This window comes from Pezoporus occidentalis, unplaced genomic scaffold (assembly GCF_034315485.1).
Source record: "Pezoporus occidentalis ecotype Australia unplaced genomic scaffold, CSIRO_AGI_Poc_V1 ctg39, whole genome shotgun sequence".
NCBI classification, from domain to species: domain Eukaryota; kingdom Metazoa; phylum Chordata; class Aves; order Psittaciformes; family Psittacidae; genus Pezoporus; species Pezoporus occidentalis.
The window spans coordinates 7,077,573-7,149,661 of NW_026915713.1; the positions used below are offsets into that span (position 1 = coordinate 7,077,573).

The 72,089-nt window shown below is 39.4% G+C and overlaps 1 protein-coding gene and 1 long non-coding RNA gene across 3 annotated transcripts; one reads left to right on the forward strand and one right to left on the reverse strand.

Annotated features, from left to right (window-relative positions):
• Window positions 1–1,677: 1,677 nt before the first annotated feature.
• On the reverse strand, window positions 1,678–9,595 carry LOC134170758 (uncharacterized). The gene is made up of 2 exons (XR_009967358.1): window positions 9,417–9,595; window positions 1,678–3,423 (listed from the first exon to the last, which is right to left on the reverse strand). It is a non-coding gene; the product is annotated as an uncharacterized LOC134170758 (long non-coding RNA).
• Window positions 9,596–16,819: 7,224 nt separating this feature from the next.
• On the forward strand, window positions 16,820–40,899 carry HDAC2 (histone deacetylase 2). 2 transcript variants are annotated; one of them, XM_062632472.1, is made up of 15 exons: window positions 16,820–17,042; window positions 25,134–25,246; window positions 25,696–25,813; window positions 26,729–26,803; window positions 27,103–27,241; window positions 29,163–29,304; window positions 32,766–32,858; window positions 32,969–33,077; window positions 33,898–34,046; window positions 34,463–34,643; window positions 36,141–36,249; window positions 38,386–38,516; window positions 39,379–39,534; window positions 40,240–40,297; window positions 40,509–40,899. In XM_062632472.1, exons 1-15 carry the CDS (start codon window positions 16,991–16,993, stop codon window positions 40,537–40,539), a joined length of 1,656 nt encoding a protein of 551 aa, XP_062488456.1. In that variant the 5' UTR covers window positions 16,820–16,990; the 3' UTR covers window positions 40,540–40,899. The 2 variants fall into 2 exon arrangements, with proteins under 2 accessions (XP_062488456.1, XP_062488457.1); XM_062632473.1 differs by lacking the exon at window positions 33,898–34,046 and having other exon boundaries at window positions 16,822–17,042; window positions 34,503–34,643.
• Window positions 40,900–72,089: the final 31,190 nt, after the last annotated feature.

Here is a 72,089-nt window from a genome sequence, read left to right on the forward strand (position 1 = left end):
AGGGTACTAACTCAGCCTCCCTCCCACAAGGACTGATGTGGGACTGCCTGTACATAGCTGTTGTCCCAGTGAATAGCTGCGGGGTGGGAGAACATTGCACATGATTCACAGCTGCGCGGCATCAGCTCATGAAGCTGAAAGGCATTACACTGTGGTGATATAGGTTGCAGAAAAAGTGGTAAGCTCAGGACTACATCCAAACCCTCGGGATTAAGGGTCATACTTGAATCCTTTTCTTTTTATGCAATATGTATGTAAAGTACTTAGTCTGAGCTGATGAATTACTTTTATATTTTTTAAAGCACTAGTAGATAAATTTACTAGTAAATATATCCTTATCAGGGGATGTTGAAATGTTTCAGTACACTTTTTCCCCTCCCTACAGCTCTCATTGAGAAGTAGCCTGGACACCCAAACCTCCAATACCTGGGATCACGCTGCTGGCTGACGGGAGGGCAGATGTGCCAGCAATCTGTGCCATGCACCCACTGCTTAGGCAAAATGCAGTCACAGCAATCACTCAGGCTTCTGGTGTCCCTTCTTCCACTAAAAGCTTGAGTTATCTCTATTTCTTACTGAAATAACTATAGTGAGGCTCAACTTACATGAAAAAAAAAAATGTGTACGGGAATAAAGAACCCAGTCTTGACATTAAGTCAGTGAAATTGCTGCAGACTTAGTTCAATGTAAGTGGGAGCAGAAATGGGGTTGTAATAATCTGAAAACATCTTGAGGGTATCATTTTCCCCAGAACTCCTTTATCAGTGTCACTTGGTGTGTTATTTTATTCACCACACACTATAGTGCTGTTTCCTGACTGGACTGTGACACTTTCCAACATCTTTTCAGCATTACTGTCAAAATTGTCTAAACTAAAAGCCAAAACTTTAAAATAATCGATTTTGCCAGTTTCTTTTAGTCCTATCTTTGCCTCTGGAATCTCTCCAAAATCTATAAGAGACTGAAATTGGTCCAAATTGCCTTCTCTGAATTCAAAAAGACAGGAAGAAGAAAAGAAGAAAAGAAAAGAAAGAAAAGAAAAGAGAAAGAAAAAAAGAAAAAAAAAGAAAAGAAAAGAAAAGAGAAAAGAAAAGAAAAGAAAAGAAAAGAAAAGAAAAGAAAAGAAAAGAAAAGAAAAGAAAAGAAAAGAAAAGAAAAGAAAAGAAAAGAAAAGAAAAGAAAAGAAAAGAAAAGAAAAGAAAAGAAAAGAAAAGAAAAGAAAAGAAAAGAAAAGAAAAGAAAAGAAAAGAAAAGAAAAGAAAAGAAAAAAGAAAAAAGGAAAAGAAGCTTTGGGAAGAAAGCTTAGCAAGTCAATTAAAAAAAAGAAAGGTCTAAAGAAGCGGTTTCATGGTCTAGGGAAAAAATCATTAGCAAAGTCTTAGGAAGACATTGACTTTAAAGTCAGAATTGACACTAAAGACAATGAAGAGAATAAAAACAATGAAATAAGTTTCTTCCTCCTAATGAAAAAGAAAGGAGAGCTTTAGCACCTTCTGTTTTGAATGGCTTAAATATATATATATATAAATACACTACTTGTGCCCTGCTGGCATGAAAGTTTTTGCTTAATTGTGTTGCCAAGTCAATTGAAAAATGTCCCCTCCAATGCATGGGGAAGCAACATAATAAACTCTTGGTGTGACCCTTCTGCTGCAAAACCTGCAAAAAGATACACTTTTAATGTATGAAGGAACTTTATTTAGACTTGTCCAAATAAGCACTAATACTAAATACTCTATATTAACACCCAAGCCCAAAATACAATCAACTTTTTTCCCCATGTTTCTGCTAGTAAGTTAATCAAGCCCAGGGCAGGCCTGTGGCATTGAAGTCAACTGGAACAGTACAACCCATGTTCATAACATAAAATTACCTTACCCTTCAAAACCAAATTACTTTATCCAAACTGCCTATTGGAAGTGGCCCATAACCATACTAACTTCTGACGCATACCCAAGGCCTATGTTTAGAAGACTGATGACCAGTCTGGGTCAAAACCAGCAACCACTGGCAGTTGTACAGAAGACACTGGAGGTGCAGCATTTAGTACACACCCTGGAACTGATTGGTTTGCTACTATAGATGCAGCCTGCAGACACTGATCTTTCAGCAAGCACAAAAGGCTTGCCATATAGTCTTGGTGAGTTTATGACACAGCTCAGAAGCTCAGAAAAGGTTCTGAAAAGCAGAACCTTGAGTAAGACTTCCTTCACCGACAAGGGAATAAGGTAGCTGGGACTGGGATTTAGTATCATGTTGTATGGTGAATAGGGGCTGTCTGCGGGAAACCAGCTTGATGGGAAGCCACCTACAGCCAGCTAGTAAGAAACACCAAGGAGAGAGCTTTTCCTGAAACATGACCTTATGCTCACAAGGATATCCAAGAAAAAGCCTCTGTTTGCCTGGAACCCACAGCCATAGCCTTCTCTTAAAAGCTGGTGCTGAGTGCAGTTTTTCCTGAATCTTTTCTCTAAGTCATATCTGGAGATGCCTTCCTTCACCTGTATGATAGAATAATAGGTAGAACACTTATGGGGGAGAAAATTTCTTATGGCAATGGAAATGGAAGCAGATTTTGTCCCTGAGTGTTAATTCTCTACAATGCTCCTTGAGAGTTAAGCTTCACAATTTCTTTCATCCTAGAAGTGGTGAAATTAAAAACAGATTATGCAGCAGTCAGTTGTGCTTGGTGGTGATCTGTGCCACAGGGTATTAATATCCTCACTGGTTAGCTATAATTCACTGCATGTGGACAGAGGTCTAATGCCACCAAAAATCACAGGAGAGAGTGCCTGGCTCAAATCCTGAGACATAAAACTTCTCCTGTCCAAGACAAATATAGATGTGTGACAAGACTTGAAATTAGTAAAGGTGAAGGAGCACTTGGGATAGTGGAGACACTGAATAGCAAAGACAGTAAAGTCATATTTCAGATGTTCCTGATGGTCTTCTCATCTGTGGTGACCTGCCTAGTGGTTAGCACACTAACAGCTGCATGTCACTCATGACCCCTCTTTGCCTCTCCTTTCCCCTTCCCTACCCTCCTCCTCTGTCCCCTGATCTCTTCCATTACTCTGTTTTCCTCATGCTACCTGACCATGCTTCTCTCCCCATTCCGAGGCACACGATATTTTTGTGTCAGTTCTCCACAAAGATTCTCCTATGAGCTAATTCAATTCACAAATCCAACATGAAATTACCTGCTGCCTTGGCAGGCTTACTTTTCTGCTAAGCAATTTGAATCAGCCTGTGGAGGAGTCCAGTGGCAGCTTCGGATAATCAGCATGTCCTGAGGCTGCGAGGAGGTGACGGCTGCAGCATTTGGTGGGGGTGATCTGTCTTTGAAACTGCACCTGTAGGAAGCAAAGGCTTCCTTCCTTTCCTCAGACACTCTCCCACTTCCTCCCAGTCGCTAGAAGCCACCTAAATTGCAGACACAGGGAAGAGTCTGGAGGAGAGAAAAGTAATATTGTTCAAGTCTTGTTGCAGCTCTGCAAAAAAGGACTCAGGATTTCCTGAACCTGAAAGAGCAAGTATAAAGAGAAGCCTATTCTTGTCTCTGTAGTCCAACCTCCCTTTTCAGATTCAATGTCTTGTTTTCTTGGTGTGCATACCTTGCTTTAAAGGAATTAAACCTTAAAGTATTGCTCAGTGTGTAACTCTGAAGTAAGTGTCCCCTTCCCCCGGCTCTCCTTTATCATGTGTCTATGCTCCTGTCTCCTAACAGCTTCTTGGGGACTTTAATAATAGATCCTCTGATATTCAGCACTTAAACAACTGTCTGTAAATACTGCGCTGGTTTTGTTATGTTGGCTGCAACACAGAATTTATTCCACTGTGATCTACTGTAGTTATAAATGCTATGGAAGATTAAAAAAAAAACAAAACAAAAAACCAAACAACAAAACCAAACAGAACTTGCACTGCCATTGAAAATTATTGCCTTGATAAATCAACATCAGCAGTAGAACCTAAATAGTATTTTAATTATTGTTCACAGCTCTTAGGCCCTAATTCTGTATGTTCTAGGCATGTGAAGATGAGAACAATGCTACTAAGAGATACACAGACATATTTCAAAGCCAGGAAAACTAATCCAACATGCTAAATAAATATATATTTAAAAATGGTTGGATTACGTCTACAGAATAACAAAGCACATATAACATTTGTTATGAATGACCTATAACTATTCCATAATTGCAGGCAGTATTATGAAGAAATGCTGCTTTCTATTTAGTCATCTACTGCTTGTTTTCTTTGCTATTCTCTTTGTGAAACCGTCTGTATAAACTATGTAATGCATTTTGTCCTTGTGTTTCCCATGTAAGAGAAAAGCTATTTCCTTAGATTCCAAGGTCTCTCAGCCACAGTCTTGTTAGCATACACATTTTTAGCCATTTATCCAAAATGTATTAAAATAAGTTTCTCTTGCATCACATGCATAAATATTAATAGTTAACATATGCACAGTTTAGATTTGGCAAGTAAGCTGTAAGATATATTGGCATCTTTTAAATGTCATTTCTTTATTCTCCAGATCCTCAAGGCTTAGAAAGTGAAGGGAAATATCTATGTTTGTTGCTCTTTCCCTCAGAATGAAATGTCTAGCTAACATGGTGGGAGAGATGCACTCAGACACGGGAAGAGGATTTAACAGATGTAGTGGCATCTGCTTGCACTTTCAGAACCCTAAGTAAAAATGTTCTGAGGAACAATTTCCCGCATCTTTATCAGTAAGCACATACTTAGCTCCCCATTGGTAATGCTTTAAATGTCAACAATCTACTATCACTGGTTATCAGTGATAGAAGAGGAATGACCACAATACACCACCAAATTTCTCCAGCAGCCAGTCCAAAATGAACGAGTGATATCCTGCCTTTGCAAGCCAAGGTTGAGCCAAGGACATATGAAGCTCAGACAGCAGGAGGACTGAGCTCAGGAACCCAAACATTAATCTCGAGGTCGTTCACATGCCTGGTCCTCTGACCAGACACTTCCATGTCTGAGAAGATATTTTTTTAATGAGAGAGGTTTTTATGTTATAAATAACAAATGCTATCAATTATTAACATAGCTACTTCTCACATAAGGACAATTCTCTCCAGCAAATCTGTGGACTCAAGTATTTAGCAACTCTTGTTAAGGGGGAATGAAAAAATACCAAGTTGGCTTGGGGGTTAAAAAAACTATTTTAAAATTTATTTTTTTTTTCTTACTTTGGGAGTTGTTTCTACTTCCTTTTTTTGTCCTTCTTTCTCTCTCTCTCTCCGAAGACCTACTAATCTAATAAATTTGTAACCTTGGGATTTGCATGAAACACAAACAAAAGCCCTTTGTTTCTATTCTACATGTCTGTCAACAGCAAAAGCACTGCCAGAAGTATACTTCAAAGACTCTCTTGCAATAGCTTCTTTCAGAGCTTTTCGTTCCTAATCCAAGGACATTATCTAAATTAAGAAACTATGTTAGACAGAAGAGTTGTAGTGGTTAATGTAATGATGTGCCTTATGATGGCTTCAAGACTAAATAAAGTCCTACTTTAGGAAAGCTATTTGGGAACATTGTAGAGCTGTTCTTCATTATCTTCTATTATCTTTACCGAGTCCTCAGAGTGCTTCCAGAAACCCCCAGATATGTTCTGAAAGAGTAGTCTCCTTCTCCAGAAAGGGCTCAAATTCACCATTACACATTTCACAAGGCACTGTAATACAGTCACTATCACTGAAGCTTTACGCCAAGGTCTGCTGCAAGCATGAGACATTGCTCTTAACACACAGCTCACTTGCTATTGAGCTGCACATGTGGGAAGTCATTAGCCTGGAATTCAGACTAAAGCTATAACAAAAGCTTCTTCCTAGAGATTTCTGTGAGGCCCTAGCTTTGCCAAGGTAAACCTGAGTTGTATTTTGACAAGTATTTGACAAATATTCCTGAGTTTATTGATGCATAGATAGTCAGGTATACACAAACATGGAAGTAGTGCTCATGGAAGCAGAAAAAGGCTCTAAATGAGACTAAGGACAAAAATAACTCCTCAGGGTCAGGAAGCTTTCCTACTTCAGATGAAGTGTTTCAGGAGATCCACAGCAGAGGGCAATTTCTGCAGTCTCTGTGTGAGCATGGGAGCAGGGAAAAATAAATTAAAAAAAAAAAAAAAACAAAAAGCCACTGATAAACTCTGGGCTGGGTTGCAGAGATATTAAGAGTATTCACAAAGCAGCAGATGAGGCACTAAACTTGTGCAGCAGGGACCTTCCCTAGCCATGGCCTTGACCAAAGAAACCCTAAAGATGATTACAGGGAGCAAGCAGTGGGATCCCTTTTCCCAGGAAGACCAGTTCTCCAGGCACTTCTCCGTAAGAGTCAATAGGCAACACTGCCTCCTGCCAGCAGCTGTCTTCCACCATCTCACCAGCCATGCTCCTTCACTTAGCCTTGAGTCACAACCATCTGGAAATTAACTCTTGTTGGTCATCACACAATACATACTTCCAGAAATGTCAAAGATGGTGAACCAAGTCTTAACAGCAAGGATTCAATTATATTCTTGTTATGTCAGAGCAGTTGACCTGAGATTACGACTGGCACCTGACAGGATGACATGGACCTTGAAATGAGCTAAAGTGGTTTGGGTGTGAGCATTCTGCACTCTCCTTTGAAGTTTTTGAAATATTCTGTTCCTTTCTCATCTCTCCCACCATGATGTGCTACCCCATATATCATACAGGTGTGCTCGGTAGAAGATATTGATGCGCTGAGATTGGAGTAGGTTTGCATGAGTGGGTGGCACTGAATAGAGGGGTCACAGAGCATGCATGGTAAAAGAAAAAAAGGGCTGAGGAAAGTCTTTCTAAACACAGTGACACAGCTCATCTCTCAGGATACCCTGAATGCTAACTTATCTACTCATAAATGAACTGGTTTGTATAATCCCTTGGGCTACAGCATGGACATGAACAAGGGTTTATGGCCTGTAGCCCTCTCGTTTGGACATATCCCAGGAGTAATCTAGCAAAGGAGTCCAAGTGTGTCAGCATTTTATCTGCTTATGATCCTATGGTATTAAGTAAAAGGAAACAAAATTAATAGAGACAATATAGCAGCCTTCCAGTACCTGAAGGGGGACTACAAGGATGCTGGGGAGGGACTCTTCATTAGGGAGTGTAGTGGTAGAACAAAAGGTTAACAGGTTCAAACTTAAACCACAGGAAGTTCAGGTTAGATACAAGGAAGAAGTTCTTTACTGTGAGGGTGGTGAGGCACTGGAACAGATTGTAAATGCTCCATCCCTGGCAGTGTTCAAGGCCAAGTTGGACAGAGTCTTGGGTGACATGGTTTAATGTGTGGTGTCCCTGCCCACAGTGGGGAGGGGTGGAACTTGATGATCTTAAGGTCCCTTCCAACACTAACTGTTCTATGATTCTATGATACTACTACAACCACCACTTTTTACTCATCAGAGCAGTAAGGTAGAGGGTTGAAAAAATAAATTCATTAGTTCACGTGGCACCATGGGAAAATTCTAACAAAAAATACAATTTTCCAAAGCTCCCTAACTATAAAGAAGGTTAGTGGAGTGGGTAATTTTCATGAAACCTATCGGTCTTTCATCCTATCTTCTGACTCTGAGAAACTATAATAGTGGTTTCCTTCTCTCTGCTTATTCAGCTGCAGACTTGGGGAGAACATCTATCAGATCTTCTCCTTTTTGGAAGATGATTCAGCTAGTTGTCTGTACTGCTTCAAGAGTCAGCAGGGACAGAAGTATAGCGAGTTCCTCCTGTACTCCAGAATGCACACTGAACACTGAAACAGACTTCACTGTGGCTAAAACCAGCACAATAATTAAAAACCCAACACTTCCCACCACTAAAGTTTCAGTTATATATACATATATATATATATATATATATATATCCACTTGCTGTGAAATATAGCCCCTGAAAGTCATTTCAAAGCTTTAGAGTAACAGCTTAAAATGAGACTGGACTTGTCTTCAAATGCAATGAAAGTCAATATTCTTCTTCTAAAAAAGCACCAAGAAATGTGACTCAATTTGGTTTTGTTCTCTTGAAAAATCATCAGGTTTTGTCATAAGTCTTTATGAGTCTTTGGAAAGGCCTTGAACATTAGAGACAATGTAGAGAATCTCTGCCAGTTGTCCATAATGCAGTAACAGTAGCTGGCTGGATTCTCCTAACTGGTAAATTCACTATCACCTCTTTTTAAGTGCTGCATCTGAAAAATACTTCTTTCCTTAGCTTTTTGCTAAATAAATCTGTAGCTACTTCTTTTCCACCCCTGAAATAGAAGGTAGGCAGATGCAGCTTCATATGTTTATTCTATAGTTAAAAAATATGGTTCACAACATTGTGAAGGCTGCATATCAGTATCTCAGGATGTTTAATCATTGCCACCTAAAAATCTGAATCAAGGGACACTTCATGGAGAGTATTAAATTCTGCTTTAATTCAGGATTCTGCAAAGAACAAAGTAGCGGAGAATTAGGCCATTAGGTTATGTATGAGACAGTAACCTCAATTTTTCATATTGTCTATGACAGAGTGTTAAATACCTGAGTTGAAAAAAGATACAAGATTTAGTTCTGTTATTTGCTTTTCATGTCAGAACTAGAGCCTTTGGTTTCTGCTATATTTTGCTTTTAAAATCTAGGTCTCTTGGGAGACTGAAGATATATTTAGAACTGTTAAAACTTTTGACATAAATACAGTAGCAGAAATAAGTACTCGGTATTCTCAAAATAGGTTTGGCTATTTAAGTAAACTGCAGTGAAAATAGGTAGTTTGGGAATCATTGGAATATAACTTGTTCAGATGCTCATCTGGTATAAATAGCATAGGTGCTAAACCAGCTGCTTGTGTAGACATTTAGGCTTAAGTAAATCACACCTGAAGAAAAGAAGAAAAAAAAGAATGCTTGATAGAAGCTAGCTAGAGCTTAGAATTAAAGAATTCATTCTCAAGCTCTGAACCAGCTTTCTCCCTTTGCATCTCTCAACAGATCAATACATCTTTTTGACTTGCCTCATCTCTTCAGGCAGGAACATCATGGAAGACCTAAACTGCAGAAGTGACTTCCTGCCAGGAGACTTTGGAATTTGTGACATTGGGAAAAGTGAAAGATCCCACTTGGGTTTGGAGTTATGAAAGAATCAGGCTAGATTTAGAGTCAGGGTATATGTAAAATGCAACTAGTCATAGCCTCTCAGCTATAATCCTACTAAAGCAGACTGCTTACTCGTCATTCCTTCTGGTCATTTTAGAGGACAATCCCTCTATTATGCTGTTTTACACCATTACATTTCATATTTCTTTTTTTCTTAGCTTTCAGCCTAATGGACACCACGTATTATTGTAATATCATATGAGCACTCAGCAGATCAGACTGACCATATTGCTCTTCCCTTTGGAGAACACTGGTCCCCACAGTCTTCTTACCAGTGAAGCACCCAGAGGCACTTCCCACACTGCTGCCTGCCTGTATTTGCTAGAATGGATTTCTGACTGATATGCCAAGGGACCCACTGGCCCTCACAGAAACCAAGGAAGGGCCTGAGGAACTGAGGATGGTGTGTGAAGGAGACACTTTTCTTGGTCCAGCTGGCCTATTGCTGGGGTGCACAGCCAAATTTGGAAACAGGAAAGTGCTGACAGAAAGACAGATGTGGCCATGCCAGCCCTTAGACAGCCTTCTGAGATACCTGTTATTTAACCCTCATATTGAATATGTGATGGGCTAAAACTGATTAAAAAGCAAATAAAATGGCATGGGCAATTTAATGGGGAACAAAAATATAACAGGGACTTTCTTATTTTGTTTCTTCTGCAAGAACCTAAAAGCTCTGTTTCAGTTTGCTCCTCAATCACTTCAGTGCCAAGAAGCAGGCTTCAGCCTACCCTTTAAATGCTCTGATCTCCTAACCACCACCTGCATGAATGTGATAGTCCTGAAGAAATCTGCTTATCAAGTAGGGTGACGTGAGGAAACAGGAATTTTGGCAGAAAGGTGAGTATGCAGCCAGCACAGCAACATCAGTGGTTCCAGGAAAAATGATGACAGAAAGGTGCAGAGAAGAACTTGTTTCCATTACTGAAGTCAGTGTTGCTGGTAAAAGGACAGAATACGTACAGTATATGCAATGCATTATTTTCATCTTGGTACAATATGACAGATTAATACAGACAGCTACCAATAAATCACAGGTCCTAAAATGTGAAATTAATATGGCTTCTAGAATATAATATTAAGCTGGGTCAGTGGGGTACAATGCTATTTCAGTATTTGGAAGGGATAATTTTTAATTTTATTTTCTTTTTTAATGGGCTCCTGAAAAATATCAGAGTTGCTTAAAAACATCTAAACAATCACTTTTTACTAGATTTGTGAGAAGTAACAAGAAAAGATTTCTTCAGGACCCATTTTGTAAAAATGCTTTTGCTCAGCTTTGCTTCTGTTCTTTGACATGGGTCTGCTGTGCTGCAAGGACGGGTTGTGGTACATTGCACCTGTGATATATCCACACTAAGAACAGATGAGAAGGAACATTCATGACTTTGCAATAATGAGATTGCTGATCCAGTCTGCTGGTAATTCCTGCACAGTGGAAACAACGCTAAAGAGAATTACCAAGGATCTCATCTGCATGCTGAAAACTGCATGTCTCCTCAGACACATCCATCCTCGGGTTGCCCTTCTTATTTTTTAACCTTGCAATGGTATAGCTAATGAAGTGGTGAGTGATTTTGTACTCCGAGCAGTGAGCTGTCTACAGACCCCAGAATTCCATTTAGTTTTTGTATTCATTGGCAATTTATTCAGTGCCAAGACTCAGTCAGATAGGAAATTCAAACTGATAGGCACCAGTTATATGAGATGCTTGTCCCTGCTTACCTTAAATTGTTTTCTAATTGACACAAATAACTATGCAGACACTGCTTTATAACAGATTAGATGCCAAAGATTAGAACCAGTTTCTGTTGAAGCTAACCCACCACTGTGGAATTGAAATGGTGTTTATATAGTGCCTCACTACAGTATAAATTGGTTTTAAATTCTATTTAAAATATATTGGTGCATTTCCTTATGCAAATACAGCTTTATTTTAATAACATTTCACATGGTACACCTGACAGGCAAAAAAAACTAGCACTGGCAGGGTGTTTGCATAGATGGCCAGTGGCTCTTTTTTTGTTAGTTTGTTTGAGATATCAAGGGTTAATTAAGGAAACAGGAAGGAGAGTGAATCATGCAGGGACCAGAATGTTTTATCAGCTCTGACCTGTTCAGCCCCTAGACACAGAAGAAATAAGCAAATGAGTTATAGGTTATAGCAGTTCAGGACTCACTCTTCAGGAGTTGCTAGAGAACAGTGAGCACATCACTCATCTGCGTCCTGACATGCTCCTCATCTGGGGACTTCCTACCAACAGTTTCCCACTAGCAGGATACCAAGTTTCCCACTGCTTACTGAAAACAAAAACTTAGATAAGTTTTTCATACCAATTTCTGTAAATTGGACTGCTGCTACAAACAGAAACATTTAACCATAGCAATTTGTGAGCATACAGAGCTATTAAAACACCATTTACTGGTTGAGAAGGCCTGTTTGCTGCTTTACACAAGTTTACCTTCCACCCAACTTCAGTATTTAGCTCAGCAGTAGGTTAGAATAAAGCAAAGTAAAGCAGAAACCAGTAAGTCATAAGTACTGTGCTTCATATGGAGGTCTGTGGCTCTGGGAAATATACTGGGATGGAAGGTTACTTTTTTAATCTGTATTTTCTCATTATCATAACTGTCAGATTTTCTTTTTAAAAGATGTCTTTCTTCAGGCTTTACCAGATACAGGTACTATCACCCAGTCATCTCATCAAAAGCTAGCATAATTTGCACTGATCTTTTCTTTGCAAACAATGAACACTGGAAGACTGTATATACTGGGCACTCTAGCAGTCACCAAGAAAGAGTATTTTAACTACAAAAGCTAGCAACAGACATCTAAGTTCTTATAAAGGTGGATGTGTACCATTTTCTTTAGAGTTTTGAAAATGTTGAATATAAATAGAAAAGGCTAATTACATTACTCTCATTATACTATACCGAGCATTGCAGGCTTCTTCCAATCCACCTTCCTACTCCTAACAACTTTTTTAGAAGTAAGTTTTAAAAGAAAATATTTGAACATTGATGATTATGTGCTTTAAAAACTTCACATAGCCATTTTTTTAAAAGACAAGCATTAGAGCTATTGCATTATGTCATGCTGCTTTGCATAAAAACTGCATCTGTGTTTACAGGCTAAGCGCTGAAGGCAGAGTTTTCCTGGCTATCAGACTGCCAGGTGCACAACTGCACAGGGAACCAGTTTCAGACAACTACAGAAGAGATTCAGTGGGTGGGTACAGCAGCCCCAGGCAGAATATACTACTGAGGTATTATGTTTATACACATCGCATAGAGATGAAAGCACTGCACAGAGAAATTACGGGCATGTAAGAGAATATACTGGCCTACCACTGAAACTGAAATCACAGACATGTTTTACTATTGATGTGAGCACTCAGGAGTAGGGCAAGTTCCCATAGCTCACAGACAGTAATCACTATTGTACAGTATTAGAAGAAAACCATTCTGATCCCTAGCACTTTCCAGCAATAATTAAGAAAGAATATTCAGCAGTCTACCCTCTTGAAATTCAAAAGCAATTAGTAGATAGCACTATTACCAGTGCCTATTGCACAAACAAGAAAAGGAAAAAAATCTGAACCTCACAGTTAATTTTCTATTTAGCTCTCTTTATCTATTTGTTCTTTAATGGCTTTGATATTCTTCATAAAGTGATTTCATTAGCAATGTATCTGCATGATGAAACCTGTATTTCCTTCTCAGGAAATCAGCCCCCCAAATCTCTATTTACACTTATGCTTTCTAGAACTCTTGTAAGGTCTACAAACAGCTTGAGAAAACGACTTCTTCCATGTTAATGCTCTTTTGCGCTGTCAAGAAATTGTTAGTATTAATAAATATTGGCACAAGTCAATAGTGTTGTCTGTAACTTTCTCCTTGCATTTCTGTATGTGTGATTACACGTTTACTGCTGTGAATGCTGCATTAGCAGGAAGCACCTGAAAATGCTTACTTTTCACAAATAAAAAAGGGGGTAGGGGAATGAGGAGGAATATGGCTATAGGTTAAAGAAGAATGAGAACTGGGTTATACTTAATGGTATAATGGATAGCTATTCTATGAGGTGGTAATTTAATGAACAGATTTTGTGTGTATCTGTAAGTTAAATTAGTTTGGGGGGGGGAGTGTATGGTCTAGAGGGAGGTAGTTTAAAAGGCTCCTTCTGTTCCTTGATAATGACAAGGCCCATTGTTAGGTGGACAATTTATTTTGCTCTTTCAAATTTTTTGGGGGAGGTTTTCTTTCTTTGGTGTAGTTTTAATTTTTCTATTGTGGGGTGGGTTTGGGTTTTTTTTTTCTCAACTTTATTATTTCAGTTCTGCTCAAGTGAGCTGAGGTGGCTGTATGTACCCAAGTATGCATGGGGTTGCACAGTTTGGGTAAGTAGTGAACTAGCTGATGGAAAGCTTTCTAGCTGTATCTTTATGCTTCTAGATTACACAAGGAAAGAGAATGAAGGTCATCAGGTGACAATTTCTGTGGTATATGAGTAATCCACTCTTCTACAGCAACTGCTAGAAGGGGATAAAAAGGTAGTCCAGAGCCTTCACTGAAGCTTTTACTGGGGGAGTCGTCTGGATTTGAGAATGCCATACTGACCACTTCTTGAGGACAAAAATAAAAATTTTAACTTTTAGCTATAAAGGATTTCTGATTCACTGTTTACATAAGCATTCACTGAGCTTCCACAGTAAAAGCGATTTAGGAGAGATATGTAATAAATAGTAATAGTTCCTATTGCAATGCTGGCTGCAAAAGCTGAAGCTGAAAGCTATTCTTCTGTTTAAAGACCCTTATTGCTACTTTTTTCATGTCACTTACTAAATAAACACAATCTAAGGTACAACATAAATACTGTGTGAAAGAACAAGCTAGTGCTAGTATAATGATGCAGAGAAAGGGTGAAATAAAGCTAAAAGTGATCCACTAAGAGCACAAGCAATTACAGGAAGGTATAAAAATATCCCTATTATGTTGTAAAATCATATCTGTATGAAGCTACCCATTAAAACTGAATAGTCACCTTTCCAACTGATGCCTTGTTATACACTCTTTTCTGTCTCAGAACTGGCCTGGGACTCAAGTAGCTGATGCTCATGTGTGCTTACCGTGGGGAGTGACTGCTCCAGTTTCTTCCATATTATTAGTTTTTGTGTAGCATGGCTCCCAGGCTGTCTCAAAAAGCACGTCTGTTCTTGCATTTCTAAAAGTGAGACTAGGCTAGGAAATCACCCTTGTATACATACCTTTCAAAACTGATAATCTTTACTGACCTGTTAAATCTAATAGTGTCCTTACTGTAACAGCAAATTATTACGAATTCAGTGAATTAATTCTTATCTCTAAGACTACAGAATAATTCTGTATTCTTGTTTACACTTCTTTAATTAAGGTAGGAATTACTATTCTAGGAGCTTCTCTAAATGAGAACTACACTTACATAAATTCAGGTGTTAGAAGAACACGTGTAGTCATTTCTACCCTGAAAGCAAAGCAGCTTCTCTTGATTTAGTCAATGTCACTTCAGTTTCATTTACACTAAAGTAAGTTTTCATATGAGATTAAATACCCATCTGAAACTAATTGTATAACTTACTAGTGTAATTACAAACTTTATTCTTTAGATAAAGTCCTCAAGAAGAACTTTGAAAAGTGATTCCTCATATTGAGACAGCTAACTTCTGCTATTCTATTGCTTGGATGCAAGTGTTTACCAGGCAAGTACAAAATATCCAGTAACTTCACACTGAACTCCAATGGTCAAAGTGTATAATACGTTATTTTGTATTATGTAACCAATGCATGAAGCTTCTGGACTCCAATCCAACTGCTGAAGCAGTGATAGCATAAAGCAAGATGAGGCTAAAAGCAAGTTAGTGGTAAGTGAATAATGTCATGCAGCTATTTTGCTGCAGTTTGCAATAAGAAGCACTTATCAGCTGTATGATAAGCTACAGAAACCAATTCTCTGTTACTTCTGAGAAATTTCCAAATGGAATACAGCAAATGCTTTTTAAACATGCTACACCACTCAGCTACATGACAAAATAGTATCCCTTTGTCACAGCATGCAAGGGGTGGGGGGAATCCAGAGCCTATTTTTATTTCAGCATGTCCTAGGTTTACCCTCAGGGTTTTGTGCATGTATACATGTGGTTAACATAAACTTATTTTACCGTTGTTTAACAGTATAAAGACAACTTTTATCAGCCAGAAGGACCTAGCTTCCAGTTAGATCTCTAGGAGTGAAAATAATCCTGGGAACACAGTTCTACCCTGTGTTTGGACACGTACTGGTTTTGATGAATGATGTTGATAACGAGTAGGCATTTATATAATCTAATATAAAGGTACACGTGGCAACAACCAGGGTTTCTAGGTACTTTTAGGGACTCCAATAAACCAAGGAATCTTGGACAAGACTTCCACAATGAATGCAAATCCTAAACACTGGATTTGCGTGTCAGCTGAAGAAACAGTAACCTTTTGTATAACTGATACACATTCCCAGACTCAAATTCTTGCAAGTGTGAACCCCTATATAAATGTAAATAAAAGAAAGCTGTAGTTACTGGCCAAGAATAAATGCAATCATATTAACTTTCTGTGTTTCCTTCTCCCGTGTTTGTACTGTACAACACTGGTAGACCTCTGAAACTCAATTCACATGTGCAGCCCTTTTTATAAAACCACTACTTTCATCTTGCATAGCATACCTTAATTCTGGAATAAGTAATTGCTATGCATACTGTGAAGTATGCTTTGAACTCCTTCTAGAATAGGGATACTGAACAGCAACAGTGTCAAAAGGGCCCAGGTACTACTGGTCAGGAGTACTCACTCCTAGCACTGCATCGGCCTGAAGCCTGGCTGAGGCCGCCTGTTGCCTCAGGTACCTGGTGGATGGATGAGAGGTGAACTGAGCTCCTTCTGAACAAGGGTAAAATAGTAACTTCTCCAAAACCCTTCCCGACTTTGCTAGTCAACAAAACAAAGGTAAAAAAAGCAGCAGCACACAACTCCAGTACTGAAGCAAACAAACAGATCCACCACAACAGAAACAGTTTAGTTGGGGATAACAGCAGACTTCGTGACATCTCGCTCTGGAGCAAGAGAGCGGCACACAATACGAATCCCCCCCTCCACAATAGTACGTTGAGCTCCCTCCCCGAGCTCCCACCCGCTCGTTCCCAGGTGAGGTGGCTGAGGTGAATCGCTGTGACTCTACCCCTGAGGAGGGAAAGGCCCCGCTGTTCGCTTGGGCGCGCGTTTCCTGCCCCCCACAACACCCGCCATGCTGTACCCAACCCGTACCGCGCCAGACGACGGACCACACAGCGCATGCGCCAAGGAGGAGCGCCGCTGAGGGGCGGAGACACAGCCCACCGGCGGATCGCACCACTGCGCGGCGCGGGGGTGCATGAGGAGAGAATTTCCTCCAAGAATTCGGTTATGAAGACTTCCCGCTGGCTTCTTCCCTGACTGCGTGTCTGACTAAGACATGAGGGGAGGGACAAACAGGCGAAAGCCCGCGCTCCCTCGCACGTGTTTTCTCCGCCTCCTTCTTCTACTTTCCTCCCCCGTCGGCGGCGGCTTGGGCGCGCCCCGCTTGCTTCCCCCCTCCCGCTGCCGATGGTCGGGCTCGCTTGCGCTGCCCGCGGCCCGGCGTCGCGAGTTCCCGCTCTCCCGCGTCCGCCTTCTCCCGCCCCCACTCCGTGCCGGCTCGGCGCTCGCCTCGGCCTCCCGCTCCCTCCCCCCGGCCCGGCTCAGCAGCCCTATGGCGTACAGTCAGGGCGGCGGCAAGAAGAAAGTCTGCTACTACTATGACGGTGAGAGGGGCCGGCACGGGAGCGCGTGTATGCGTGAGGATAAGGGAAGCCTCTCCAACGGCTGTCTGGGGTGGGCTGTCTGCCCCAGTACCCCGCCATTGCGGGCGCCCCTTCCCTCCCCGGAGCAAGCCCTCCCTCCCGGCTCCATGGCGGCTTTGGCCGGGGGTCTCTGCCGGTTCCACCTGCGCCGCCGCGCCCCGCTCCCGCCATCGGCCCTGCGCACTCGGGCCCGCTGCGGGGCTGAGTCCCGGGGGCCTCCGGGCGAGGGGGAAGGGGCGGTGAGGAGTGTTGGGGGCGGGGGTGGCAGCCGGCGAGGTGCGAATTGTGGGGCTGCCTGTTCTGCCGCGGAGCGGTTGCCTAGCCCAGCCGTGAACGCTGTGCCTATTGTTCCCCCCCAAGTACTCCCCCTCCAAAAAAAAAAAAAGGAGAAAAAGTTGGGACACTCCCCTTCATCCGCCAAGCTCAGAGCCGTTGGAGTCGCTGCCGTGTCTAGCTCCTCCCCTCCAAAAAGTCTAGGCCATGTGTAGCTCGGACACCTGGTGATTCCTGCGCGGAGGCCTTCCCTTTCCTCCGGCTTTCGGGCGGAGGGGGCAGCGGGGTCTCTGCCTCCCCACACCCACCCACCACCTCCCTAGGCGAATATGCGTTGGAGTGGACGTTTGGTGGGAGTTCTGGCTTCCGCGGGCCTCTCTTCCAGCCAAACACCAAAGTTGCGTGCGTAGGTGTTTAATAATAGTGAAATTAGAGTTGCTTGGAGGCCGCCTAAGTTTGCACGCTTGTCTGGTGAGGACGCAGCGGCTTGTGATCTGCATTGTCAGTCATGTCGGAAAAGCACATGAAGCTTCTGCTTAGTTTTAGCTGTTCGCAGCAACTTAGTTGTGGTTCTGTCTGGCCATAGCAGCGAGAACTTTTCTTCTAGAGATTGCATTTGGTTTTCCTTTTTTTTTTTTGTACTAGGAGGGTAAACTCGGTCAGATTAGCTGAGAGTATTAGGTTTTTATTTATGTTTTTAAAAAATTGCCGCATATTGTATCAGTCCTTTACGTTGGCTCCTGGGACTGGTATTGGTAATAGCCAGGAAACCGAGGTTAAGGTTGCTTTGGTGCTTTGACCATTTTGGAACTGAAGACGAATGGCTAAACCCACTAAAATGTCAAAGGTGTCTGTTGCTGTAGCAAATCTGCCGTTCTTTAGAAATGGCAGACCTTGTGGGGCCTTTTTTTTTTTTTTTCTTCCCTTTTACTACACTAAAGGAGGCAGACTGATGGTTGCCGCCCCCTTCTCTTTGTTGCTAGCTCTGATTCTTTGTTCAGCCTGAAGGGGAAAGGAGGCCCCTGTTAGGGATAATTTTGGTGAGGCTGGGATCTTACTTTTCCTAGGGAACGGGTATCACTTTTTGCCTTTCTTGTTGAAAGGAAGATGCAACGATAGTTTATAAGCTTTCTCTCTGCAAATGTTTGTATGGTTTGATTTTGGGTTTATGTTGTTTTTTTTTACCAATATGCTTTCTTGTTTTTTCCTTTTTTTTATGTTAAGTCAGGTGGCTGTAGTTTACTAGTTATTGACAGCTTCAGTTTTTCTGTTATCCCTACATTTTGATACTCATTGCTAGCAAGACTCCCTTAACAGCCACAAAGCTATACTACTGAAGAGGGGAGAGAAACTGCAGAAGGAATAAGTTCGAAGGTGGCAGGATAATGGCGACTTAAAGCAGTTGTAGCTCATATCTTGCCAAAGTATGTAAACTAGGATAAATGTATTTAACAATAATAGTGTCTGTTGTAAAAGTGATTTAAAAAAAAATAAATGCTTTCTATGTGACAGAAAGGTACAGCTTTGGAATGCTTTTGATGTCTTATTATTTACTGGCAAAGGCAACAGTTTATCTTACACTCTTTTGGAAATAGAATAATAGAATCAACTAGGTTGGAAAAGGCCTTTAAGATCATCAAGTCCAACTATTAACCCAGGACTACCAAGTCCACCACTAAAGCATGTCACTGAGGGCCTCACCTACAGTGTTTCTGAATACTTTAACATTTCTTCTAATAACTCTTTTTTGAGTTAATACCTGCAGTAAGTATTTTTGATGCTAATTTGTTGCTCATCTGGCAATTGTGAGTATCTTGTAACTGTGTTGTACCAGCAAAGTCTTGAATCAAAGTACAAGGAGCATTGGAAGTCTTAACCGAAAGCCGGAAGAACCCATAGATACCTCAACTCATAGATACTACAACTGAGGTAGTAACGTATCTCCAAGGTTGTCATAACTGAAGTAAATGACTATTTTTTGGTCGTAATTGTCCCTCCATGCACACTTGCACTCCCTTTCTTTAAAAGTATACACTAGAAAGTGTTGAAAAGTACTGGAAGTGTATATGCATATCTCCTAAGATGCGATAAATTCCTACATACTTTAGTGAAACTCAGTGTTGTCAGATAAAATTGCTTTTTTAAATTAGCCTGTCACCAAGTTTTCTCAGTGTATTAACTCTTTCTGCTAATTAACAGTTTTAATAGCCTTCGCATTGTACCTGGAATCAATAAAACTTTGGGTGGGTGAAGCGTGATTTAATTTTCTACAGTTTGTAATAGACTGTCAGCCACATCCAGTTTGCAGAAGCATTGCTTGTGATCATGCTCACATCAAGAATTTTGTTTAAATTTGCACCAGTATGCTATGGGAAGAACTACAAATGTACAGATTAAAATACTTTTGTCATCTTGTCCGAAATATATTTAATAAATGCTTCTAGTCTGAATGTACATATGGCCATACCTTAGTGAAGTCTATTCTTTGTGCTGCTTAGAACTGTGCTAGTAGGGAATCATAGAATCATAGAATAGTTAGGGTTGGAAAGGACCTTAAGATCATCTAGTTCCAACCCCCCTGCCATGGGCAAGGACATCTCATACTAAACCATCTCACCCAAGGTTTCATCCAACCTGGCCTTGAACACTGCCGGTGATGGAGCATTCACAACCTCCCTGGGCAACCCATTCCAGTGCCTCACCACCCTAACAGGAAAGAATTTCCTCCTTATATCCAATCTAAACTTCCCCAGTTGAAGTTTTAACCCGTTACCCCTTGTCCTGTCACTACAGTCCGTAACGAGGAGTCCCTCCCCAGGCATCCCTGTAGGCCCCCTTCACATACTGGAAGGCTGCTATGAGGTCTCCATGCAGCCTTCTCTTCTCCAAGCTGAACAGCCCCAACTTTCTCAGCCTATCTTGATATGGGAGGTGCTCCAGTCCCCTGATCATCCTCGTGGCCCTCCTCTGGACTTGTTCCAACAGTTCCATGTTCTTTTTACGTTAAGGACGCCAGAACTGCACACAATAGTCCAGGCGGGGTCTCATGAGAGCAGAATAGAGGGGCAGGATCACCTCCTTAGACCTGCTGGTCACACTCCTTTTGATGCAGCCCAGGATACAGATTGGCTTTCTGGTCTGCAAGCGCACACTGCCGGCTCATGTTCATCTTCTCATTGACCAGCACCCCCAAGTCCTTAGTATTTTATTTTAGCCTTTTACCATGTGTCTTCAGGGTATTGCCACAGTCTTGCAGCATTTGGCTCAGGTAGTTCAGTGGCCTCTTCCAGGATAGGCATGTGTTGTACAGTTGCCCGTAGCAATGAGGGCAGGTCCTAAATGGTCTTTTCAACTCTGCTTTTACAGCCAAGCACAGTTCTGGGGAATCACACAACCAACATGGTTAAGTTAATAAGTGTATTCATTCCATGCCAGTGCACTGTCTGTATTGTTTAGATTGCTGCTTGTGCATAATGAAATGTGGGTTTTCAAAAGGCTCTACCTTCGTGAAAAATTTGAGATCTGCTTCAGAATGTGGTTGGTCCCACCCATAAAAACGAGACTAAACCTGTTTCAGTAGGGCAGAATGCTACTATATTCAGACATTGTTTGAAGTACATTAGCACTTCTACTTAAAGCTTATGTCTGCAAATAAAATGAACTTAAAATGAAGGGTTTCACAGAAATTCATCAGTGCTTTGCACAGTGGCTTCCAAACACACTGAAGATGTCCAGCCTCTGTTCTGGGATCAAAAGTCATAGCTTTGCTAATCTTATGCTGTCTGCTTGATTTTAAAAACTAGCAAAAAAACCCCCCACAAAACAAAACAAAAAAAACAAACGACCCAAACCAGCCCTTCAGGTACTAGTGAAGTAATTTTAGGCCTGTTTGAATAGGTGTTTGTTGGACTGATTAATGATCTTTTTTTACATTCATCGTTACATGAGTTCACCCATTAGTATTGCTGAAGTCAGTCCAAATGTGGCTACTTTTATTAAGATTTGTGTTTTTTTCATGTGGTTTCCATTGCAGCAGTTCGTGCCATTCTGAAATACCTCATGGTTTTATAGTAACTGTACTTAAAATAAGCAGGTATGGTCAGTATATATAACAATCTGTATCAGTTACAAAGTAATGTAACTTACAAGTTACAGAGTATCAAAAAGGATAAGTGAATGTCATATCTTGCCTCTTCAGGCCTTCAAGACTGTTCTGCAATGGCTAATTTAAAGGTGCTGTTTTTCTATGTAGTTCGCATAACTAGAGAGACTAACATACTTTTTGGGGGACATTGCAACTTTTGTTAATTGGTTGTGTGCTTGTCAGGCATAACTGAAGTTACTTTAGGGCATGTAGTCTCTTGTATTTTTCTATGTATTGAAGTATTTGACATCTGTAGACCTTGCTGAAGTCTTCGATAGAGAAGTTCTAAAACTAATCTAAAACTTATGTTCATCAAATGAGTCATGTAGGTTTATTTTTATTTGGTAGCTCTCTTCAGAATTTAGGCAAGTGACTTGTATGAATTGAGAAGTAATAATATTTATTTTTTTAATATATTTGAACCGAAAACATGATGGTGTATGCTACAACTGAATTTTCAGGTAGCTCTTTTGGTCATTTGTAGGTATCATGTTTTGAATCTTGTGGTCAACGCTGCAGGACAGTAAACTCATGCTAGAATTGGCTCTTGGTTTGTTTCTTTTCAGTTAAGGATTCAAATTCTGGAGATTATGTTGTTCCTTCTCAATGAGAGCCATTTAGCTGATATTTTTACTGGTATTTACCACTAAATTTGAAACCTTGAAGCCTTGCTGTGAAAGGTTAATAGATATGCCAGCTTTCTGCATATACTACTTTGGATTTTTTCCCTCCACTTCCTTTTTAATTTATGTTCTTTTGCACTTCCATGGGCAACCACACTGGTGAGTGATATAAAATATGCTCATTTCTCATACACTTTTGTATGATTTTTTACCTTTGTATTGACAAATGTAAGATTAAATACTCATACTGTCTGCAATACTAGTCTTGTGCACTTGGCCTCACTTATATACTCATATATACTATATTCTAGTCAGAGTTTGGCACTATGCGCAGAACTTTTTAGCTCAGTTGTGGATAAAGTGTTTGTACTAGGAAGGGCATCTTCTTCACTGAGTAAAGAAGGAGAGACTTTTGACACCTTTGCCTTCACCACAGGATGATGGCTGCCTTTTGTGATGTGTTGTTGGCTGGAAATCAAGGTGCTAATGAAGAAAGTGGAACCTCTTCTGTACCTTTTCTTTCCCCACCCCTGCTAACATGCACATTGCAACAGTCCCTTGAAACTTCATGTTTTTTTTTGTCCATATGTTTGAATTTATTGTTTTATGAGGCTAATGCCAAAAATTTTTTTTTTTTTTTGCTAGTGATGCTAAGACCTGAAAGGTGTAAATCATATTGCCTGTTGCTAATGCGTATACTATTATCTATTGTTAGTCATTACTGCTGATGTCTAATATGGAAAGATTAATATGTTTCTGCTAGATACTCACCCACAGGTCTACTTGATTAAATAAGCTCCCGTTTAATTTACCAACTTGCAAATTCTTTTTAAAGTTCTCCTTTCTGGTAAAAAACAAAGTGAAAATTAAAAGGTATGCTTAATTGACTGATTATTTTTTTAAGTGTACATACACTGAAGAGTATGGCATCTATAATATACTTACCTTTGAATTTGTTTAATTTATCAATTGCAGTATATCAGAGGATGTGTTGCAAGTATATTTTGGAAGCTTGCTAGCCTTTTTTTTATTCTCTTACATAAGGGAAAATAACAGATCTTATGTTTTACATAAGACAGAAAATAATTCTTCATGGTCTGCTTCTTTATCCGTCAATGTTCTGAGTAAAATGTCAGTAACTGTGTAAGCTGAAGTTAGTTAAAATTAAAGTGACCTGTTTAAGAAAAAAAAAAAAGTATGCATATACATAAACATTCTTTAAACCACAGAGGCATTTGGAATTCAGTTTGCTCAAAATCATCATGTTATTGAAAGTCACTATTGTCTTAAAAATTTCAAAATTTTAAGCTGTTGATAGCTTGAAGTTTTGTAAATGTGAGACTTAATAATTTCACAAAGCAAAACAGGCCTCGTAAATGGCTGGTTTACATCTTCTAATCATTAGTTTCAAAGAGCTGTGGTAGAGCTTTCCTAAATTCCAAATTTGTACTGTTTTGTAAGATGCTTGGAAATCTTTTTTTTTTTTTTTTCCCGGGTAGGAAGGAAGGTGGTTATATTCTCAACACCTTTTGCTCTTGACCTGCCTCTGACCAAAATTGCAAGCTTGCAAGAAGTATCTGCAAGATGCCAGGTCTTAATAACTGACAGGGAGTGCTAATCATCCACTTCAGTTCCTAAATTAGTAGGACCGAGTTCTTCGAAGTTCTTAATGCTAAAACCTGGTATTTCTGTTGTTATGGGACTGCTAAAAGCTAGGTGTTGAGTGACTGTTTTTTCTAGGTAATTTCATCTTCCATTACATTAGGTTCTATCTGTTTTCCTAAATGTCCTTACTGTCCTCATCACTTTGAAAGCTGGATATTAAGAGTGCTTTGAGATTTTATCTGACTGTAATGCTCGCTTTTCTTGGTAGTTGGTGATGCTACTGCTGCTGGCATTTTCCCCTCCTCCTGAACTGAAGCTTACGTTGAGGAGATGAAACTAAAGGTGTTCTGTAGCAGTGCTACTTCTTACCTCTGATTAATAAAATTTGTAAAATAGTATGACATTGTGAAAACAGTGCGGCTTTTGTTCCCAGTGGACAAGGCAGAGCACGTTGGAGGATGTAAAAAAAGAAGTAAAAATTCACTAAGTAAATCCACCAACGTAAAAAGTTCACTAATCCTACCAGGAAATTTGGTCAAAAATAATAGGTACTATTGCAAATAGTTGTTACGGAATTCTCCAACTGAAGGCCATTGACAGTTGGACATACCTTTTGGGCTTCTCTAAGTTTCCAGAAACATATGAATTGCTAGTTCTGTTTAAAGAGGATCATGTCTCACTAATATCAGTGTTCAAAGTGGAGAGAGGTGTGTATGTTCTAACACTACTCCAGCTGGGGGAAAACTTACTAGCCTGTGATAGTAGCCATTCTTTCTTTAGAAATAATGTGTCAAACTTGTTATCTTAATTGTGTGTCTAGTTGCTCTCCAATTTGACAGAGCTGGACTAATCTGAATTTCAGGTTTTGTTAATAAACTACTGTGGATCCCTAGCAAGCAGGTGTTTGGGGAATGTTTGTGCATGTGATTGCAGCAATGGATGCAAAGCTAGCTTCTGGAATGTGGCTGCTAGGGCTAGTAGCTAAGGGCAGGCTGAGGATGGTGTGTTCAGATCAGCTCCTGCAAAGTGGTAGGCTTTGCTGTAGCCTCTGTTGTTGTATGGTATGGCTACGTCATCAGTAGTTTCTGCTCTCCTCTTAATTCCAGTTTTGTTTCCTATAATTTATTCTTCAGTTCTGTCCCACTATTTTCTTCACTTTTGATTGGAAACCACATCCTGTAGGCATCTTTGCCCTCCCACTACTGTCTGCTTGTAGTAAAACTGTTAGATTTGCCTTCTTTTTTTTTCATAGTTGTTTTTTGTTTTTTTTTGTTGGGTTTTTTTTTTGATGTTTTGAGGTTTTTTTTTTCCTGGAATCATACCTGCTAGCTTATTCTGAGAATAATTCTTGTAAGTAGCATTTAAAAATGGCTTTGTAATAGCTGTTCATTTGTGTGATATTGACAGGTGATATTGGAAACTATTACTATGGACAAGGGCATCCGATGAAACCTCATAGGATCCGAATGACCCACAACTTGCTGCTAAATTATGGCTTATACAGAAAAATGGAAATTTATGTGAGTATAAGCAATGGAATGTCCACTGAAGCATTTTAAATTATTTTAAAGGGCTTCAAGTGTTCTCACACAAATAAAAGGAGAAAAGTGGAAGTGGAAATAGCAAATACTTAAATAGAGTGTTCAGAGGTCTCTGTTAGAATTGAAGCAATATTTTGTAATTGGTGAGGACTGCAGATTATTGTCCATGTCTGGAAGGAGTGTAGAGCCCCAGTAGAGAATTTTCACCAGTATTTCTGTGGTTGGGGGCTTAGGTGTTAGGAAGACATTGGGGTAATTAATCAAGTTGTATACTAACAACAGAGTATGTTTTGTGTAAAGCAGCAATGCTATCAATTTAACTGTTCTCCCTTCAAATTAGGTTTCTTTCCAACTGTCTGTTTTAGCAAGTTCTTAGCTGATTTTGCAGAGCATTCTTGATTATTTCTATAACTTGTTCTTGTCATCAGCGACCCCACAAAGCTACTGCAGAAGAAATGACGAAGTACCATAGTGATGAATACATCAAATTTCTCCGATCAATAAGGCCTGACAATATGTCTGAGTACAGCAAGCAGATGCAGAGATGTAAGTGTCAATATTAGGTTAACTCTATGTGTACATACTTTGATGGTTAGTGTTGTTTAAAACTCAGTATTTACCAATTCAGAGGTATGAACATGGCTTCATGGTGGCAGTGGATTAGAGAAGTACTGTAGCAAGACTAACATATGCCTGCCTTTAGCTACAATAATTTGGGGACTTTTCTATTAAAAGCGGCCATCTTGGCAAAAATGTTCTTTTAAGTTTATGGAAGGATTTTTGCTTCCCCTTTCACAGCATATATTCTAGATGTGAAGTAATAATTTTTGCAGGCTTAATGCACATATTAAACTTAAGTTTGTGAAAGTGTCTTAAAATGTGTTCTAATGTGAAATCTTTCTGAAAAAAAGAATGGCTTTTAGAAGAGAATTAAAAAACTATGTATGAAAATGTTTATGTCAAGAAAAGGAGATAACTCATTCCTCTTGGATAGTAAAAATTGTACATTATTCACTGTTCACACTTTCTGTTAATTTATTCCTTTAATTGTAAGAATAGGCTCAAAGTACTGTTAGGAATGCAGTTTGACAGCTATTATATGAATTTAAAAGGCAGTACTGTAACCTCTTCATGATGCCTTAGTCTCAGCAAATTATTTTTCCAAGTAGTTGTGCATTTCTTAACATGACATATGTTAATCAGACTTCTTCCAAAATCTAAAAATGATCTAACTTATTCTTAACAAGGAGACAAAGCTTCCCATGGAAACTAAAAATAAAAATAGAGTCATCTCAGATTAAGGAGACTTTACATTGGTTTTGGTAATAAAAGTTAACAAAAATGAGGCTCAGGCAGAAGTAGTTAAAATGCTGAATGAACTATGCTTGCATCTGTGTTATCCATGCATATAGCAATGGATTTGAAATGGTGTTTTTGAAAAGTAATACATTTCTTACACAGTTAATGTTGGAGAAGATTGTCCTGTATTTGATGGCCTGTTTGAGTTCTGTCAGCTGTCAACTGGAGGCTCTGTTGGTAAGTAAAGGTTGTTTGCCAGCTGTTTTGTAGCTTTATTACATTTATGTTAGCAACTTAAAACTTTGATAGTATATTTAAAACTGAATCAAATATAAGTGTCTCTTTTTAAAGAAAGAGATAATAGTCTTTAAGTCAGTTATGGACTGAAATGTGAAATGAATCAAGTATCTCTGTAAGAGATCAGACCTAGGATCAATGAATCTAAAAATTAATATACTATTTTATGTAACAGATTTAAAGGCCGTTACAAGTTTCTAACTGCGTTTCCTTCAATTTTTGTGTTTATCTTTTTACAGCTGGGGCAGTAAAATTGAACAGACAACAGACAGACATGGCTGTTAATTGGGCTGGAGGACTTCACCATGCCAAGAAATCAGAGGCATCTGGTTTCTGTTATGTCAATGATATTGTGCTTGCTATCCTTGAGTTACTGAAGTAAGTGTATGATGGGAACCAGATAAAGTGTCAAATTCAAGTATTTAAGTATCAGAAGATATGGATTGTAATACTATTTCAGTGAGTTTCCATCGCCCATGTTGTACAGTTTCAATTAAGAAAATGTCAAGCTTTGCCCAGTTTGGTTTCAGCAAGAAAGATACAAGGTGAAAAGATAACTAATAGGAGATAGGCTTAAAAACAGGTACTTAGAAGTACTTCTTTACACAGAGTATACTTAAGTTGTGGAGCCTGCTGCTACAGAAGGCTGAAGGAAGCAGACAGCAACAACAGATTCAAAAAAGAGATTAAACACAATCATGGACAAGAGGTCTGTAAATAGATATTAAACATCCAAGCAATGATGCACCCTCTAAAACCCCATATGCTGTAATTCTAGATGGTGGGAGAAGTATGAGGGTATCAGACTGCAGAAAATGGACAGGCTTACATGCGTTCTGTAAATGTTAATCTCCTGTTGCTACTAATGGAGACAGAATAGTGAGCTAGATGGGTCAGTGCCCTGGCCCCTTACAGCAGTCATTATGTTCACAATCATTTGGTTTCTCAATATGCCTGCTTGTTCCCTATCATTTGAGTCACCGCTAAACCAAACAGGAATATTCAGGGAAGATCATGCACTAAGCTTCCTTGGATTGTTACATGAATTAATGTGGCTGTTAGGAATAAATAATGAAATAACAGCTGTTCTGCTGTGACTGCAAAATAAAAAAATGAGTAATGAAAAAGTGGTCATATAATTAACTTCAAGCAGTAATGCTTCACTAAAATTTCAAATCCTGAGTGTTACCTGTGCTGCTTCATGGGACTGTATCTCTTGTAATAACACATAAATCTCGTTTATTACAAAAAATATTTGAGATATTTGACTCTTGTGAATATAACAGCTGAGTCTGCTGGTGAGGGATGGGGGAAGCAGCTGTAATCCGGAAGTGTTTTTTAAAGATGAGAAAAGTATCTAAATGCACCAACAAATAGTCAATGTTAACATAATTTTAAGGTAAGGCATGTATTCAGGGTCTGCCTCTGCAGTCTGAGACAAACTACATGATTTTCTGTGGTCTAGTCTCAAACTTGTTAGCTTAATGTGCTCTGTGAAGGAAAGAAACTTTCAAATAATTATGGGTTATGTATCCATAAGGAACTGTCCCGCTCAGTGTCTTGGTAAGAAAAAAATCTTAGCCCACCTGAAATTATGGTTGCTCAGATTCACATTTTCTAGCACTATGCAAAGCATAATGGAAATGCATCTTCTGATGTTGATAGAATTTAAGGAATACTTACTGTTGTCTGAGGCTTCAAACAACTGGTTTCTACTAAGCAGCAGTGTAATAAGTTTATGCTAATAGGGTGATACTCCTGGAAATAAGAATTTGCCTATCTGTACAAGTAGCAGAGGTGAAGAAGAAGACTAGATAGAAAATAAGTATTTAAATTTAGTATTTTGTGGGCTTATGGATCATGGGTTCTTCCTGCTTCTGTCACTGTGCTGTCTGAAGCACGCAGTAAGAGATATTTTAGTGTAGGCTGTGTTGATAATTATTGAGAAGGCAGAAACAAATGCCCTGTGAAAGGAATGAATTTAGCAGATGCAAACAGCCGAAAGTGGTGTGGACGGAAACACAAGGTATAGCTTCTAGGAGGTGATACAACTTGGGGTAAATACTGATATAATTGCATACTTAAATTATTTTGATGAAGATGAACTTACTTTCATTATTATCTAAACTATATTGAGAATTCTAAGATCATATGGTAACTGCTACCAAAGTCATCAAAATGATCATAATCTTGGGTTTTATTGTTTGTTTTTTTATCATTGTTTTTTTCCTTGTTGGGTAAGGGTATATTATGAACATAACAGATAATGATGATTTCTCATGCAATATTTTCTTTTTAGGTATCACCAAAGAGTGTTGTATATTGATATTGATATTCATCATGGTGATGGTGTTGAAGAAGCATTTTATACTACAGATCGTGTCATGACAGTATCATTCCATAAGTATGGTGAATATTTTCCAGGCACTGGGGACCTTAGGGTAAGGTTGAATATGAAATTTCATTAGGTGATAAATTCTTCCTTATGGTCTTGCTTGTAGATACTGTTTTCATACTAGGTTGCAGTAACTGTGTCCAGTAACAATATACAGCAGCAACTTTTCAGAAAGTATGTTAGTCTAGAGTGATAGATTTGAAGAACCTTAGGGGGGAAAAAAGAAAAACCCAGGGTAGCAGGAAAGTAAATTATTCACTTCTTCATGAAATTGACACCTTCACTTCTGGATAAATTGTCTGAAATTTTAGTTCAAATGTATGATTAGTTTAGTTCTCTCAGATTTTGGAAATGTCTCTAGGAAGACAGTGTGGTATATTTATAATGACTGTGTTTCAGTTCTGCATGTGCAGTGAAAAGTAACTGTTTGGAGATCACATGGCTTCAAAAATTATTTCAAATCTTAGAATAACTTCATGCTAGAGTCACAAAGCTTTAGTTGCAACTTGAATTTGCTTATGTTCTGTTTGCCTGGTAATATAGTTCACTCATTTTTTGAGTATTTCTTATGTCATAAAGTTCTCTTGATGCTCACTGCTGAAGAACTTTAGTATGCTCCACATACAGTTGTGTACCGATCCTTACAGCATGGGCCTGTGAAGGATTATCATTGAAGATGTAGAATCTCTGGCAAAGCTGAGAATGGAAACCAGTTTTCCTGGCCCTTCATATTAAATTTGCTAGTCATTCATCATGTTAGACTCTTGTTTGTTTGAACAGGAAATTGTTCCACTTCACAACTTGAACGAGAATTTAAAGTATTAGGATTAATATATAATTAAGCCTAGCTTCAAACTCTTAGATTGAACTTCTTACCAGAGGCTCTCTGTGGGTAGGTCAGTCCTCTGGTGTCAGCAAGTTTGTACGTTAATTTATGCATACAGTTAGTAATTTTTTTTTAAATTGTAAGCACTTCTGAAAAGTTGACCTATAGAACTGCTACATTAGGAAAGAATTCACTGTTTTCCTACTACCTTTAAATTGATTCAAATGATGGAGATGTTTGTGTTTATGCTAATAGTCCTGAAATGTGTGCTTCCCAGGGTGCTGATGATACCCAGAGGACCCAGAAGTAAATTAAAGTTGAGCTTTAAATCAGTGAGGTGCTAAGCCTTCGTTTCAGTGTGATTATTGGAGCCAAATATTATGGTGATTAGATACTGTTAAACTGTGTCTAAATTGATTTAGGTAGAAATCAGATAAGGCATTGTTTTATCCGTGTGGTTTAACTTCTCTGGCCACAAGGTGGTAGTGGTGCTTCAAAAAAAAGCAGCTCAGACAAGGACGTTTATCATGACAAGCTGTTGTTGCTGAATTTGGCTGGATTTATTTTCCTTTTTTTTTTAAGGGTTAGATATCTTGGCTTTTTAGAAATGGCACTTCCCGTTGACACAGAAGTTTATGGACACTTTGCCTCACCACACCCAGGACAAAGAATTTAAAGATAACACAGTTGAAATAAATAGATGAATATTGTGTGTTTCTGGGATTTTTTTTTCAGTAGAGTGTCAGCAGCAAGCAGTACTTCAGTTATGGTAACTTTTATTCTGTGCTGCTAGCTAGTATTTTGAAATGAGCATTGCCTGCATACGGACTTCAGCAGGCTTTAGAGCAATTATTATATCCCCATAGGAAAAAAAAAATAGCTTTTTCCGATCTCCAGAGCTTGCAAAACTAATTGAACTAAAGGGAGAACTGTTTCTCTGAAAAGTCAGTGTTCCTTCTGGAAGCTGGTGTTGCACTGCTTGCTTCTGCTCAGATTGATCTACTGTTGCTGGTTATTTGCATGAAGTTTAACAGCTAAATCTTAGCTTTATTTTTTTGTCAGTGGGCTCCATTCAAGTTTGTTTCTGTAATTCTTTAGTTGGTCTAGTTTGCTTATCAGGTTACACTCATTTGATGCAGGAACAAATCATGCGTCAGCTGATGGTTTTGTGACTTCAGCTCTATTGGTGTAGCTCACAGAGGTTGTCTGGTTCAGCTGCATTCATTCATTTTTCTACTGAAGGTGTTGCACATCTGAACTTCCAATGTCCTTAGTAAGTTATTTGATTTTCTACGTATCTTAGATAGTAGCATTAACCTTCTAAGTAGATAGGTCAGTTGAGACTGTAGTACTACATAGAGGCCCAGGTTCTGTGTGGAAATTTGGTTTGTTGATGAATTCAAATCATAATGCTATATTGTTTCTTTAGTGTTTATCACCAATGCAAGTATCAGTTAGAGAAAACGTCCCTTGGGTAGCTCAGGCTGGAAGATAATTACCTAGGTTAGTGAGAAATTGTGTGAACATTTGGCTACTTTATGTTCTAGGATAAAATCGATTTAATTACTTCTTTTTTTGGGTTGTTTTTTGTGTTGTGTGGGATGTTTTTTTTTTTGTTGCTATTTTAATCTGGAAAGCAAGGCACTGTCACCTCAGAAAAATCATTTGAAGCCTAGGTAATTATTTTTGGGAGATTCTGGGTAACTGTTATGCTCCAGATCAGCCAGAATTTTTAGTTCAGCAGAGGTCTTCAGTGTCACTAATCTTGCAATGCTATGAAATAATAATGTGCTAGAAGAAAAAAAAAGTCAACTGTGGGCTGCATTGGGCCACTTGTCCCTGTCCTCATGTCTGTCTTCCATCTCCATCCTGTATTGTCTGTCTGCGCACATGCACCTCTCGGGTGAAAGATAGTTACTGGAAGTGAAATGTTACTGTTGCCTTCACTGCTAAGGAGGGGAAAGTCCATGACTATTTTAATAGCTAGTGTTGAGAAGTTGAATGTAAGTTCAGTATTTATGCCTTGTAGTTTTTCAAGGAGGATGGGCCTGAAATGTGCTTTTTGTAGAGCTGGTGTTTCGTGGTAGTTTACAGCCAAACTGAACAGATTGAATCTTAGTATCTTCCCCACTGCATCTTTATTAGTGGCAGAGAACTGCTCCATCAGTTTCTGTCTTAGTGATGAGCTAAAGGGAAGAAATAGGAAGGAGTGGCAAGCAGGGATCTTTAGGTTTTAAATTGTTTCTGCTTCCCTGGAGACATTCAAAACCCACCTGGGAACATTCCTGTGTAACATTATCTAGGTGTTCCTGCTCCGGCAGGGGGATTGGACTAGGTGATCTTTCGAGGTCCCTTCCAATCTCTAGCATACTGTGATACTGTGTGATACTGTGAACTTTTTTTACCATCTGAAACTGATGAGTTACATTTTGTCTTTTTTGTGTTAAATCTTTGAATTAATCAAGTATACTGACTGCAAGCTTGGTCTTGGTATACAACTCCTACACTACAAAACAATTTTATGGGAGAACAGGAATCAAGTAAGGTATTTCACCTTTTTTTATCTCACAGACATGAATAATGGTACAAAATGGCTCAGTGAACCTGTGTAGATGTTTTCCCATTGTACCGTTGTGTGCTTCTGTGTTTGTAATAAGCATTTGTCACCTTTGCTTATATAGGACATTGGTGCTGGAAAAGGCAAATACTATGCTGTCAACTTTCCAATGAGAGATGGTATAGATGATGAATCATATGGACAGATATTCAAACCAGTGAGTACTTTTTTTTTTTTAAGCTCTCTAGAAGAATGCTTGTTCAGTATTGTGAGTATACTTCCGTAACATGAAATAATGAATTAATTGGTGTTTTATCCTGATTATAGATTATATCCAAAGTAATGGAGATGTACCAGCCCAGTGCTGTGGTATTACAGTGTGGAGCAGATTCACTGTCTGGTGACAGGCTGGGATGTTTTAATCTTACTGTTAAAGGTAAGCAAAAAAGTGTGTGTGTTGTCTGTAACTTTTATTTAATAGAAACCTCTATCCTTGATACTATTTTTCAAGACACTTGCATGATGAGGACTGGAGTCACAAAGATTTTGTTCATTACTATGATTAATCACCTCTTTCTTTGCTATACAGGGGTGGCCAAAAGAAACCCAGAAGTTGCCTCTTTCTTTCTTTTCATCTAAAAAAGTTAAGCTTGGTTTTCCGTGTTCTTCCTAGCCACTCAAGTGACTCCCTTTCTTCTATGAACAGGCTTTCTGTAGCTTTAAAGCAATGTTCTGAAATGACAGGACAAGAAGAGTTGTCCTACTGCAACACTTATTATGATGGGCGAATAAAATCTAGTGGTTCACTTAGTAGGACTACTGATACTAAAGGTCAAACACCTGTTGGGTGTAAAATAGGTATTACTGAAATGAAAACACTTGTTAAGTTTGTATTGGTATTTATTGTTACACTGAGACTTATGTTAACATTTTTATAAACTTCTACAGGATTAATTTTCTTCAGTGTTCCTTACGCTTTTATAAAAAAAACGTGATTCTGAAAATTGGGCTGAGGTGCTAATTTAGCAAACAGCATAAATAATACTCTTATTATTGATTGTAATTAATAATACATTATTTGTATGTTGAACTTCTGCTAAGCCTTGAATCCAGCCTATTTGAATCATTTATTTTCTGGGTTTTCTTGGGTTTGTGTTTTTTTAATGAGGCAATTAAGAGTTTTATAGGCAACAAAATGCAGTATAGTATCTGTTGGGTCTGCAGTGTTTCAGGGTTCTTTTCTTGATTTGCACCAGGTGGCAAAGCTACTTCAGTTGCTCATACAGCTCAGATTTTTTTCCATCTTACATATCTTGGAAACCAAGAGAGCTGCTGCCTCCTACAGATGCCTTTCAGTATGCTGTATCTCCCTGGAGTGTGTACTGTCTTGGCACCAGTTCACTCTGTAAGCAAGACTTAGCAACCTCTAATACAGGTTCAAATTTAGAAGTAGAAAGGACCAAGTAACTGATTTACTGTTTTCCCTTCTTTCCCTGTTGCATTTGACCTGAGAAATTGTCCCTAGATTTGTTACTGTGTGTGGACTTCAGTTACAAAAAGACAAAATGCTAAACTTCCTAAGAGCATTTCAGAAAAGCAGCGATAGATCATCATGCAAAGTCTCTGAAGACTGGGGTGGATAATTAATGTTCAGTGTATTTTGTACATTTCTTATCTGTAGGTCTTGACTTCTTGTGAGGTTGTACTTAGTTCTAGGGGGAGACAGTTCTGTTTTACTTGAATCAGTTCAGTTCTTTCGTGTTAAGTGCAACTGCATATGTCTTATTAAATAGTTAATTATATATTTTTTCTCTTTAATAGATATTTTGCATATATTGTCAACTCTTTTTGTGTTTGACAGGTCATGCTAAATGTGTGGAAGTTGTAAAAACTTTTAACTTGCCATTGCTGATGTTGGGAGGAGGAGGATATACAATTCGTAATGTTGCTCGATGCTGGACATACGAAACTGCTGTTGCCTTAGATTGTGAAATTCCTAATGGTAAATATTAATACACAAGTTAATATTTTCTTAAAAGAATAATCATGAGAGGGTTTAAGTGAACAGAGAGCAAATATTTCTAAGCATCTGTTTAGAATAAACAATGTAGAAAGTTACTGTTAGGATTTAGACAATAAAATTTCAGTGGCTTATGCACTAAACAAACATAAAAATTGGGTCTTTTATGCCTTAGCAAAAGTTTTAAATGATTGGATCATTTTTTGAAAATTCAAAGCATCTAAAACTTACAGAACCTTACTTGTAACTATTTTTAATATGAATGCCATCAGTATGATACAATATATACTGCATTTTGATGGTAACGGGTAGATCTGAGTAAGTTGGGCTCCACAGACATACTATTCAAAAGAAATTAATGAGTATGCAGGTATCTGTTTTACTATGTAAAACAACTGTTTCTTCACTGTATCCATGACTTAAAAAGTAACTGTGAAAGTATATTGACTTTGTTTGTTCATTTGACTCAGTTTTGCCTATACAAGCTATCTTAAAACAACTTAAAAACCAAGAAAGCAATAGTGGACTCCTTTTGCATAGTTAAATAATGAAGTAGTTTCTCTAAGGAAGATCCCCAAAGGTCCTACACTCCCTTTACTTCTGGCCAGATATATTTCTGGACATGTTTTTGGAATGTCTTTTTGCAATGTTATTTGGACTGGTTTGTTGCGCATCAGTCACCAGTATTTTTCATGTTGGACTGCAGCTTTTCCTGATAAGCTTTTGCTATTCATTTATCTCTTGCTGGATTCATAATGTTTCTGTCTGACTTCAGTGGAATGCTGCTGTCAGTGAGAAAAGAATATTTGGACAGTACCTTTCGAGATGTATATTTTCCATTGTGCATGTCAATTTATATTCTTTGTCAGTCAAAGTTTTTGAAGAGAGTCTTTAACTTTGGTGATTAGATGTTCCAGTCAGGGGCAGTTATGTGTACAAGTATAAAAAGTGAGGGAAGAAAAGGGGGGAAATGAACAGGGGCATCACTGAATCACTTACTTACCGTGAATGTTGAGCTAGCTCACTTACCGTGAATGTTGAGCTAGCTGTAATTGTCAGCTTAGTATTGAGTATTACATATTTTACTGAAGGAATATTTTGAATGGCTCACTTAAACCTTTTGAACTGGATTGATTTTGAAAACAGCCATAAGAAATCATCAGTTGATCTTCTTTTTCCTGCAGAAGTAGCATTTTTAATTATTTTCTCAAATCTATGTTTGTTGTTCCAGTGTATGTTCTAACATGATTGCAGTAGAACTTGCTCTTGTTCTTTGTATTTTGCTAACAAATTTGAGTTCATTTACTGAATAATTCAGAAGAAAAACACTGAACGGTTTAGGCAGTACTTAATTATTGCTTACCCGAATGCTTCAGGTTTGATATTTCTCTAACTAAAATCCTATTAAAACCATTGTTGCATTTAAAATGTTTGAAATCTTTTGGGTCACAAAGATGTCTTTTGTGTCTTGGTTTTTAGAATTGCCATACAATGACTACTTTGAGTATTTTGGACCAGATTTCAAGCTTCATATTAGTCCTTCGAATATGACTAATCAGAATACACCAGAATATATGGAGAAGATCAAGTAAGTAGTCCCTACAACAGTATATATGCTTGTGAAGTCCTGTGCCTATAAATATGAAAATTTAAGACCCAGCTTGCATTTTTACTTTTTCCACCCTCTAGAGACATGACTGTTTTACTTGGCTTCCCCTTATAACTTTGTAGAAAGTTTATCCCACCAGGAAGGAGGCTGGTATGCTGTGATGATTAGGATTTCTAATTCTCGGCTCCATGTCAAAACACAAACCGAGATTGTCATCCTTTGTCAGCTGTAAAAATAAAAAGTCACATACGAGCTTGGACACCCAAAACTATGGAAAGATTAGCAATATGTGTGCGGACAATTGAGTGACTTTAGTTTGACAAATCCACATGGTTTGAGAAGTGTTCATTGCCAAGCTGATGGCAGCCTTATGAAGTTTAACTGTGACAAGTGCAAGGTCCTACACCTGGGTCAGAGCAGTCCCAGGCACAGCTACATGTTGGGCACAGAAGAGATTCAGAGCATCCCTGTGGAGAAAGACCTGGGGGTGTTGGTCAATGAGTAAATGGGCATGAGAAGGGCCATGAGGATGGTCGGGACTGGAGCACCTCCCGTATGAAGACAGGCTGAGAAAGTTGGGGCTGTTCAACCTGGAGAAGAGAAGGCTGCATGGAGACCTCATAGCAGCCTTCCAGTATCTGAAGGGGGCCTGTAGGGGTGCTGGGAAGGGCTCTTCATTAGGGACTGTAGTGATAGGACAAGGGGTAATGGGTTAAAACTTAAACAGGGGAAGTTTAGATTGGATATAGGGAAGAAGTTCTTTACTGTGAGGGTGGTGAGGCACTGGAATGGGTTGTCCAAGAAAGTTGTGAATGCTCTGTCCCTGGCGGTGCTCAGGGCTAGGTTGGACAGAGCCTTGGGTGACATGGTTTAGTATGAGGTGCCCCCTCCCATGGCAGGGGGGTTGGAGCTAGATGATCTTAAGGTCCTTTCCAACCCTAACTATTCTATGATTCTATGTATCGGTGTTCATAACGCAAATATATAAATCATAGTCAAATGAAGGGGGTTAGTTTTTAATAATGTGCAAGGGAAGGGGAAACACACACATCTTTTCATTGATGTAATTCTGCAAAATTTCTCTGTGGTAGTGTAAGTGCTCCAGCTGGTGATCTGCCAGGCTGCTTGCTATATATTTGTGTGTTGTTGAGCTTTTGTGGTGCAAGTAGGGTGCAAAACTTGGTTTTTAACACATTCCTGGGCACAGATTGTGTGTTTTCTATTGACAGAGGTATGATCTCATATCCTCATATTGGCACCCACAAGAAGAGCAATAACTCATCATTTCAGCGAATCCTCCTTCAGTTAGCTGTATGCTTTCTTAGAGACCTAGCATGAGGGGGCTTCCTGGACTGGCAAAACTCCTTTGCCAGGTCATGTGATTTAAACAGAGGCAAAGACTATAAGGATTCCAGAAAAACACCGGTTACGCTTTGGCTCTTCAAGTTGTGCAGAAGGATACTAATGCAGTTGTTATAAATGCTGATATTTGATACTTTCCAAACCTTTTTCTGTGCTTGGACTTCTTCATAATGATAGTCTTGAGTCCCAGGAGAAGCCTAATGTCCTTCCTGTTCCTGCACATTGTGCTTTGGAGTGTGGAGCCCATTGCATAAGGTTGCTTGGACAGAGAGTATGCCTCTCTGTTTTCCCTGAAACAGACAATAGGAAATTTTATGCAGATGGATTGCTTTTGACCTGATATCACTGCTACATGTAGTTGAGAAGTCTTTATGCTTTAAGAGTCTGATTTTCTGAGAAACTAGAGGGTAGCTTATTATCCAGCTTCCTACTTACAGAGTAATAACTGTCACTTGATTCAGCCCAAGTGGCCAGGACTTATGCTGACCCTGGGTGGAACTGAAGATGGAAGTTGATTGAAATAAGTGTTTAAAAATATCAAAGAAATTGATGCTCAAGTACACTGTGGATACTAATGCTCTCTTAGAGATGGAAACTTTCTGAAATCGGCATGCCTTTTTTCATTGAACAATGAAACAGCAACTGTAAAGCAAAGTAGGTGAACTTTGAATGCAGAGTTTTCAGAATCTAATACAAAATCCAAGGAGAAGCTACTTTTGTGTAGTAATAACTTCCCTTGCTTGTTACTTGTAGGCAACGCTTATTTGAAAACTTGCGTATGCTACCTCATGCACCTGGTGTACAGATGCAGGCCATTCCTGAAGATGCTGTTCACGAAGACAGTGGTGATGAGGATGGAGAAGATCCAGACAAACGAATTTCTAGTAAGAAATACATTTTCATAATAGAGCATGACCGAGTAGTGTCGTCTTAGATTTAATTGGTCTAAATCTTAGTCCTGGTAGTGTAGTATTGGAAGACCGGCAATTATTTTTTTTTTCCTGAGTAAAAAAATTTGCCACTGGTGTGTCAGTTTTGCTGGTCTTAAGGTGGCATCTGTGCACACATCTAAGCCTGTTAAAGGGGTCTAAAGAAGTGTTGAAAGAACATGGGGGTTTGAAATTCTTATGAAACACTGGCTATTGCAAATCTAAAATAGATACTCCAGAAGTCTCAGTTGAATTTTAAGTAAAGGAATACACGATTTTGCCTCTGTCTTCTGCTATTCACAGAAAATAGGAATGTTTCTCCATAATGGGAAGTGCTTAAGAAAAGAAACAAAAAACAAAAAAAATTCACTTTTATGGGGAGAGGTTTTCCACACTTGTGACACTACACTTCATTTCATTACCATCAGCCTTTATATGGATAATGAGTTGGTTTTCAGCTAGTTTCTTGCTACATTTAACCTTTTTTTTTGATGGTGACTGGAACCATCTTAAGTTCTTATTGGTGCACTGTCCATTTTCTCAACTGTTTAAACAGTGTTTTCTCTTGTGATATAATTTTCAGTATTTGAAATTAATTTGTTAAATGTTAAAATAACTCCCAGTCCACCCCTGTGTCTCTGTAAAACTATATTCATAAGCCATTGTGAGAGTCCCAGAGTATCTTGAAAGGTAGTATTTGCATCCATAATTTGGTTCATCAGCATTAAATGATTATATTTCTTAATTTGATAGTTCTTTTTTGTTAGATCTGTTGTAATTGGGTTTTATACTCAATTAAATTAACTCTGAATCCTAGTTCGAGCATCTGATAAGCGCATAGCCTGTGATGAAGAATTTTCAGATTCTGAAGATGAAGGGGAAGGTGGACGACGAAATGTTGCAGATCATAAGAAAGGAGCAAAGAAAGCCAGGATAGAGGAAGACAAAAAAGAGACGGAGGACAAAAAAGCAGGTAGGAGTCTGGTGTGATTTCATCCTGCATTTTAGAACTGCAGTCCAGGAGAAAGATGCATTTTTTCAACAGTTAATGTTGAGATGATTTATTTTTTACATCATATTCAAAACATCTATTTTAAATAAGTCAGTTTCAACATGCAGCTATTCAGACCAGAGTAGTATTTTCTGCCAAGAGTTATTGCTTCTTCACAAATTCGAAATCTTACAGCCAGGGATTTGTATAGTTTAATGAAAATGTGAATTAAAGTTTTTGCTTTAAAAACATTAGAGAAGGGGTTTGTTCCTGTTTGCTTTTGTGGGGTGGTCCCATCTGGCTTTCTCTGAAACAGAAGTGGGATGGGCAATAGTGTAATTTGAAGGACTCTTGACTTTTCCAAGAACAGGCTGTGTTTTAGGGCTACAAGACTACCACAGGGGGGAAATCCAGGTTTCATTACTGCATACCCTCATTATGGCTGGTCAAGAGAGACCTTGCCTCGAGGTATTTTGAATCATTTGGCATTGTGCCCCCGTCACTGCTTTGGAAGGATGCAGTTGGTGCTCTATGCTCATATGTAACCAGTGACTTCTTTTAAAAGGTAGTTAACCCTGGCTAGGAGTAGATTAAAAAAAAAAAAAAAAGTCACACTTTTTTTCCTTCCAAAGTATTTTAAGGTTTTCTTCCATCTTTTGAAATATTTAAAATCTTGTCATTTTTCAGATGTTAAGGAGGAGGATAAATCCAAGGACAGCAGTGGTGAAAAGACAGATGCCAAAGGGTAAACACTTAATTAATAATGAACGTCACCTTTTTGAAGCGTGTTTGTTTAAATCAGTACTTTATAATATCCTAAATTCTAATGAGATCACTTTCAATTCCTCATAATACTAAATATTTTAGACTCATGACAGTAGTAATTAAAATAGCATTTCTAAAGCAGTTAATTGAAAAATGAAACAACTTAATAGGTTATTTTTGCCTTTTTACAGAGCAAAATCTGAACAGCTCAGCAATCCTTGAACAAAAGATAGCCTCTCATCAGTTGCAGAACATAATACTAGAGTTGGAGAATACCTAAAAGAAGAAAAGTTTTCATATGGAGAGAGACTGCTGATTTCATTTTGTACTATTTGGCATGGACCGTATTTATTTTCAAACGGCTTTGTTCTGGTTTTTGGCAAGTTGTATTGTGAGTTTTCTAATTATGAGGCAGAAAATTGTTTTCTTCACCATGCTTTATGTAATAGTATTTAAAAATGGATGTGAGTTATTATGTTAAATGTCTAAACTGATCTATTAAAGTAATTTGCCTTTCCTGAGCTGATTTTACCTTTTTTGTAATTTTATCTTTATTAAAAAAAAAAAAAAAGAAAAAATGTACTTGGTTGTCCTTTGTCTTTCATTGAACTACAAAGAGGAAAACCTATATATACATAAGCAGGCTTACACTTGCCTATGAATAAGTAGTGGAGTTAAATGGACAGCTGGAGAGCACACAAACTGAACTGTAGTGCTTTCATTGACTCCACACATTTCACTGTCTTCTGCGTGGGGTGCAAACAAATGTATGGGAATATGAGTACATGAAATTTGAACAGGTTGAATAAATAGGTGAAGAGATGTTGGCATGAGGTGCTTGAATGGACTTGCATTTTAATTTTAAAGTTAAAACTCTGCAGTCACGTGCCTTGTACTGTCCAAGAACCTTTTCCACCATCACAGTCTACCCAGAAGACTGACTCATTTGCTGTTTATGAAATTTGTATATGGTCACCTTTCATAGCTTGGAAGATAGGAAGTGAAAGTTAACGTTTATCTTAAAACCCCTTCTGATTTTTACAACTATGAGCAACATAAAACTTTTTCTAAGGGGGTTTATTGCCTGCTGCGGCCTTTGATTTATTACTTTGTTCTAGTGCCTGAATAGAAATAGACCTGAGTGCACACATCCCTTTTTTTTTTTTTTTTTTTTTTCAGTCTACAGCAGTTGTCTTGTAGGTTGGCATTTAATGAAATGCACAAGCTTTGGTACAGGATTTCAGAGCAGTGAGCACAGAAGTTCACAGAGCGCCACATTGCTACCCAATCTTTTTTTAAAACAAAAATTGATCTTACTACTTTTTTAACCTATTCTCCATTAAATTCTTGGATTGTAGTCTGTGGCCTAATTGATTTAATTCATGTGAAAATTCTAGTGCACTAATTTAAATTATTTGTCCATTTGTTCTTGTCCTGGATTCAGCTGCAAGAGTTGTTTTTCTCCTCCTTAGTAGCTGCTGCAGTGCCATGTTTTCAGCTTTAACCTGAGAACAATGCTGATAACACTGATGTTTTTAGTTCTTGTTAAGTAAGGTTCGCTCCAATTAAGGGCTTTTTCAGTCTCATGCTCTGCCAGTGAGGAGAGCCATAGGAAGCTGGGAGGGAGCAGGGGCAGGACAACCTGACCCAAGCTAGCCAAAGGGGTATTCCATACCACAGCACATCATGCCAAGCGTAACCACATCAGTTCTGTCCAAATGGTATATTCACTGAAGTCTCTTCTGAAGGCATGTCATGTGTTGAATAATTTGACTTTTCCCCTTTTTCCCCTCCCTAATGTGAATAACTTTCAGTAAAGCTAGGACTGCTTGAATACACAGGAGTGGAAAAGTTCTGTTAACAGCTTTTTAGTATATAGCTGGGGCTTTTTGTTGTTTAGTTTTGTTTTCTGTTTGTTGTTTTGGTTTTTAATCTTTCTGGCCACTTCATCTTTGACTCTTCCATTTGGATTCTCTGGTAAACTTAATGAGGGTTAGATTCTTAAACATGGGATTTTTAATCACCCATGTAGTAGTGCTGTGTTCTTTCCAGGAAAATAGTTACATGACTCCCGTTAGGGTTTGTCTGATGCTGTATTAGAAAATCTGATGCATTTTTTTACTGCAGTTCAGTTGAGCTGACCAGTGCTTCCCTGATATTGGCATAGTAATATTTTAATAGTAAATTTGCCCAGTGATTTAAATACTACACTAACTTGTTCCTGTATATGACTACAGAAAAGCCTTACAATTCAGTTTTATAGAGGGTAGTATGAACTCTTCATTGCCTGTTTCAAGACTTTGCTACCCTTTAGAGCCTGAAATTTAGCAGGAAGATGGTGATTCTCTGTAGTTTAAGATGCTGTTAATTTTAAAGAAGTTGTGGATTAATTGCTGGTTCTGTTGTGCCTAAAGACCAAGTATATGAGTAGAATTAGTAGACTGGAAGTATTTAAAGGGATGCATTAGTAGGGTTTCTTATTGTGAAAGAGTCTGCTGTCAGTAAATTCTTTGACATGTCAGTTTGGTTTTGGTAGACTGAGTACCTCTTCACCACATGGGCGCTACTGGAATGAAGTGTTGCTGCTTCTGTTTTATTTGAGGGGAGGTAGTTAAGGTACAAAATGCTCTGGGTCCATGCTCTGCCCCATTGGTGTGCTTGCCTTGCTCTGGTCTCATGTTACCTCTTCCTGGATTGGATCAGCCCACTTTTTTTTTTTTCTTTTTCCTCTTTTTTTTTTCTTTAGATAAGAAAAAAAAAGGCTTTTCATTTAACATTTCTAACATCACGTAGCCCTTCTGCAGCCTTAGTGTGTTGTAAGAGAGTCTGGATTGCAGTTGACTTCCAAAAGAATGGGGAAGAGTATTTGGAGAGAGGTGGGAGGTTGTTGTGGAAATTAACTTACTTACTCTTTCAATGGATCATACACTCTGGACACCTCCTAGAGTATCTGCAATTTCAGAGATGCTTTTTGTGACCTAACAGGCTTGGGAAGGACTTGCTGCCTATTTCTTTTCTTGATTGGACTATGGATTTAGAGACAACATCTGGGAGCAGGGGTGCAGTCTCCCAAGTGAATCTAACACCTGCCATCTCTAGGGCAAAGAGGATGAAAGTTGGATTTGTGGAAGTTGTAGGAAAACAGTAGGATTGTATCAAGAGGATGGGGAGAAGTCAGTGATAAGAGTAAGGAATTCTATTTGTAAGGAATTTGGCACTCTGCATTTTGTTACAGAAGTTTTTACTTTATAGAACTGAACAGAACATATATATCTGTATTTACAGGGTATTAGTATTTTTTAAAAGTTGTTATATGCCTTCGTCATATCTATTACAGGGTTCTTGGTCAAGTACCTTGTAATTTCTGCCACCAAGTAGATCAAGAACTGTTCATGAAATAGATTTCCCAGAAAAAGGTATTGAAAAGATTCAAGCTTGCAACTTGGCTCACTGCAGCACAAAGCAGCAAAATGTAGAGACCATTCATAATATGAATATAAATTCATAACATATGAATGAAATCCAGGAGTATGTGTGAGTCATATCCTCAACTCACTCAAGATGAGCAAAAAGGTTAACTGTTTTGCCTCATCCTCAATCACCTATTGAAAATGACAGTGCTACTCGTATCAATGACAATGACAATCCCCCTTCTTATTGTTAAAGGGGGATGTAATACTAAAATATATAACCTTATGTCTGTACATAGCCTCACTACTTGGTCAACTTTCCTTGAATTAACTATGCAAGTTCTCTGGGCACAAGCATTTCATTCTTCCCCCTTGAAGAAAAACTGTTGCTCATACTTTTACCGCTCATGCAGACTTGATCCACAAGATCTTGATCCACATCTCTAATGCCTTGTGTAAAGTTACTTTGGGCGTAGTGTTTGTGCCTGGAGGAGGGAAGTTTTTTTCCCTCACACTTAAAGAACTGATTCATATTTCAAGCATAATTTGTTTCTAGCTTTATCCAAGAAAAGATTTTTTTTGCTTATTCCAAACACTGGCGGTCACCATCCAGTTTTAAAAACCCAAAAGATAAGAATAACGGTCAATATTTTATAAATGTTCATGCTAGCTGTCAATGCTGAAGGATTGTTTTATTAACATTTTTCTTGTATTTCATTTATTATGACCATCTCCATTATTTTACAAAGGGTCTTGTAAAACATGGGTATTGTCACTTCATAAGGAGTTTGTGAATGTTTTGCCTTGGGAAGCGCTCAGGATACTTAGGAGTATTTCCAAAATGCAGTGGTCAGGTTTTTTGCAGGCTGCTTTCTGGTGTAAACAAATACTTTCTGCTCAGAAATATAGGCTGTTGACATTTCATGAGCTGTAGTACCCGTACGAGGATATTTTCTGAAACATTTGCTGTAGGTCTGCATACAGGGAGAAACAGTTTTTTATTGTAGATTTCTTTGTTCAACAGGAATATAAATATGAATTACTATCAACAGCTATTTCTTGGAGAGGTATGAGAGAAGGGTCAGGATTTTTTTTACTTTTCATTCATATTCCTTCTTCTGTTCTGTTCCCCAAGTAACAGTGCAATGTTTGGCTGTTTTTTCAGGGAGGACAGAAGTAACTGGAGAGCAGTAGCCCTTTTAGCAGAAGAGCTACTTCAAAATACACTTGAAATTGTGGCCAAGAACTTGAATTTATAACGTAGTTTGCATTTATGTATCTGCAAGCCCTACTGAAAATACATTTCAGGTACTTGCAGGTTTCTGTTCTTTCAGTAAGTAGTGTTTTGGGAACGTGAGTTTGTGTGTGGGGAGTTAAAAAAAACTGAAAGGGAAGTCAAGAGTCTAGAATTTATTTTGCCCAGAGCTTAGAATTGCCTATTGCTGATCACATATAAGATAGTGGTTTAAGACAGATGATGTGGCTCTTTTTAGCCAAGTTTTCAGTGGGATTAAGGAATCTGTAAATTGAACCATACTAGAAAGGATTATTATATATAGTTAATAACTGTTGCAAACATACAATCTGTAAGATACTTTTCAGAACATGGTAGCATAAATAGTACCTATTATCAATACAGTTACCAACCATGGGGTTGTTTGGTTGTGTTTTTTTTTTGGGGGGGGGGGAAGGGCCCAAAAATGTAATAATTCGTAATAATTATTTATGAGGTGAAGACGTCAAGTATAAAGACTAATGTGTGTTCCTGTCGGGGTTTAAACCCAGTCAGGTAATTCGTTCGCTCACTTCCCCCCCTTTCTTGCCCTCCCCCTCTCGGAGGGACAGAGAGGAGGATCGAAAAGAATGCAACTCCCACGGGTTGAGATAAGAACAGTTTAGTAACTAAGGTATAACACAGATCGCTACTGCTACCACCAGTGATAATAATGATAAAGGAATTAACAAGGGAAGAGAATACATCATCTCACCACCAGCCGACCGATAACTCGCCCCCCCAGCCTGACCAAGCACCGACCAATCCTCCTCCAACCCTCAGTCTCCCAGCCCTTCCGGCTAACTCCCAGTTACATCCTGGGCATGACGTGCTGTGGTATGGAATACCTCTTTGGTCAGTTTGGGTCAGGTGTCCTGTCTCTGCTTCCTCCTGGCTTCCCCTCCTCCCTGGCAGAGCATGAGGCTCACAAAGTCCTTGGCCAAACCAAAACATCATTGTTATCAGCTCTGTTCCTGAGCTGAAAGTCAAAACAATGCACTGCACCAGCTGCCAAGAAGGAGAAAAATGACTGCTACTGCTGAACCCAGGACATTATCCACCCCTTATTCCATACCATTCACGTCATGCTCAGATCCCACATTTTCAATATACCATCACTCTTATCTCGGTGCACTCTTAACTTAGTGCATGGACCAGTCCCTATAAAGCTGCTGCGTCCATCTGGTCCATGTCAGGTTCCATCTCTTGTAACAGTCTTCCAGAGCAGGAGAGACTGTGTGCAGTGTTCACACTCGTGAATAGCCTGGGCAATAGTGTCCATTGCTAAGTCCACCCCTCGATCATGAGTCCATCTCTGTGTTGCATCTCTGCTCTGATGGCCTGAAGTGCATTGGGCCCACCAGGCTCAAAATAATTCACTGTCCCCTTCAGCAGTTTGTGCAGCTTGCTGCTGGGGACTCCATACAGCTGCCTTCCATCTCCGATGCTTCCAAAGCACTGGAGGGGCCCAGTGGACTAGATACTTGCCCATACTGTCACACACACCCTGCCACTCATCACTGTCCAGCTTTGGGGAAAATCTCTTGGTCCCCGGGGCCGCTCTCCCGGGCCGGTTCGGCTGCCGCCGGCTCCCGGGGCCGCTCCCCCTCGGCTCCCCGCAGCCTCACGAAGATGGAGAGTAGGGCGAGGGCCAGGACGGTGAAGAGCAGCCGGACGGCCAGGTACAAGTCCACGGCCACGTCCGTCCCGCCCTGCTGCTGGAGCCCGCCCGTATTACAAGCCATTGCCATAAAGCACAGTGAGACAAGAACCTTAGCCCAGGCCCCATACTTGATAAACACTAACACAGCAAATACCGGCTCTACGTAAGTTACAACATTCTGAAGCTGTGAGATCAACAAGAACAACTCTGAGAGCCAACAAATCAGCATTGTGACGAGTGACTATTAATCTGGTCAGATCTGTCGTTATCTCAACCCTTCGTGCCCCACGTTGGGCGCCAAAAAGAACTGTCGTGGTTTAAACCCAGTCAGGTAACTCGTTCACTCACTTCCCCCCCTTTCTTGCCCTCCCCCTGCTCTCGGAGGGACGGAGAGGAGAATCGAAAAGAATGCAACTCCCACGGGTTGAGATAAGAACAGTTTAGTAACTAAGGTATAACACAGATCACTACTGCTACCACCAGTGATAATAATGATAAAGGAATTAACAAGGGAAGAGAATACATCATCTCACCACCAGCCGACCGATAACTCGCCCCCCCAGCCCGACCAAGCTCCGACCGATACCTCCTCCAACCCCTCAGTCTCCCAGCCCTTCCGGCTAACTCCCAGTTACATCCTGGGCATGACGTGCTGTGGTATGGAATACTTCTTTGGTCAGTTTGGGTCAGGTGTCCTGTCTCTGCTTCCTCCTGGCTCCCCCTCCCCCCTGGCAGAGCATGAGGCTCACAAAGTCCTTGGCCAAACCAAAACATCCTTGTTATCAGCTCTGTTCCCGAGCTGAAAGTCAAAACACTGCACTACACCAGCTACCAAGAAGGGGAAAAATGACTGCTACTGCTGAACCCAGGACAGTTCCTATTTGGTCATGTTATAATTCACTCCAAATGACTGAAAGTTGACTTCAATAAACATATTTTTAAATGCAAAAGTAGACATCTGTTCTGGGGTATGGCTGAAGCACTGGCAAGAATGATAGATGTGCGGAGAGAGGGAATTAGGTAAACTACAGGCATTGCCTTTATTCCCTCTGTTGCTGTTTCCTCAGCACCTCCAAATACATTATTTGTTCCCCATCCCACAGTAAGAGAGTAGCTTCAATTTATTCCCCCTTCTTTTGCTGTATCTTGATTTAACCAGCTCTCTTTTAGTCTTTGGTTTTGTGGAGGGCTTTTTGTTGGTTGGTTGGTTTGGTTTTGGTTGGTTTGGATTTTTTTAGGTGAGAATTTGATGCCTGAAAATGGTTCTTCAGCTCATTAAAACTATGAATGGAGGCAGCCATTTGAAAACATTGTCTTCCAAGTGACAGTGTTGCCACTTTTTTGCTAGTAAAAGGATCCTTAAAAATCTTTACCTTTTTTGTCTCACTTTTGTCATTCTGTTTAGTCATATCACCTCTGTAAGAGTACATGCAAATGGGACAGGGAATTGTATCAGCTTATTTTAAAAGAGATTATATACCACAGTCAGCAGTAAATTTACTGAAGTGTTTAATGCTTTTCAGCTTACCTTAGAGATTACCTTTTTTAAATGGCATTGGTTGTGAACAGATGACCTGGCAAAATTAGCTATTGAAGCTGGATAGCAACAAGCAGAAATAAATAATAACTTCCTAGGTTGGAAACTTGTATTAATAATAGTCTAGGCCTAATGTTTTCCATTATCATGCTTCCAGAAGTGGGGGTGGGGGGAGAAGAGGGGCAAAGAAAAAGGCTGTGGGCTAGCTTTAAGTAATTCCATGTTGCAGTTGCCCAACCAGCTCCACATGGGTAATGCATATGCTGAATTGCTCTTTGTTTTTTTAATGTATTTTAAAAACTTTATGTGATGCTGCTTTTAACAATATTTGATTCCATAAAATGCCCCAGGGACTTAGCTGGTGGAGGAAAAAATTCTGTATCATTGCAGATTGTATCATGCTGCTGTATTAAGCTTAGAACAAAATTGACTCAGTATTTTTAAAGCAGTTACTTTTTTCTTTTTTTTTTTTTTTTTGGGCTAGCAAACAATTGAAGACAGATAAATCTGCATTCAGGCTTGAAGTGAAGGGAAGATCAGAGCAACCGAGAAGGGTTCTGAGTCAGAAAACCACGCTCTTGTGTGGCTGACTGAGACCTCATTTGGTCTGGAAGGTTTCTAAACACAGTAGCAACGTTCCTGTAAGGTTTCTACTTAGTACCTTTCCATGGAGACCAAAATTAGGAGGAAGATTTCTGGCAGCTCAGATTGGAAGAAAAAGACTTAGACACCATGGATTTTTAAATGGATTCCTTTTCTGTGCTGACAATCCGCATGTTAACCTTTTAATTATGCGAATGGAAGGGGCATGCTTCCCTACTTGCATCACTGTGCAGAGTTTCTTGGTTGTTTCCCTTCCCTCTTTTTTTTTTTTTTTCCCTATTTTTTTTTTGGCAGCATTTTTTTCATTCCATGGTCAGTGAGTGGTAACACACTGAAGGAATGCAAGAATAGACAGTGCTGCTGTTAACTGCAGACACATATGTTACCAGCCTAAAAAATTGCACTGTGCACCTGAACTTCAAAAACCTTGACACTCTCCTTCTTTTTTAATTCTCTTTTTTTTTATTAAGAAACTAAAATAGCTGGATATTGCTGGAATTGCCCTGCAGAATCTTACATGGCTCTTCCATCTAAAGGGAAACATTAAACTAGTAAAGGTGGCACATTCCCATCAGACCAGGTGTTGGTCTAAACCGCTGATGACACGGGAATGATATGTAAATACCTGGTCCCTCTACCCACAGCTATCAGGAGCCTGTCACTCCATGTGCACAAAAAGCACGACAAAAACAGCGCCTTGGTCACTGGTGCTGAGATCGCAGCTTTGTGTTTTTCAGAAGTAAGGACTTTTGCTCTATGTGTTCAACTTCGTGGATGAAGCACCAGTACAAGGCTGTGCTGCTCTGCAAACCCTAGTGAAGGTCTCTGTGGTACCTTTAAAAAGGTTTGCTCAGCTTTCAGCAGCAGTCCAAGGGGGACAATATGGGTTTCTGTTTGGCCTAATTTAAACTTTCTCTTGATTACCCCTCACAGCCTGGTGTTTCTTAGCCTTGACTGCATGCAAGGATCAGCTCTAAGACTCTCATAAGCTCCGAAACTGATACTGTTTGGAAACCCACTTCATTCTTCATGCCTCTGCCTAAAGCTGTGTTTGCTATATTAGCAGGAAGCAGGCTTGGAGGAAATAAAAAATTTCAACCCCTGGATCTGTAAAGTTTGACAAGAGTGTTTTCTGTTGTTTACCTTGCTAGATATTTTCTGTTCCCAGATGGATGGTGCCTTAAGTCTTGGTGGGTTAAATTTAAGATATGAGATATTTTGGGTGCCTAATCTGAAAGAGCCATTTGGGATTTGATGTTGAGAGGCAGATAAACAGCAGTTCTGCAAATCAGCACCTCCAAATGAAAGTTGCTATGGAGAACCTGAAAATCTTATAGTTCCTAAATTGATGAACTGAAATTTTGGAACACGAGTTAAGTCGTTGTGTGACAGTAACAATAGTTACTTACTGCACACATGCCTCTTCTGGTTTCACCGTGGTACATGATGACATGAAAAGTTTCAAATTAATTTCTATTTTTAATATTACAAATATTTCCAGCACTGTTACAAAATCCCTTTGGTAAGGGTTCATTTGTTTATTTTCTTTTCTCAGACTGCTAAATTGTCTTCTGAAAGCAAACTAGGAGAATTGTAATGCGAGTCTTGGCATGTCCCTATTGTGTTCATCGTTAGTGTGTGGTAAGCATGTTTAGGCACATTACAAAGGAGCAACAGTGCATGATACCAGGACTGGTTTGGCTCTTTGAAGCCCAGAGTGATACCTTGACAAGTGGTTGGGGTAAGTCCTGCAGGGACAAGTTTTGAGACAGACCGCAGCTAAAGGTGCGTCTCTTCTAACGCGCTGGCTTGAAACAACCTTGTTCATCTTTCAGTAGCAGTCTTGCCAGGACAGAGTTCAGCTCAGGTTTATTTAAAATTAGGTCTCAGGTAGGCTGAGCTTGTGTACAAATGAAGCAATGTTTTTGCAGGGCTGGTGGAATGCATCCCAGCAGCCAGGAGCTGAACTCTAATATTAAAGACTGAAACTAAGATATGTGATAAAAAGGAGGTAGATAAAAGGGAAATTTGTTGCTGCTGCCACATCAGAGGGTGCAACAGTAGCACTTTCACTGTTAGTCCTGGAGATCTTGCTCCACCAGATCTGCCTCCTCCCCTAATAAGCAGGTCATGCCTGTGCTGTCCCAGTCATGGCATTTCCTATTTGAGCTCTCCAATAAGAGGATATGGGAGCTACCAGGAGTACTGAACCATGCAAAGGGCCTTTGGGTAAGGTATTTATGGAGTTTCAGATGTTGCAAGGTTACCTACGATGCACTCCTCTGTTCCCTTTCTTTCGATAGATCACTTCTGTTTCTGGGGCAGCATTCAGCTTAGTTACGCACACTATCCATGTGCTGTACGAGCTGGTGGGCGTGACCAGTTATTTGTGCCCAACCAGAACCTGGAATCATTTCTGGGAAGGACAAGTCTGTGGCTCTGAGGGGGTGCGAACCAGCAAAAGAGGCATTGAGGACTCCCCATCTTCCCTTCTTCTGAAGCAGGAAGTTATGTGGGAGTTTGTTAGGCTGTCACCCTTGCTAGGACACAGGATGCTGCCTCCAGGACAAACAGAGGAGGTATGATCTCACTCAGTTCTGCTCCTTCGCAATGAAGTGCTGTAAACAAGGGCTGCCTGCATGTGATAGGTCTCATTAATCTAAACACAGCTAATACAAAAGATGTGCAAGGCCCTCGAGAAACTCTTCAGCAAAACATTGGAGCCAAAAACCTCATTAGCAAGCACTTAACTAACAAACATGCTTCTGATTTCTTTAAAAAGAAGCTCAGAAAATGCCTACTGAACTACTGAAGCCTTTCTCCTGAAATCCTGAATGGTCATTAAAATCACTGTTTCCCTGTTGAAGGAATTTGAAGTGTGTTTCTTAAGGCTAAACTGTGTACAGAGTATCCCCATCTCACCCTGGTGGAATAAGACAAGTCCCAGCAACTGAGAGCAACTGGATGAGCCTTGGCTCTCTGTAGTGTCAGCTCAGGCACTGCTTTCTTTACTTCCCCTTTTTCTCTTCCCCTCACACCTCCTCAGCCTGTGCCATAACCCAGACAAAGGTAATATAACAAGGCTGGGAGTTGGGGAATTGATCTGGGACTTGGAATAATCCAGCAAATAGGTTCTGTGCTCTTGTTCTCTCAGGGGCTGGCGCTGCTATTGAGGCTCAGGTGGGCAGTAGACAGGAAAAGGCAGAGGTCACTTAATGTGGTACGAGTGCAAAGAGAAAGGCTTATCAAGCAGGTTTTCTTTGGTGTTCTTTCTCCTCACTACTTATAAGACTCATTTTTTCAGGGTACAAATTACTTCCATTTAAAAGCAGTATTACTGAAGTATTCCATATTGAAGGTGCCCAGTCTTTTCAGTATTAATATTCAAGTAGTGAGTAAATGAGACCTTGCTTAATATGAGAAGTGGAAAATGTCATCTGATTTTTAAAAGGAGAACAGCTCCCAGTTTAAAGCACTCTTAAGTATTTCATGCTTAACTCCTGTTGAATTGCCAGGTTGCTGTTCTAGTAAGGATATCTTGTAAGGCAGGTGATAAAAACTTGACTACTTTTCCAGGGTAAAACCTTACATACTACCTTAAAAAACCCAAAGTGAAGTATCTGCAATATACTTTGTCTTGTTTGATCTTTTCACTGTTTCAGCTTTCTTTCCTTTTGTCCACATTCTCCAACCCCAGGTGATGAAGCCAGTGAAATGCTGGTGCTTGTTACCTGTGGAGCACCGAAGACCTGTTACAAACTGCTGTTGTGCTACTATGCATAGTCCTGTTTACTGTTTCACTTCTGCCTGAAGTTTTGTTATGGATGGAGGGTTTGTTTGTAAATTCCTTTGGAGTTTCTCAGTTTGGTGAGGTCTGTAGGGGGCGGGGGTTTGGTGTTTTATTCCTCTGCCAAAAATACTTGGACGCGTCCTTCAAATGTTCTATTGTCTTAAGCTTCTTGCAGCTGCTTTGTGATTTTATTTATTTATTATTATTTTTTTACTACCCCTGCTTTTACTGCTGAGTGTTTTTACTGATTCATCACAGAATCCAAATTTAACAGTCCTGGAGACTCTGCAGTATTATTTACTTACCAATGTAAAGTCCCTTCTTAAACAAATTGCTTTATAAAACTTAATGGGATGACCTGGCATGTACCTCATGTACTTCTGAGAGAGCCATTGTAAGTTAGGTGAGTTTTGTTGCTTCCTTCTATTTACTGGACAAGGAAGCAGTAATTAGCAAGTCCTAACCCAGTGTAAAATGAAGATAGACTTTTACTGAGTTTTTTTCTTTTTTTTTTCATCTCCACTCCCATCTTTGTAAGTTTTCATGGCACCACCAAGTGTCCTTTTTATGGTCTGAAGCAGACAATAAATAAAGGTTATAGTGAAAATAGCTGCAGACATGACAAATGCCAGATATTGAAAGAGCATGTGTAGTACTGAGTAGAATATTAGCAACTCATACATTCGTGTTGAACTTTGTCCTTTAATGCCAGAATGCTTGTGCTACTTGAAAGCAGCATATTGAGAAATAAATCGCTTCTTATTAACCCCACCATCCCAGAGCAAATAAGGCAGTTGTAGCTCACTGCCCTGAAATGGAAGGCACATTGGTAGGAATGCATTTTGGAGAATTTAAAAGGCTTAGTTTAGGTAATCTGAACCCCTCTCTCCAAGTTCCTAAGATCACTAGTCTTCTGGAAAAGTCCTATTGAATTAGAAAGCCAAATAAAATGGAATGGGGCTATTTGTTTGTGTGGTTTGGAGCCATCATCTGGAATGCTCTAGTGAAGAAGTAATTCCCTTGAAATTGCATGGATGCTAAAAAGAAGTACTAGACAGATTTTTCTGTTTTAACTATGTAGACTTTTATCAGATAAGCATTTCCTTTCTGCTCAGTGGCCAAGAAACTTCTCTGCATCAGGTAGCTGAGGTTTACATAGATAAATTGGATCTAGCTGTTGTCAATTTTAGCATCACTGTACCTAAATTTTGATAGCTCAGGAGAACGCAGATTCTTCAGTGTTATTCCTAAACTTTCTATGACATAAGTGAGGCAATTGCACTGCAATCCTACTGAACTAGCTTCTAAAAGTAGGCCTTAATAAAAGTTGTTGTATGTTTTCTAAGCTACTTCTCCAGCCCCCCTTGGCAGACACACACTGAGAGGTGCTCCATTTCTCTCCAGTTCCTCTACTCTGGACCTCTTGAAAATAGGTATCTGAGTCTTAATTTAAAAAAAAAAAAAAAAAAAAAAGTTACTTTTCTTCCCTCTTTGCAAATCACAGCTGGTCAAAGGCTAATGCTGCTTCTTGCACAACTCATTTGGGCTTCGGAGCCATGACTAAATCATGCTTTCTTTAGGGCTAGCTCTTCTACAAGTCAGAAACTGTGGGATCGAATTCTGTCAGGAAGAAGATAAAGAGCTAGTTTCTTGCACCTTGCATAGGTTTCCTAACTGCTGATCCATAAAAGGAGGAATACCCTGTAGGCGTCCTCATGGAACAGAGGACATTTAATGGAGGATGTAAGAGAAAGAGAGGAACACTAGGCAAGCTCCCCTATTCTTACATTCCCTGAATATGCTCCAGAGATCTGAATTCTGAAACCCAATGTGCTTCTGCACTGCAGTGTTTATAAGACTAGATAGTATGCTAGCGTCAACTTGGATAATTGTAAGATGCTTAAGTTCCTACATTAATACAATTTTCGTTCTCCAATTTATAGGATAACAAGAGAGTATATGACAGAACACTTTAGTCCACATGTTTGTGTCTGTATTATTGCCTCTGTCTCCCTGTATAGCCCACTACACACCACCTCATCACAGGCTTTTCTAGATGAAGCTCCTGTGTTAGGGGTGCCATTGGCAATGGAGAGAATGGACAGATGCTCATGGTATTCTCCAGCATCTTCAGGCATTGCATATAAAGCAAATGTGCTGGCCCTGCTGCACTTCAGAAAACAAATCTGTCCCAAAGTTGAGAAGGGATAGGACTGGAAACATGGAAATTCTTGAAGAGTCTCTAGTTGAAGAAAAAGGTTTAGGATATGCCAGCATCTAATCCTGGAGTGAGGATGACAATGTTCCTGAGCTGTCTTTAGAACTAGATGCAGCATTAATCCCATACAATGGTGTTTCTCCGAATTAAGTTCTGCTGAAGGACAGGACTTGTTTGGTACAGAGCCATATGGACATGGCTGAATCTGGATTTAGCTGAAAAAGCACTGTCTCCATGCAGTGTGTTAACTGCACATCTCTGTTGGCACTCCATTGCACAGCTGATATGCTATTTATTTCATGTTTTAGACTGGAAAGATAAGTTTTAACTGTTTAACATGCTGAAACAAACACTTTTTTTAGATCAATTTCTGAGTATCATTGTAGTAGTTCTGTTGATGAAGTCCATAATCCCCCTTTCTCATCCCATGAATGGCCATGCTGAAGAAAACACCTTTGGGGTTTTTTTTGGATTCTAAACTTTGTTTAGGATCAAGTCAGAGCTACCAGTTAGTTAAATTATCTTCACCAAACTAATGCTCAGGTTAAATCCACCCTAAGGGCCCATGTATTATTTCAGCATACAGGATGTTCTGCATTAACTGATCACAGTGTTTCCAGGTAACTGCCCATTAAAAGGGAACAAATAATTCAAAATTAAATAGCCGAGTAATACAGAAACTACAGTAAAGCAGCTTTTTAAAAGGTCAACCACAGACCATGCGGAAGTGCCTCATTCAGGAAGTGGTGGTAAAAGCACATTGAGCAAAAGACATTGGGGAAAATTCTCAGCTGATGAATATAAACCCAGCTATACTGACATCAGGCCTATTGAATCCTTGCTATTATTATACAGCATCCACAAACCAAGAAAACATATTGACACGTTTGCTCTCTTAACAGTTATTTACTACTTTCAAACCTACAGGCTTTTGCTATTTTGACAGCAGAATTTGGATGAATTGTTTTCCATAAAAGACAGCAAAACGGCATTGTTCAAGACTATCAATAGGCAGAGAATATTCTGCCACTTATATGTTTCAAATCTGGGTTGAATTTGGGGGTTTTTGTTGTTTCACCCCCCGGCCCACCCTGTTCATTAAGCACTAATTCTGCTCTATTAGTTAGCAGATGCATTTGGTTCTAGATATCAGTTCTTTGGTATTGGTCTTTGTGTATTAGCTCAGGATTATTTTATTAAGACTTTTTATTATATATGGAAAAATGTGTGGGTGTCTGAGTCCTCGTGATCGTGACTGTTTTTCTTCACTGCATCTTTGAAAGACTACTGTAAGTTAGGATTTTAAAGGCCTAAATAAAAGCTTTATCTTATCAATCCATCCACCAATGGTCTGGTTTAGCAGAATGCACAATAAGCTGCCATATTTTGTCATGACTGAGACTTTTTTGTTTGTTTGTTTGTAAGGCCATAGCAGACCATTGATTTTTTAGGAAAAAAAATGCTTTTTCTTAACACAAGACTACATTTGGATGCAAATATCTTTTGAGATGCTCTCATAGGACTGGTATTTTTTTCCAAGAAACAGGCAGTACCTGGAATAGCTTGTTTGTACAGATAACATTTTCCTATTGCATCAAAATAAGGCCAGAGGGTGCATACATGTGTGTCAGTCAGGATGCAGCTATGTTCAGTGTTTTACACACAAGCTTGATCTAGGTAGATCCTAAAGAAATACTCATCAGACTACAGAGTAAGCATACTCTCTGTTTTAAGGAAGAATGATCTATATATGTTTTTTAAGCTAATGGTTAACAGGGAAATCACGGTATCTGTACATAGTGTCATTATTTCCATCACTGGTGCTGCTGGTGGGTTTCCTTCTCACTTAGAGAGTCTGCAAACAACTCAAGGCTTTGAAAATGCTGAAGTCCTACTTCTGACCTCCTCCTCCATTTGCAAGTGTGTTGCTCCCTCTTCAAAACCAATTTACATTAGTAAATCTTAACATCCTGGTGCAATCCTGAAAAACATCTCTTTCCTTCTTAATGTTTTTCCTCCTTTGGCTGGAGGTTGTACTTTAAGCCCTTGGCATTCAGTGCTTTGCCAATCTATCTGAAGCTCTGTTGTTCTATGCCAAACAAAACACTATATCCTTTTCTATAGCCTGGAGGCTTAGCACATGATGTATATCACTTTCTGCAGCCTTGCATGAGAAATGAGGATTTGTACATTTCTGAAAGATCCAAAGCTTTCTGTAACTTTATATATACATAAAGTTACATATATATGCATCCTGATAATCATGCTGTGGCACTACTGAAACAGCACATTCTCAATCAAGTTGATTCATTGAGTTTGAAATTAAAGAGTCAATGGAGAAGTTACACAGTTCTCTACCAATTAATTTATATTAGCAGGAAGAAGTTTGTTTCCATGACTTTTTTTCTGGTTGGGACCTTAAAATAATAGCTTTACTTTTTGAGCCAACTGAAAATCTTCACAATTCCATTTCTTTCTGTTGTTATAGTGTGTTCTTGAAAAGAAAAGCTTTAGTGCTGTGAAACTATGTTTGACATATAAAATATTAATATGTTTGACATATAAAAACATGTTACCTGTGTTCTTTCTGATGCTTTCTGTTTGATATTTTATTCCTTTGCAGAGCATATCACATGCTGCAATTGCAGCTTTCCAATATCTGTGTTTATAGTCTTCGCTTAAGCCGCAGAGCCCAGAATTCTGTGTTATGAAAAGTTTTCTGTTCTCTTTCTTTTTTCTTTGTAAAATCAAAAATGTTTTCCAGTCCAGTCCTGACTTGGAGCCAGTTCTTTTCAGGCTTTCTGCAATCTCAGCAAACCTTCTGCTTGCTGTTTCAAGTGGACCAGTTAGACATGCAACAAGTTACAGATTTCAGACCTCTGTATACAGTAAAGCTGTTCCCTTTTTCTCATTGCAAATACCGTGACCTGCTAGACGTACCCAGTTTCACAGTCCTTACTTAAGCTCTTAGATTTGTTAACCGTTGCCAGATTTATTTATTTTTTAAAAATTTTGGTTATAGCTGCAAAGTAGGTAATTCAGAGTTAGAATAGGATTAAGTTTTCAGATCTTATTCCCAAAATATGTCACTTAGAATTGACTGAAACCATTTTGAGCACTTCTGAAAGCTAAAACTATGCAGAATAGTCAAATATTTTATTTAAAAATATTTCCTTTTATTTCTTTAGGTTTTCATCCTAGCAAGCTAACTACTTTTAAGTGAATTTTGAATTTAGAAGTAAACTTGATTTAGTAGCATGTTTTGCTTTTATAATTTTCTATTCTCAATAAAAAGCAGTTTTCTTCAGATATGTTTTTCAAGGTTGGGGGAAAAAAAAAGGTCCAATAAACAAAATTCAAAGAAAACTCACACCAGCAAATATTCACTTTGATTAATGAATGAAAAAGCAAGCCCAGCAATCTTCAGCACAGCTCTGCTTGCCAGTTCTGGTGCTAAAGGCTATAAACTTCTCTCCCCTCTCCCTACAGTGCTGGGGTCATTCCAGATTCTTTTCTATTGTTTGAGATTTGAAAACATTAGGTGCATGGAGATCTAGATAAGGGTAAGTATATTTCAATATTATGTGCAAGATGTGAGTGTATGTGTATAGAGTATATGGGAATATCTATGCTGCTGCACCTGGGTTCCATGTTGCTTTCTTTAACTGTGTACAAGTATGCTCATCCTCCAGATGTTTTTGAGCTGGCCTGCCTCTTGTGTAGAAAGCAGAGACATGAATAAATATTTCATGGTTTCTATATACTATGTAATCTGTTTGATCTGACAGCTGAAAATCTGTGCCAGTATTTGTAATAGGATCTTTCCTTGAAGAGGGAAAGGAATGTTTTTATGGAAAGGTATGTACTGTTCAGTTATATTTGCAATTAGCCACCTTGAAGAAAAAGATATGAATCTCAGGGGAAGGGCAAAACTCATTTGAAATTAGCTCTGTCAGAGAATCCTGAATAGTCTTCTGAGATCTGCTTGGAGTGTGTTCATTTATCCTAATGGTAATTTATTGGATGGATTTAATATTTCTAAGCGTAATGGGACTTTGGGTTTTAGAATGCTGAAATAGATCCTAGTCATTTTTTTAGTAAAAAAAGGGGGATGAGGCTGTATATAAAACTCATCCTCCTCTTGGTTATTAAAAAGTGTGTCTGGAAAAGTGAATAAAGAAGAAGTATTTTATTCATGATTATGCTTTTCAAATGAGAGTAATAGTAGAGCTGTAGTTCTGGAAGATGTATGCTACCTTTTTGGGATGGGAGGGTAAATGATACTTAGAGTAGGGGTGCTTCAGTAGTACAAGTATCAAAAATAGTACAGGCAGCAATGTGAACATCCATTCTTATTGAAAGTACCAACAGAGAACCACCCTCCCAAGGAATGAAAATACTTTAACTGCTTCTAGGAAGCAGTGAGAAAGATGGATTTGAGCAGATGCCAGTAGATGTGTAAATAGCAATACTGATTACACCGGCTTTCCTGCATAACTGAGAGCAAATGAAAAACATGCTTTAGCAATCCATTCTGAGAATTTAACCCCTGATTGTGCAGTGATGCAGCCCTGTCAATTCAGGCATCTATGATGGCCACAATCTTCTTCATGGTATGTGCTGTGAAGTTCAGGGTACTGGAGATAACCTTCTCCAGCAAAGTCCCAGAATGTTTCATGCTGCTGCATCAGGTCCAGGGGCAGATATGAGGCTTGATGTTGCTGCAGTATGGTGCCAATCAGCATTATGGTGCTGTTTGACACCTACTTTTGTGAGATCAGATGTGATGAAAGTAGTTCTGAATCTTTCAATTTGAAGTTGACTCCTGTGGGTGCCAGTAAGTGCAGTGGCTGGGTCTGTGACTTCTTACCTGATCAATGGTATGTTCTCTCCTTCCTGGTGTACAGCAATCCTGAGTATAGTGATTATATCATTGTCTTCACTTGGACATGCAGACAAATCATAATATAATCGTAATATTATTCTTGGAAAAGCCATATGTGTATTATGTTCCAGTTGTTGTCATACTGTTATTTGAAGAAACAGTATCTCTCTGAACTTGATCTGTTTCTGTCACTTGAAATAATAACAAAGTCATACATAAGTTCTCTCTCACACACTGATGTGAGAGAACCCATGGGAAAATCACAGCAACATGTTTCTCATTAATTAAAAAATGCCCCAAACTCCAGAAACAATAAACTAATAAAAATCAAATAACAGTGCGATAGTCCTTTACAAAAAAAATCTTCTGGGTAAAATCTGAAGAGTAAAAATGAAATTTCTTACAAAGCATCATTATTTTCAACTTGACCTATCACTGCAAAAGGAGACTTATACTAACCACATGCAGAATTTTGGTAAAATGCTGCATGCATTTATTTCCTCTGCTTCTTTTACTGGATCAGATCTACAGCAGAGATACCTTTGTCTCCCTGATCATCACTTGGATTAGGACTTGTAAGACAAGCACTCCTAAACTCAAGTATGAATCTGTGCCATAATGTCCAAAAGGAGTGATTTAAGATGGACTTTACTGATTAAGTTTCTAACCTATTTCTGATACTTTACATTAGGTTGTTATACCACATCACTGTTTGTCAAGTAGCAAAAGTGTTTCCCACTGTCCTTCAGTTCTCACTTTCCTCCCAAACTCACTACTATAGGCAAGACAGGAGCAGTCTCTTGTCCTGGCTGGTTATATGAGCCCAAGTGCAAGGCCCTGCACATGGGTCAGAGTCATCACAAACACAAATGCAAGGTAGGCAGAGACTGGACTGAGAGCAGCCCTGATGAGAAGGACTTGGGGGTGCTGGTCAATGAGAAACTTAACATGAGCAGGCTTCAGTGTGTGCTCGCAGCCCAGAAAGCCAACCGTATCCTGGGCTGCATCAAAAGGAGCGTGACCAGCAGGTCAATAAAGGTCACTCTTGTGACCCCACCTGAGGTCCTGCATTCAGCTCTGGGGCCCCCAACACAAGACGTGGACTATTGGAGGGAGTTCAGAGGAGGGCCACAGAGAGCATCAGGGGCTGGAGCACCTCTCCTATGATGACAGGCTGAAAGAGTTAGTTAGGGCTGTTCAGCCTGGCAAAGAAAATGCTCCAGGGAAACCTTGCAGCAGCCTTCCAGTACCTAAAGGGGGCCTAAAAGAAAGCTGTAGAGGGACTTTTTATAAGGGGGGAATGGCTTTAAAAAGAAAGAGGGAAATTTAGATTAGCTATTAGGAAGAAATTCTTCACTGTAAGGGTGGTGAAGCACTGGCACAGATTGCCCAGACAAACTGTGTCTGCCCTGTCTCTGGAAGTGTTCAAAGCCAAGTTGAACGAGGCTTTGAGCGACCTGGTCTAGTGGTCTGATACTGGGAATCTCTTACATTTGCTCTGTTACCTGAAAGAATGTTGCATGGAACAACTTTCTGTTTTATATTCTTTGCAGCCAAGATGATCATGAAAAGTTAACTTTAGTTCCGGATGTGTATGAACTTTGCGAAAAATTGGACTCAAATCTGTATTTCCAGCAACTTTAACCAGAATGGTACTTGACCAGCAGGTTGAAGGAGATGATCCTGCCCCTCTACTCTGCTCTCGTGAGACCTCATTTGGACTATTGTGTGCAGTTCTGGTGTCCTCAACATAAAAAGGACATGGAACTGTTGGAACAATTCCAGAGGAGGGCCACGAGGATGATCAGGGGACTGGAGCACCTCCTGTATGAAGACAGGCTGAGAAAGTTGGGGCTGTTCAGCCTGGAGAAGAGAAGGCTGCGTGGAGACCTCATAGCAGCCTTCCAGTATCTGAAGGGGGGCTACAAGGATGCTGGGGAGGGGCTCTTCATTAGGGACTGTAGTGATAGGACAAGGGGTAACGGGTTAAAACTTAAACAGGGGAAGTTTTGATTGGATATAAGGAGGAAGTTCTTAACTGTGAGGGTGGTGAGGCACTGGAATGAGTTGCCCAAGGAAGCTGTGAATGCTCCATCCCTGTTCAAGTCCAGGCTGGACAAAGCCTTGGGTGACGTGGTTTAGTGTGAGGTGTCCCTGCCCATGGCAAGTGGGGTGGAACTTGATAATCTTAAGGTCCTTTCCAACCCTAACTATTCTACAATTCTGTATTTCCAGTTTCCCCTGTCCAGCTTACCTCATGGCCATTCATTTGCACTGTGATGTGTATTAAAGGAGGGATGTGAGAGAAGCACTATTTTATGTGTAAAGGTCACAAAAAGAGACATAAAAAAGTGTGGCAGTATGGCCCTTTCTAGTTCCTTCCCATTATGTTTTATCTCCTTCCCCCTGGCGCAGTGACTCTGAATGCCTGCCAGTATGTTCTGCAGGAATGCAGCTAATTACTAAGACATGAGTAGCCTCATTTTTGAGGCTGAGCAGGGAACACTTCTGGGTCCATGTGCATTAATACTGATGCATGTATTTCTGCAAGACTGGAAGCTGAGGTTAGTATTTGCAAAAATAAACATTTTGCTTCTTTGCATATAAACAGTTGGTTTAAGTCTCTTAATTCCTAAATATCTTCCAGAAAAAAAAATAAATCCTAGCTGCCCCATTTCTGCTGGAGGCAATATTGCCCAGCACTCAGCAGTACTGTGTAGCTTAATGATAACTCTAACCTATTCCTTTGATAATGCATTACTTTATCTGGCTTCGAATTTCTGGGTGTGCTCAGAGTAAAGATATTCCCACACAAAGGAGTGAGAAATGAGTGACATCTTGTGCTCATAATGCCAAAATTTAGATGTTTCAAGCCTTTAAATTGGGCATGGTGGGGATGGAAGTCAGCTCTCCTATTAGAACTAGAGTATATTTTCTCCTTTTGACACTAAACTTGACTGCTAAATGCAGAGTTCTAAGGAGTTTTTGGGGCAAGGCTGAAATCTAAGTGCCCTAGTGAGTCCAGTTAACCACAAGCCTGTCTCTGAGCTACTGAGTTAACTTGTGCATCTGACTGCATGGATTGCAACTTTCTCATCTGCTAAACAGGACCTATAATGGTTAGACATACAGGATGAGAAGGTTGGCCATTTAATGTCTACTTGTGCTGAATTCAGAAGAAGACTTTCACACCTTATAGTTGCTAATGCAGTAATGAAATTATCTGTAGAGAACTTCAGGCAGAAAACAAGACTATACATATGGCGTGGAATGGGGAGTTACAGATAAATTGGTATTAAAATAAATAAGATTGATTTGTTTCTCATACTGATTAAAATCTAGAAAAACAACTTTGTGATCCAGCGACTACTATTTAACATTATTATGTGCCAGAGCACATAACTACAAGGAAACTGAGCCATTACCGTTGTTACCATTGACTGTCAAAGTGACCCAAAGGTGAGATGGAATTGATTCCTCTTTTTTTTTTTTTTTTTTACAAAAGCATTAAATATAATAGATTATACAGTTCCTTCCCTCAGGGACCAGTTATTCTTTATGGAATGACACTGATCTTGGAGAAAAGCCTACAGCTTCAATAGATTTTTAAAGCATCTCGGGAATGTACAATATCCACTCTTTAAAAAGCTTGTCACAGTTCTCTTTCTACTTACGTAAACAGAAACAAACATTTAAACTGTAGGCACAAACTCTGTTGTAGGCATATCCCAACAGAGGATTTATTTTTATTGCTTCTTTCATGTTTTTTCCCCACATAAAGACTGTCTACACGTAGGTGACAGGAAATGTTTCCTATAGCTACAAAGATATGAGAGGAGCATTTCAAAGATCTCAGTAACTATGAAGTTTTACTTACTTTGGCCCTTCAAACCGTGTGTGCCCTGATTTACCAAAAAATTAAGAAGTCTGAGGCAGTCTACAGTTTCCTCCATTAAAGAGTCCTCACTCTGTTTTTTCATGTGGAAATAGAGGAAGGTCACATTACCTTAAAATGTACCCTTCTGGATCAAAGCCCTGTTGCTTTAGAGCCCCTGGAACAGGGGCAGCCAACCAGTCTCCAAAGTGCCAAGGCTTTTCACTTTAAACCCATCTATACCTACACTACAGCCAAAGCCTGCCCTATAAATTGAAGATGCTCCCTTGTTCAACAATCACCATTAACACAAGAGGCTTGGAAAATGCCTGTTTGCTATGAAAAACTGCAGTTACGTATGTTGCAGCCCATTTTTACATATTCCTGCTTTTAATTTCTTGAGGGGGTGGATATTACCTGTGGCAGTAATATCTGCAGAAGATTCTGGTGACACTCTTGTCCCACAAGTTCTCCCTAGTGTGTTCCTGCCATGCAGCAACCCCTTCTGCAAAGCAAAATACATTTGTTGAGCTGGATTTCTCCCCAGCAGAATACCAGGAGCTCAAAGGGAGAAATTAAGGTGACTAAACCAGTGCCAGTTTTCCGAAGTGCTCTCCGTACTGAAACAAAAAACCCAAATGAGTACATTTTTACTTCATCCTAAGAGCTCTGCCATGGCTAAGCCTATCCCCACACACAGCCGAGATCATCCTCTGGTTCAGGCAGGACCCCAAGTGCCAGGACCTTCACATATCCTTCCAGGCACCTCTGGGTTGTCTCAGACACACACACGCAGCCCAGTCAAAGGTGGCTTTTAGGTCAACAAGGTGGCCAGGTAGTTGGGAAGCCTCAGAGCACACTGGGCTCAGTCATGCTTGTGCTCTCATCCTTAGCTGTAGCGATGCTATTACCTGAGTGTTGGGGTAGGGAGGTTTGTTTATAAAGCAGGCAGCAGAACTTTTGACTTTTACAGGAATGTTTCAGTGTGGTTGGACCACACGGGTAGCTTCTGGTTCAGTTTAGCAGAGCAGTATGGAAAAGCTAACCATAAATGGGTTAAAAGCAAACAATTTGCCCCTTTATAAATCTTGTGCTCTCCCAGTTTCTGGTAGTGCTGTATCTACAGGAGAAGGAAAAACAACACCCAAACACTGCAAGCAGTCCTGCAAGCTCACAGCATTCTCCTGATGGGACCCAAGTGTCCCCACAGCTGTTACAGAAGCCTTTGCTCAGAGGATGGTGCACTATCACTGTGTCCTGCATCAGAGAACTCTGCATTTTCCCAAAGCTACTGCTTGTGCTTTGCCGCATGTATGCTGCCCAGCGTTCCTGGGAACTGCTCTATGCTGTTTGCAACTTCAGGCTTGATTTGGGATAATCAAGTTCACAAGGTGGGCAGCACCAGTGCATGGATACTCCAGTGAAGAAAATCTTCTATGGAAACAGTCACTGTGGTGGATGCTGTGGGTACATCATTTTTCAAAGTGATTCAGTTGATGAAATTCTCCCATGTACCCAGTTCTATCAGAATAAATGACAGCTCCAATACTGTGTTGTAACAAGCTCTTGAGCCAACAAATGTTAACCCTATGAAATACAATTTTGCTCCATTCAGTTTTGCTACCTAATTTGTCACATTTAGTTACCTAGTGGACTTCAAACCCTAGAAATGTTCTTTTGGTCTGACGTAATACAGGTTTTTTGCAGTACATCAGTTGAAAGCCCCACAGTGACAAAGACCTAAATTATGAGCATCAGGAAATGCTCAAGGAATCACAAAGTGGTGTATGTACAAACAAAATGTAAAGTAAGTATCATTTGAGAAGAGCTTTGGTTTCAGGATGAAAATGTCCATGTAAGTGCTGGAGACAGGATGGAAACCTAAGTAGCTGAGGTGGACAGAGGTAAAAGAAATTAATTTAGTCAAACCTAGTTACGTTGGAAGGCAAGGTACTTCCATCTGATGATGTTCATCTTCCTGAGAAAAACAGCTCTGAAACTTCCAGAGCTTTAAATTCTTTCCAGGTATTTCACTGCTAAGGACAAACCACAGTTGCAGGCAAGGGTGGAGAGAGTGAAGGGAAACACCAAATTGCTACCTTTACCTTAGCTAATGGTCTAGAGGGAAGTTGAAAGTTTTTACTATTCCCATTACAGCAATAGAAAAAACACAGTATTATGAATGAGATTTTAATTGTCCATACACATTTGTGTGTATGTGTGCATACACATGCTGCTCTCCTAACACAGTCAAATTGGAAATGGTTATTTCAGCCAGGACTGCATTGTTATAAGAAAGCCTTTTAGTTTAGTTTAATTTCCTATAAGCCCAGTAAAATAACCAAGAGAGAAAATACAAACAGAGAAAAGAAAACTGAAATGGAAGAAGCGTGTCAATCTGACTTTTTTCAGCAGCATCTAGATTGACAAGAATATCACTTACTGATCAACAGTCTAACAGGTATGAAACTTCCCAACATTGTCAGCACTGGCATTTTATCCAGGTATATAACACTAATCATAATAGTGAAGCTGGAACTCAGGGAATACAATTATTTCTTGCAAATGGTGTGAAACTGTATTTATACATGGTGTGAGGCTAGTAAGTCTGTGCTACCAGGATTTATATTTGAGCCTGCATTTGCCTTTTTAAATAAAAATGTGGTTTTGGTACTTATGGAATGACCATTTCTGCTCTCCACCTAGAACACTAGGAGGTATTTGAAAGAAAGCAGAAGATATAAATCCATATTGTGCCATCAGTATACATGTTCAGCTTTGAGCAGAGTAAGCTTAACACCACCTATTTTGAGCTGCTTCCGTTTATTTTATAAAGCTGGTACTCCTCTCCGTGGGTTTGCATGTCAGCAACCAGGCCTGAAGAAGCCTGAGAACAGGATCACCCAGCCATGAAATCCCCATACAGAGATCACAGTTGGAAGTAAAATCTTACAGCTCCTTGTCCCAGTGAGCTGTCTGTCTGTGTTGGGGGAGGAAGTGAAAAGGAGCGTGTGTTTTTCAGATAGATGTATTTCCTTTTGGAGTTAGGCTGAGCATATCCCTCATATTTCATATAAGCTACTGAAGAGTCCTCAGTTAAGAGCTCTGAGTGCTTTGGTGGAGGGGTAAGATCTAATTAGCCTGAGTTTAGGAAGGCAATTATACCTCATTCCTACCTTCCTGATCTTCCCCAGTCATCCCGACATTCACTTTTTAATATGTGTGAAGCAGTATGCTAAACCAGATTCAGGGGTGTATCTTCAGAGAGTAACATATAAAGACCAAAAAGCAAATGAAGAGAGCAGGGAATCTCCTAAACCTCAAATCCAACCCAAAGACCTCCTCCAGGCCCACCAACGGCAGCCTTCACAAAAACACAAACCCAGGTCTAAACAATGATCACAATTACATTTTGTGCTTTAAGCAATTAGATAAGTGATACTTCTAAGAAAGTAAACTTCTACTATAAATGCTTGATAAAGACCTAAACACTTTCTAAAACAGCAGCTTGCAGCTGGAGAAAGAGAATGCCACAACATTTATGTGTAATCATTAAGAATTATGTTAAACAGTTTGATTGAGAGAAAGTGCACTTTTCCTGAAGAAAAATTTCTAAAGAAAGATCTTGCAACTTTTGGAAACAAGACCTAGTGTACCAGATGTCTCTGATAACACTAAGTAATTTAAAACGTTTCTTACTATTTCTACAATTTGTTCAGCTTCATGGGACTCAGCAAATCCAGCATTTTTGCACAGAGTTCCACATAGCTGTTAGTACCACTATTACAAGTTTGATCACAAATCACTGAAATTGAGAAAACCTCTCCTCATTTTCCAGTGGGACTGAGTTGGATGGAACATTGTATTCAACTGGAAACAATGGCCAAGAATGAAGCAAAAGATTATTGAGAATTTCGTAGGAACAAACTGCAACACACGACACAAGATTGACTCTTCATCATTAAGAAGAGTCAGCATCTTTTAAAAATCCAGGATGCATTTTTTTTTTAACCTGTTATAACACTAGCTGCTCCAAGTTTTTGTATCCTTTTGATGTTATTGCCCAGCCCAGTCCTTAGAGTGATGCTATCGTGTTCCCTTTCTGCTTCATTTCCCTTGCAAGGGACATAGGAAAGAGGACAGCGATAGCAACAAAGAGTAAATAAAATAAAAGGATGATATTAGTAAATATATTTTTTTCCTGTCAATCTCAATACAAACTGGAGAGAGGCGATAAGAAAAAACACTGCTCCTGTTTCCAGCCAGGGCCCTTGTTTCCAGTTGGAGCAGACAGAGGGAAAGAGCAGTTGCCTCCATGGATACAGCAGAGACAGGGCAACTAACAGTTACTTCTTTACTTCTTATGATGCACTTCATTGTAACAGAATTTGTTTGCCCTAACTCAGCGCAGGTTTAAGGCAGACTGATTTCACATCCTACACATCCTCTTCATGAATCCTGTAAGAAACCAGAGAAAACTAACTTTGACCGAGCCCGTTTGCTGACTGAGCGCACCATGTTCGTACTCCCTCTGTACGAACTGACTGCTCTCTGGAAAATACACAGGAAAGACAGGCATTTGGGTGGATGTATATGCCTTTTAGATGATTAAGTTTAGTCCTTGGGTTGCTCAGACACAACTGTCCTTTGGAAGAAGAAAAAAAAAAAAAAAAAAAAAAAAAAATCAAAAAACCTTGGGGAAAAGATTCCTTGAAAAGAAAACGTATTGGAAAAAGAATTTTATTTTGCATTTATCACAGAGCGGACTCTGACATGCAGAACATCAGTTATTAAAACAGTTAAAGTGTAGTCTGGTCAAGGCAAAAATAAAGATGGGCTATGTACATATTTCAAATATATGGTCATATTATGTGGCATATCCTTTCAAAGGAAAAGACTGTCAGGCTGTGATGGATAGATCAGCTGCATTAGATTTTCTTTGAGCAAAATGTAGCAGTGAAATAGTTAACAAGTCTGGTTTTTACATTGTCATAAGCAGACTTCATTGCTAGCATCCCACTGAGATGAATGAAGGCAGCTTATGTCTGGTGTTATTGTTTCCATGTGTTTGGCTCCAGACTCAAGCCAGCATTCCCTTCAGTTTATACTTGAAAGGTTATCTTCACAACCAGAAGAGACAGAAACTTTCTGTAAATATATGTATGTGTAAAGAGAAGGGCAAATACAGGTTAACTCCACTTATTCAGTTCCAGTTTTCCTGAATTTATGTTTTGATAGTTATAGTGAAAAGAATTTTGTTTATAGAAGCTTCTGATTATCTGAGTGGCTGAGACTTTCCTTACAGCACATTTGCTCTGTTTTAAATATACAGGGAAATCTGATCAATACTAACATAATTTTATCTCATGGTTGATAATTTTTAGTCTTTTAGGCTAAGCAATGAAGTACTGACTAACAAAGAGCACAGCAAAGTATGCAACAAGGAATTGCAAATGGAATAAACGAAGTCTGAGTGTAATTTTTAAAGGGAAAGGCAAACAATCTGCATCTAGGTAAATGAAAATATACTGCTTGTAACAACAGCGCTCCAGAAAGAAAATGTCTGCAAAGAGTGGAAACATTTCAGTTGGCTTGAGTTTTGCCATGTGATTATCTCTAAAGCCTGCATTTGTTTCCCTTTCTCCGTCAGCAATCTATGACTGAAGTTTCTGCAGGGAAGAGCTCACCTAATTATGCATTGCCTGTGCTTCCCTGGAGACGAGAAGGATTCAGAAACAGCTTATGCAGATCTTTATTTTTGCCCTACCTTGAAAATTATCCTTATTCTCTCAATGACAGGCTTCAGATAAAGGATAATTACTGAAGTATTTTTCTTAGGTAACAATAAAAGTGCTAAATACAGTGTCTCAAGCAATACATATTTTGGGGGTTTTGCTGAATACAGGATTCTTCTGATACAGGGTCTCATGCATATTCCCTATCTATGACGCTGCATGGTTCTTATTTTCTGTAATACTAGCTAATAGCTTGGGATTGTTTCTCTTTACAACATGGGATTTTTATTCTATTTTTACAATGATCTATGAGGATATCATTCCACAGATTAGTTTATTAAACATCTGGTGAGGAAGGAGGTAATACATTGACAAGGGTGATGTAGGCATAGCATTGCAATGCCTAACTTCTAGGCACCTCCCCTTCTTTTAAGGTAACAAGAGCTTTATATAGAGAGCCATCAGAGTCGTATTCATGTGGCCCCAGTTCCAGCCTTGTCCTGGGCCCACAGCTGCTTGTCAGCAAGAGGCCTCTGGGACCTTAGCACTACCATGAGGAAACATGGACTTAGGTGAAATTTAAGGTGTCTGAATATGGGTCTTGGGAGCTCAGAGAATCAGCCCTCAAAAAGCCAGTCTGCAGATTGGGATACAGAACTGCAAGCGGATTGGAAATGGGAAACACGGGGTTATGCTTCAAGCTTGGTCCTTTTCAGGAAAAGACCCAGAACAGGACCTTAACACTTCTGTTCTTTGGGAGATACTTCTTTAGGTGCCTTAGTCCAAAGCTAAGGTCAAGTTATCATTATTCATGTGCCCAACGGCAAAAGCGTAGGCTCCCTGACAGGCTTTATTACCCCAGAAAATCAGTTACTTAGATAAGCTAGGGCCAGGTAGATTATTTGAGAATTACAACTCTTGCTGTAGGCACCAAATGTTCACAAAGGGAGGACTGAATCTATCAAACATACTTTAAAATATAAAGCCCATTTCCTGTAAAATTCTCTTTCTCATGCATTTCAAGTTTCCATGACAGAATTTGCTAAACAGCCAGAGACAAGGCAAATTTTTAAATGTACAAATGTTCTAGTAAATTTTTTTTTACTTTAGCAAGGAAGCCTTTGGCCACCTCAGAATTGAAAGCAGCAGTCCTATTTCTCATCCAGCCTGAAGTGGCATGTGTGCTACACTGATCTACAGTGGAATGAAAGAACCTGTCATACAAAGAACTGTTCCTCTATTCAGCTTAATCTCATGGAATTTTACCGGCACTAGCCAACATACCTACTGAGGTCAATTAGCAATATCAGTCCTCTGGTGCCGATACAACCGCTTTTAACAACAGCTGTTTAGTGAAACTTAAAGTTGTGTACAAATCATATTAGAACTTCACTAGTTGCTCATTACATCCAGTCCAAAAAAGACGTTTTCTGAAGTTTGAAAGGTCTTGCAGAAAGCCTGCAAGGTGTGAGCAGTAGATGCAGATAAGCTACTCCAGAGAAAACAAGCCAAAACCAATGGCAACAATGTGACCCAGAAAGGTCCATCGTTTCAACTGTTGTTACGATGGCATATTGCTTGAGAAACTTTAATTGCATCTGAATTAAGGTTTATTTTGATGGGGGAAGCAGGAATGAACATGATTGTTGATTTTTTAAAGAAATGCTGGGAGAACAGTCTACAATCAAATTCCTATCTGACAGCAAAACAGAAATAATGAGGTTAAAGAAAGAGCAGAGAGAAAGTAGCCTAAATGGAGAGCTCTTCATCTCTGGAGTTACACAGAGATGGATTTTGTCATAGCAAGCTGTATAAATATTTTCATCAAAAATACAGAGGCATAGATTAGATACCTTTCCAATGAAGATGCTTTCCAAGATAACAGGTTCGAGATGTGAGATGGACTAAATGCCCTTCTTCTTTCAGCTAGGTCTCAATCCATTCTTTGTGTACGTCATCCTCTTGTCCTTGAATGACTCAAGAAAAACTACAAAAGTTCTCCGGGCTATTTTATGACCCAGCTTTTACTCTTTTGTTTCCATGACCATTCCTTCTCAATCCTCTGGGACCACAAACTCTGTCTCCCTTGGCTGCAGAAATTTAATAAGAACCAAATTTTGATCCTGGTTGCATCTATTCATCCCTAGTCTAATAAATAGCATTATGTGAGTGAAATGGTAATTAGAAAAAACAGCTAAGGTTAAGTGTGAGGAGAATCTTTCAGTCTCTCTCACACTCTTTGGGCTCAGGTTCTCCTTCATGGCTACATACCAAACAATATTATGTTCCCAAAGAGAAGGCAGTAATCTCTGGGTTGAAGGCTTGGAGCTCTTTTGGCTGCTGGGTGGGGAATGCAGTGGTTTGGCAGTATGGAGAGAGTGCAGTAACAGTTTCAGCCTCATGAGTTCCATGAATCTCAGCAAATTTATCCCTTCAGCTCTCAAATTTGAAAAGAGCTATTTCAGCAGAAACAAACTCACAACAGAAATGCATGCAGGAATTAAAATAGTATCTGGAGGGGAGAAAGGATTATGAGCAGGTAATATTGCCTGAATACGTGAGAGTCTCTACTGTGCTTTGCTTGTGTTTGCATCTCATGTAGGCATCTTATACCACAATTATTTTGACTGTGTGCAGGACTCACCTGAGAGGTGAGGCACAGTCATTGAAATCAGGGGAATTAAGGTGCTCTTTAGCATTGCCTCCTGAGGGACCTCCACATCTCTGACATAAACAGTAGCAAAAGGCAGAAAATCAGGTCGCCCAGTCTCAGTGGAGTGACAA

Bases quoted from the DNA above. Each gene is read 5' to 3' on its own strand.
- HDAC2 (XM_062632472.1), top strand. From the start codon at position 16,991: ATGGCGTACAGTCAGGGCGGCGGCAAGAAGAAAGTCTGCTACTACTAT. The intron at 17,043-25,133 runs GTGAGAGGGGCC...TGATATTGACAG, and splicing joins AGTCTGCTACTACTATGACG to GTGATATTGGAAACTATTAC. The intron at 25,247-25,695 runs GTGAGTATAAGC...TCTTGTCATCAG, and splicing joins ACAGAAAAATGGAAATTTAT to CGACCCCACAAAGCTACTGC.